The sequence below is a fragment of the Tasmannia lanceolata genome, unplaced genomic scaffold, assembly GCF_043159265.1.
Source record: "Tasmannia lanceolata isolate RefF3 unplaced genomic scaffold, GAP_Taslan_0.1 ptg000011l, whole genome shotgun sequence".
Lineage (NCBI taxonomy): Eukaryota > Viridiplantae > Streptophyta > Magnoliopsida > Canellales > Winteraceae > Tasmannia > Tasmannia lanceolata.
In genome coordinates, this window is record NW_027518688.1 from 16,831,462 (window position 1) to 16,892,521 (window position 61,060).

At 38.0% G+C, this 61,060-nt stretch overlaps 2 protein-coding genes and 2 long non-coding RNA genes across 15 annotated transcripts; all 4 read left to right on the forward strand.

Moving 5' to 3' along the window:
• Positions 1 to 8,212: 8,212 nt before the first annotated feature.
• Positions 8,213 to 10,988, forward strand: LOC143886501 (uncharacterized). 8 transcript variants are annotated; one of them, XR_013253834.1, is made up of 6 exons: positions 8,233 to 8,262; positions 8,389 to 8,429; positions 8,526 to 8,651; positions 9,405 to 10,446; positions 10,699 to 10,739; positions 10,846 to 10,988. It is a non-coding gene; the product is annotated as an uncharacterized LOC143886501 (long non-coding RNA). The 8 variants fall into 8 exon arrangements; XR_013253837.1 differs by lacking the exon at positions 8,233 to 8,262 and adding an exon at positions 8,993 to 9,199 and having other exon boundaries at positions 8,351 to 8,651; positions 9,405 to 9,488; positions 9,575 to 10,446; XR_013253838.1 differs by lacking the exon at positions 8,233 to 8,262 and adding an exon at positions 8,993 to 9,199 and having other exon boundaries at positions 8,355 to 8,651; positions 9,405 to 9,488; positions 9,915 to 10,446.
• A 12-nt stretch (positions 10,989 to 11,000) lies between these two features.
• Positions 11,001 to 12,563, forward strand: LOC143886502 (uncharacterized). The gene is made up of 2 exons (XR_013253839.1): positions 11,001 to 11,662; positions 12,347 to 12,563. It is a non-coding gene; the product is annotated as an uncharacterized LOC143886502 (long non-coding RNA).
• A 22,533-nt stretch (positions 12,564 to 35,096) lies between these two features.
• LOC143886503 (uncharacterized protein At2g39795, mitochondrial-like) lies at positions 35,097 to 50,064 on the forward strand. Of its 5 annotated transcripts, XR_013253841.1 has the most exons (6): positions 35,098 to 35,579; positions 36,236 to 36,564; positions 37,303 to 37,461; positions 39,307 to 39,400; positions 49,518 to 49,613; positions 49,709 to 50,064. XR_013253841.1 is itself a non-coding variant. In XM_077390495.1 (5 exons), exons 1-4 carry the CDS (start codon positions 35,289 to 35,291, stop codon positions 49,609 to 49,611), a joined length of 873 nt encoding a protein of 290 aa, XP_077246610.1. In that variant the 5' UTR covers positions 35,097 to 35,288; the 3' UTR covers positions 49,612 to 49,613; positions 49,709 to 50,064. The 5 variants fall into 5 exon arrangements, 2 of the variants coding, with proteins under 2 accessions (XP_077246610.1, XP_077246609.1); XM_077390495.1 differs by lacking the exon at positions 39,307 to 39,400 and having other exon boundaries at positions 35,097 to 35,579; XR_013253840.1 differs by having other exon boundaries at positions 49,518 to 50,064.
• A 2,525-nt stretch (positions 50,065 to 52,589) lies between these two features.
• LOC143886187 (beta-galactosidase 11-like) lies at positions 52,590 to 60,291 on the forward strand. Its single transcript, XM_077390139.1, has 19 exons — positions 52,590 to 53,023; positions 53,129 to 53,224; positions 53,468 to 53,580; positions 53,691 to 53,757; positions 54,038 to 54,130; positions 54,223 to 54,366; positions 54,545 to 54,639; positions 55,867 to 55,972; positions 56,082 to 56,166; positions 56,507 to 56,625; positions 56,720 to 56,887; positions 57,014 to 57,195; positions 57,536 to 57,645; positions 57,886 to 57,995; positions 58,118 to 58,225; positions 58,348 to 58,455; positions 58,939 to 59,084; positions 59,210 to 59,558; positions 59,906 to 60,291. The coding sequence occupies exons 1-19, from the start codon at positions 52,844 to 52,846 to the stop codon at positions 60,035 to 60,037; spliced, it is 2,511 nt and encodes an 836-aa protein (XP_077246254.1). The 5' UTR covers positions 52,590 to 52,843; the 3' UTR covers positions 60,038 to 60,291.
• Positions 60,292 to 61,060: the final 769 nt, after the last annotated feature.

Consider the following 61,060-nt stretch of genomic DNA (forward strand, 5'->3'; position numbering starts at 1 on the left):
GACTAAGGGTGGCCAGGTACTGTTTTAGTAATGGCATTCCTCTATTTACATTTGTAATTTTCTGTTAAAGACTTGCAATTCATACAAAGTTATCAACAGGCAACCAGAAAACTGGTAACCCATTTCTAATTAGTTGTGGATATCTTTCTTATTTTCTGTCATTTCCATCGTTGTTACAAGTATAGTTGGTAGTTTGCCATGTTGTGATTTTTATTTGTTTAGTGATTTTCACCCTTACCTTTTGACTCAGCCTTAGCTCTTTAGCTTCAAAATAAAAGAAAAATAGAGAACTAAATGAGACTGATAGCTTGTACCAGAGAAACCATGCCAACAAAGGCTTCAACTAATAGGTCCCAGTAGAAAGCACCGGATCTATCCGTGCGATCTCTACTTCTCCTTCCTAACAGTATCAAAACCATCTTTCCTCCTGAAACCAGTTCTTCAGATCTTGATCTAAGAAATAACCTAAAATCCTCCTAGAATTGCATGAAGTAGGCATCTATTACGGTACAAGGGCTAGTTTCAGACATGGTTTAAAATTTCGGTTTCGGTAACCGTTTCGGACCCCACCGAAAACCGAAATTTATGTGAAATCTGAAATTTCGGTGAAATCCGAAATTTGGTAATTTGGTTCGAAATTCCGGACCGAAATTCCGAAATTTTGTAACACTTTTTTTAATAAATAATGGCATTTAATCAAAATTTCGGACCGAAATCCGAAATTTCGTAAATGGCGAAAAATGAAATTTTGGAAAATTTCATTTTTCGGTCCCCACCGATCGAAATTTAAAACCATGGTTTCAAATATGTACATCTTCCCATATCATAACATAAAAACAAACAAAAATGTGATTTTGTAAGTTGCAACCAATATTCTCGATGCTTCACTGACTATGGATACTAATTAATACATAGGTGTCATTGGTGGTCTGTTAAGGGACCATGAAGGTAATATTATACAGTTTGGTGGGGGCATGGGGCTGTTTTGCATTCGGCGGGAATATACGGAAAAAGAGAAATATTTGATCACTAACAATTACTTGGAAATGAAGGCCATTTATTATGGCCTTGATTTTGCGTTCCGATTAGGATGTAGGGACATAATGATAGAAACAGACCTCCAGTCAGCTGTGGAGTTGATTTTGGGACATTCATTTTCCAAGATCCCCCACATTCAACAGATTATCGAAGACATAAAAGCAATCCTGAAACGATTCAAACGCCGGGGGATCAAGCACACCTCTCGTAAGGCAAACAGGTGTGCTCATATCGTTGCTGATAAAGAATACCCGGAAAAGGGGTTTGGAAAAATCCGGATTTCGGCTGATCTGGAGAGGCAATTAGGTATTGACGCTCAAAATTGATGTTATTTACCATATAGATTTGATTGGATATTTTTATGAACTTCATTTGTTTTTTAGAAATGAACCATTTAAAAAAAATAGATATGCCAACATCCTTGTCAAGTCTGGTGGGACCAGGCTTGTGGATTTGGTTCCTAACCTTAGATAGAAAGACCTCTTTGCTCACAATGTGCAGGCAAATCTGCAAGCCTGTCGTTCCTTTCCGAAAAAAAGGAAAAAGAATTAAACAGTATTTCATAGATACTTTCATGAACGTTCGTGTCTTTGAATTCATGATTATGTGGATAGAACTCATAGAAATAACAAAATAAGTGTAGAGGGTGGGTAAGGATTTAATGGGCCTACTGATTTAAGAAATTTAAGAAGGCTGCCTGTGTACAATCAAGTAGCTCTTGTTTATGTGTTCACCGGCTGAGAACAAACATTTAATAAGTTTGAATCCTTTCACTTTTAGGCCTTATTTCTTTTGGAGTTTTAGAATTGATTTGAGTCCTAAACTGATTATTGGGTTAAAATTAAATGCAATTTTCAGTCCTAAAATCAGTTTTGGACTAAAAAAATCAATTCTCAATATAGCAAACATGGTAGGTAAAGCCAAAAAAAGAAAAAAAATGAATGAGGATACCATATTCTGATAAGAGGAACATGAAACATAGCTAAGGTTGGGTAAAAGAAGTAAAATCAGAGATTTAGAAGACAACCCACCTTGAGATGGCGTTCTAGACTTCTAGGTTTGTTAAAAATTGAGTCAATAACATATCCTAAAATAGGAGTAAAATTGCAATAGGAAACGAAATCGAAATCTTGGAATATGACACGTTGTGAAAGATTATTACTTATATATAACTAGCAAGAGACCCGTGCGATGCCCGGGAGACCAGGAAAAACAGAGAAAAGAAGAATGTTTAAAAAAAGAAAAGAAATTTGGACAATTTTGTCTTGTAAATCATATGCTTTAGTTTATAATCAAATCTGAAATGTCATTCCTACTTTACGATGTTAAAGGTCAAGTTAGAGAAGAACGAAAGGAAAATGGTAAACTTAAAAAAATTCATCATTTGTAACGGTCCTTAGGCTGCAATAGCCCAAAGAGACCATTTATTTTGATTTTAAACAAAGAATATCAACAGAGAGAGAAGAACTTGCCACATGTATAGTTTAAACATGGAAGCAAAACGGGGCAAGGAATACAACCTTCACCTATGACCATGGAATGGAAATGGAGCCAGGAATTTGCTTCATAGGGGCCAGAGAATAGCTGTTAAGGAATAATTAATAATATATTAAAAAGTCGAAAAATCAAAAGATGACAATGGTCCACCAAAACACTGCATAGGGTGGGACCAACCAATTTGGTCCCACCATTTTACATGACAGGGTCACCACTTTATACTTCACGTTTTGATAGTCTTGGCCCACCAACTCCCTTTCACCCATGCATAGGAAGGAGCCCACAATTTGCACATCATATTTTGTTGTACTGAGGCCATTATTTACACCTCATGTTTTGATGAGTGATAGCAACCAGGTAATTCAGGTACCACTACCAGAACAGAGTGAGGACATGGAAGAGATGCAAGGATCACGCGATGAAACAGAGGAGGGCAACAATAGGCAAAGGCAGAGGAACAAACCACGTTGGTTCGAGGATTACATATCAGAATAGTGCCAAACAGGGAATAACACTTAGTTTTCTATTTTTCAGCTATGTTAATCTGTCTTTTAGAAGTAATAGTAAAAGAGAATATTAGTTGTTAGGATTGATTGCCACGTGAGGAATCAATAGGGAGACACAGAACCAATAAAATGATGTAAAAAGGGACCAATAGAGGAGAAGAAAAAAAAGATAGTATTCTCTCTCTTTCTGCTCTTCTTCTTCCTCTACTTCTTCTTCTTCTTTCCCTTTCTGCAACTTCTCTGAACGAATTCACTGTAATCTTCAAGAATTCGTATCATTTTGGTGCTTTCATTGAGTCATCCATCCCTTCATTGCTCCAATTTCTTTTCGGCCTACAATGGCGGACAATACCCGTGCCCAAACCAAGATTGATGAACAATTTAAACTTCATCAACAACAGCTCAACGAGTTACGCCTTCTTCAATCCCAACAGCATGAAGAGCTCGTGGCGATGATCAAGCAGCTGCAAAACCGCCCTCCATCAACCTACCTTCAACGATCCAATCCCGACGACCATTCTTCAGGTAGCTCTGAAGAGGCCCTTGTTCCTCTTCCTCCACACTTCAGCAAATTTATCAGAATGGATGTCTCAAAATTTGACGGCACAGATCCAACAGGATGGTCTTTTAAAATCGAACAATTCTTCAACTATTATAGCACTCCAGCGGACATGAGCCTCCAGATTACCTCCTTCCACTTAGAGGGACCTGCTCTCGCCTGGTATCAATGGGCGAAATCAAATAATCTTATTCATTCCTGGAAAGGCTTCCTCGAGGCGATCCACTTACGTTTCGGTCCATCCCTCTATCAAGATAACAAAGGTGCGTTATCCAAGCTCCATTAAACATCGTCAGTTGAAGACTATCAAACTCGATTTGAAGAGTTATCAAACAAGGTTAGTGGTCTTTCCGAAGCATTCCTTGTTAGTTTTTTCATTTCTGGCCTTAAACCAGATCTGGAGAGAGAATTACGTGTTTTACAACCAACTTCCCTTCTGCAAGCGTTTTCTCTAGCCAAGATTTATGAACAAAAGTATGAGGAATTATGGAAATCATTCAAGTCTGCTTGGCCAAAACCCACATATAATCCCGGCTTACTTCCAACCACATCAACCCCTCCACTTAAAGCTCTTCCTGCCCCTCCTGCAAAACAATTACCAGTTCGCACTCGGGTACTCACAAAAGAGGAAATGAAACTTAAAAGAGAAAAAGGCATTTGCTATTTTTGTGACGAAAAATACTCTCCGGGCCATGATTGCCGACGGCGATTATATCATTTAGCGTCTATAGACGATGACCCAGATGTCCCGATGGACGATTGCCCTCTTGATCCTGAACCACCACCGTCCATTGACCAATCTTCAGAACCACCAGCTGAAATAAGTTTTCATGCCATGGTTGGTCAGCAAAATCCTAGTACAATTAGGTTAACAGGGATCAGTTCCAACACCTCCATTCATGTCCTGATTGACAGTGGCTCAACTCATAATTTCGTAAAAGAAAAAGTTGTTTCATCCCTTCAGTGGCCTATTTCTCCTACCCAACCCTTTAAAGTCCTTATTGCAATGGTGACTACCTTTTGTGCAATAAGAAATGTCTCTCTGTTCCTCTAGCTCAACCCTTTTTCATTGATTTATTCGTTCTTCCAATTAAGGGTGCTGATGTTGTATTGGGGGTTCAATGGTTGGTGGAATTGGGACCCATTCTAACGGATTACAAATTATCTACAATGAAGTTCAACTGGCAAGGTAAACCTATTAAGCTAATGGGGGAAGCTGATCTGAATCCTTGTTCCTTAAAACCAGCACAATTAAAATGCCTCACCAAATCCAATTCCATTGCTACCTGTTTTCAGTTGATATGTCTTGATGCAAATTCTCCTGTTCTACCTCAAGAAGAACCTGGCCAGCTATCATTTCCGACTGGATTACCACTGGAAATCTCTGCCCTCCTGCACCAATTTAAACAGGTTTTCCTATCCCCTACTGGCCTCCCTCCCCCTCAACCAATGGATCATCAAATTCATTTAATACCGGGGTCACAACCTGTGAACGTTAGGCCATACAGATACCCTCATTTCCAGAAATCTGAAATCGAACGATTGATTAAGGAGATGTTACATGAAGGAATTATTATCCCCAGTCACAGCCCCTACTCATCCCTTGCCCTTCTTGTGAAGAAAAAAGACCAAACCTGGCGTTTCTGCGTGGATTATAGAGCTTTGAACGCCATTACGATCAAGGATCGATTTCCAATCCCCACTATAGATGAACTGATGGATGAATTACATGGGGCAGTGCTCTTCTCCAAACTGGACCTCCGTTCCGGTTATCACCAAATTAGAATGAAACCAGAGGATTGTGCCAAGACAGCATTTCGCACCCATGACGGACACTATGAATTCTTAGTCATGCCGTTTGGATTATCAAACGCACCCTCCACCTTCCAGAGCACCATGAACATGGTCTTTAAACCATTTTTACGAAGGTTTGTCATCGTTTTCTTCGATGATATTTTGGTTTATAGTCAAACTCTGCAGGATCATATTCAACATCTAACCTCTGTTTTGGAATGTTTATTATCTAATCATCTTTTTGCTAAGCTAAGCAAATGTCAATTCTGCAAATCTACAATCGATTACCTGGGCCACATTGTTTCAAACAAAGGGGTGCAACCAGATCCGGAGAAAATCAGAGCAATGCAGCAATGGCCAACACCTACGACACTGAGCCAGCTGAGAGGTTTCTTGGGTCTTACAGGGTATTACAGACGCTTTGTCCAACATTATGCCACAATTGCCTCTCCCCTTACCAACTTACTAAAAAAGGATGCATTCCTGTGGTCGAACGAGGCAGATCAATCTTTTCAACAACTCAAGAAATTGATGACTCATCCTAGGAACCTCATGCTCAGTCAGATGTTGTAGGCCCCTCACGGAGGACTCGGGGCCCCACATTAGCTGCGGATGTGTGGGCAATGCATTCAAGGGAAAAGATTATGATAAATTTCAATGCTCTTGGACAACCCATTGGAGTAAGGTTGTGAGCACATTCATGGGATTTTTGGGTTCTTTGGCAAGAAATGGTTACAAGCGTCCTATTGATGTGGATGATTGGAGGAAAATACCAAATGCAACCAAGGATGAAGCATGGGGACTTGTTCAGGTAACTTCAATTAACTTATATGATTGGCTATTGTGTATTATTCAAATTTGGACTATGTGATTGTATGACTTTTTTTGTTTACTGTAGTCGCACTACGACATGGGGGATGTTCGGAAAGCCTGGGTTCTTCAATCCCTTGGTAAAAAATGGAGGGAGTGGAAGGCCACCTTGAAGAAAGATTACTTTTATGCTGAAAAAGAAATGACGTTCGCGTTGAAAAGGAGCAGTGGCAGAATATCATACATTATTAGAACTCCGAGTCTGCAAAGGCAACCCATGTTTGGTTCTATTTTTTTAGTTTTCACTTGAACACATTGAAATAAGATGTTTATTAATTCATATTGCAGAAGCGCAGTAAAATCAACAAGGCTTGTCGCGAGAAACAAAAGAAAAACCACACTACCAGATCTAAGAGCTTCGTGAGGATTTGCGAAGAAAATATAATTTCCTGGCCTTCCAATTTTATTTGGTTTGTATATGCTGCTAGTTCCATCATATTGTATTGAATGTTGTTGTTCGCATGAGGATAGCGAGTAAATGGAGATGGGAATGAGATGACCTGGGATGAGCTATTTATACTGACACATGCACCACCGAAGAACGGACAAGATGTTAATGAGGCTACTGCATCAGTTATCGTATGCTTAACTAACTAACCATTAGGTTTCATCTATTATTAACATTTACTTCCAACTAGGCTAGCTTATTCATCGTTTTCTATTTATGTTCAGAAAAAGCTGAAAGAACACCAATCTCAAAATCAAGACAGAGTAGGAGGTAGTAGTATCAAGGATGACATCTTCTCCCAAGTCATGGGAGAATAGAGACGTGGACGCGTTCGATGTTATGGGTTGGGTCCAACCCCATCTGATTTTACGGGCCTAATTCCCACTCGTCTTCAGTCCCAAATAATACAAATAGAAATGTAGAGAGAAAACTGTGATCTTTGAAGGCAGATGGATGAGGAACAAGCTAAGATAAAGACTTTGGAACAGATGATGTCAGCTTCCATGAATAATGGACAGGTAATTGTTTAGTTACATTTAACAGAAATTAGTTATGCATGGTAATATTTTCCATATTGGTTATAGTGGTATATTAAATTACATGTTATATGTTAGGTTCTGAATGCCGCTGCCCCTTCGACACGACCTGGAACTAACTCCACTCCATGTCAAGCAGCTCCAGCCGATGAGGTATCTACATTTATTTTTTGTTTGAAAAAAACTATGTTTATTACATTTCCATTCACATGGATTATTACTTTACTAGTATATTCGATTCGATTGTGTGTACTGAATAATTTCATTTGTAGGTCATTGTTGATGTCTATTTGATGAGTGGCCTAGAACTTGATACGAAAGTGGCATGAGGAATTCTTGTGAGTGATGATCCATCTAAAATAGTAGGAGGATCACAACTGGGATGTGGATTTTCTGAAGTTTCTATCAAGGTCTCACAGATGCCCGATGAGCCTTTGTTTAGACCTTATGGACGTTTAAGAACCATTAGAGATGTCATCGGAGCAAATGTCGCTTGGATGAACTCATTCGTAAGTATACAACTCACTATTGAACCTTTTTAATACTTGAATTTTTTAATAGATATAGTTACTAATTATTTTAAAATCATCCTTTTTGCAGATACAACGTATATAGAGTGAAAGGGGGGAAATGATTGGTCTAGTAGTTGATATGATAGTTTATGAGCAAGAATTGTAATATGGACAAGTTTGTTTTACGAATGTATTGTTTCCTAATGAATTGAATGTTTTGAATGTTTTGATATTAATGAATGAAATGAGTGTCTCTCTCTCTCTCTCTTTATATATATAATGTATGGAAATATTTTCATGAATGAAAGCTATTACTGTCAATTGTGCGAGAATCGAAGACGCGATTAGAAGGTAATTTTTCTTTTCTTATATTCATTTTTTTCCTAATTATATTCCAATCCTAACCCTGTCCATTGTCTTTTGTCACATTTTTTATTTTAGATTTCATCTCTCGAAGATATCAAAGAGGATATGGTGCCTCATTGCATAGTCTCCAATGAATGTAAGAGAGACCTCAATTGCCCATATTGGAATTGTTCATTTAGAACTTTATTCCATTTATTGTTTTCAATTATAAGAATAAAATGAATTAATTGTTTGTTGTTGTTGAAATGCTTCCAATGTGGAGATTGAGTGCACTGGTATCAACCATTCTTGAATCCTTTAAAAGTTAAGTAATATCAATATTTTTGGTTTGTATGGTTTTTTACAAATTATCTTTATTAATGATTTGCTCTAATATCTACTCTTTTGGATGTTTTGCAGGTGAAGATAGTCTCCAGTTGGAATTTCTTGCACACTAGCTTTAACTTTAGAAGTTAAGGATTGCTTCAATTTATTGAAGTTAAGAATAAATTTGATTTGGGATGTTTGTATGTGTTGTACAAGAAGGTCCGTTCTTATTAAATCTCATTAAAACTAAAACATCACTACAAGAAAAAGGACATTCACCAGCGTTCACTTACTGGCGTTTTATATAAACATCCCTAATGGTGTATATACACCGATGTTCATATATTAAACGACGGTGAATGGTTACTCCCGCGCCACTAACTTCTCCCGCCCAAAAAAAAACGATGTACGTATTTACCAACGTTTGGTGAACGTCACTAAAGTAATTCTTTACCAACCTTCTACAATTAAAACGTGGCTAAATAAATGGATACTTATGTTAGGCTTTTCTTACGTTTTAGAAACGTCCCTGATTATGAGATCCACCAGCGTTATTTCAGGAATGTTGGTGAATATACACGACAAAAGGCCTTTAACACGTGCGATTTAGGTTTCAGCTCCTGACCCTCGAGCTCTCTAAAAAAAATTTCCCTTTAGAATAGAATTGAAACCCTCGCATCCAAAAAAGCCCATTGCTAGCATATTCGCAGTTCCTAAACGAAATCACTTGAAGGAACCTTAATTTCATTCGAGAAAAACCCAACAAGGTAACCTACTTCATCTCTCCATTTGATTTCCCCATCCAATCAAACAAAACCCCATTTACTCATTAGGGCTTTCTTTTTTTCTCTCTGAAACCTTCTTATCTCATTTTCAGGGCTTACAAAATTGTAATGTATGTTTATAATTTTTTCATTAGATAGTTCTTTTAGTTCACTAATAACTTTATGTATCTTTCTTGTTATATGTTAGCCAACCGTCGATCCTACATCTTCACGACAACATGCAACCTCATCTGGCAGACAGACTGAACTCCATGATCTACATGATGATATGGTATTGTAATCTCCATTTTATATTGGTTTGTGACTTAATAAACAACTACCTATTTTTAATTCTGATCATTTGGCTTGTTTTATAAGGTTGTCTTAATGAGCCTTCGACGAGAGGCAGTTGAAGTGGCTCATGGTATTCGTAAGATCATCAATCCGACACATGTAGTCGACGGCCAGCCATTAGGAGAGCATTTCACCGAGGTCCAGATCACGATTGCATTGGAGCCAAATGAGCCACTTCAACCCCCTCTTCTCAGAGAAAGCGATTTATTCGAATTTATCGGAGACTCTTTAGGTTTAGAAATCGCTTAGTTATCATATTTGGGAACTAATTGATATACGAGGGTAGATTTATTTAAGCTTCATGATAATTTTATTGACAAGTACACTGATTTTTTTTCTTTACTTTGGGTCCCTTTGTTTTCAGGTTAAACCAGCACGGAATACATGAGCCACCTTCTCTTTATGTTTTTAAGAGACTTATGTTGATGCAAATTTGATACAGACTTTTGCTATGTTTCTGGATTCTCAGGGTTATGTTGCATGAATTTATAGCCTCTTTTAGTTTTTTTAAAAAATGTATTTCACTTGCTCATCCTACTTTTCATAGACCAAATTTACTTTCTGTCGATATTTGTGTAAGCAATTTGGATACTCAAACTTGTTGTATCCTCTCACTTGGTTGTATGCTATAACTATCCATTTATTTCTCGATCTGTTGCTCAAATATCTGCATAGGGCGCGAGTTAGCCTCTTCAAAATGCTTCCAAATGATCATAAGTTAAGTATACTCATTTGAATTTTCTTTTCCCTTATCTTTTGCGTTTTGTTCATTTAACCATGTTTTTAATACATAATTGATGTCCATATTATTTTTAGATAATTTTTGTGCCAAGAGGAGAGCAAGTGAACCCAAACCAAAGCTATTGAATGGCAGTAGCAGCCGAATTTCCAAGAAGGTAAGCTTATTATAATGCTTCTACAAGTTCATGCATATTAAGTTGTATTCAAAATATTTTTTGGAATTAATTTTCCACCCTTCAAAATTTAAGTTTGCCGCCCTTCAAAATAAATTGGGAATCACTCCTTCTTCTTTTTTATTTTTTATTTCTTTGCCATGGTTCTATTTTTTTCCCTCTGTTTTAGTATGTTTGTGTTTGCAGGAACATCTGGATCTTTTTTTCTCTTTCTAAATAGCTTTATGTTTGCAGGAAGATCTTCGTTGAGGGTTTAGCCAAAGATACTTCCACTGGTTAGTCTCATCTTCTCTTTTATTTTTACCTTTTATTTCTTGAATTTCTCATTATATTTGTTATTTTATTCTTTCCTCCTTTTTCTTATTTTGATTGTTTATGAAGCAACATTTACCAAACATTTTGGCAAATACGGTCAAATTACTGATCCCGTGATAATGAAAGACCGATGTTCCTGACAACCCCGCGGTTCCGGATTCATGACTTAGACTGATCCTTTGGTGGTCGTAGACAATGCCATTCAAGACACTCAACGTATTGCACCTATCATATTAGGGGTATTTGTAATGTGATGGATTCAATGTATTCAGTGTACTGTGAGAAATGGTTGTGACTGACTACATCCTACTCAACAACACTTGGAAACCAATTATCTACTAAGGCTTCCTATGGATGGTCATGCACCATTTTCTCATCTCTCTTCAAATATCAATTGTCTTTTTTAGAGGATCGAAGCCCCCAAATTTCCTATAAGGCTTACTAATTGGCTGGAATGTCTGCTCATGTATGCTTCCATATATGGAATCCCCTTTCAAGTTTTGTGTTTTGGCTCATGTAATGTGTAAAATAGATGACATCTTTAAACCCATTATGTAATTACTTATGGAAGATGAGATGCATGTGTAAGCATATAAGCATGTGTTTTTTCTTTTTCTTTTCCATTTCTCATTGTGGGCATGATGGTCATTCCATGAATTTTTGTTGGGTTCTCTATGACAAATCAATTGGGTTCGCTAATAATGTAGTTTATTTAGGTGATGCTGCCACTGCTCCTCTCACCGATGAGATGATGTCTATTCTAAGGAGGCAGATATTCTTTCCTTCTTGTCAATTCGGAATCTAATTAATCCGCTAACCCTGTTACCCTTAGACAAGTACCTCCACCACTGCTTGGATTGTCTCTGCTTCCTCCTATCCTCAGGTCATTGATTCTAGATGTCTTGATCACAAGACTGATCACTTAGTTTTATTAAATTTGCTTAATGGACCTGGTTTCGTGCATATCATCTTTAAAAGTGGAAATGATGTGCTAGTATTCATGCTGTGCATTCTCATACCTTTAGTGTGTAATCACTCACTTTTGTTCCATGTCTTTACTATTTGTATGGATAATGGATGTCTCTCTTTTTTTGAATGATATGGAAATTGGATTTTCCAATAGTCCTTTCATTTATGTTGTAAGAATTTCCAATGATTTCTATACATGATTACTAGACACAGGACAAAATATTCACCAACCAGCACTACACAACTGTAGATCGATTTATATAACATTTCTCCTTTCACCCATATATACCTTACTGCCCATTATTTCAACAGAATAACACAAACCCAACACCCCTTGTTTCACACATCTTCCATCCTAAAACCCAGCTATCCGATACCTTGATTCACCCCACTTCAGCCACCTTCAATAACTAATTGCCTCTTAACCTCCTACCGATTTATACCCAAGCAGATGACCATCCTAACCACCTTCTCAGCCCAACAAAACCCATCCCCATTGATATGTTTCTTATAAGAAACAAGTATATGTTACTTGAGTCATTGCATGATATTGTAAATTGATTCTTATAGCTAACATTTTCTTCTTTTGCCCTTTCAGGACTTCCAACTTGGGGAAACCGCGTGGTGCTTGCCGGCCTCATTATCAACTTGGCGAATTCTATTTGAACCTACATGATGCAGAACCTCTACATGGGCGAAATTAATTTTTTTTGTAAACATCTAGTGACTGATACATTTACTTTGTATTTTCACCATTATATATGCTATATATTTTCACCTTTATAAAGTGACATGCAAATTCTTTGTGAGAGCTAGCAATGTGAATGAAAGTCAATGTGAATGAAAGTGTTTTTTTTTTTGTTTTAAATAACATATACACCGGCGTTCAATATAAAATGCCACTGAATATTCATTTCACCTATGTTTCTAAAATGTCGGTGAATATTTGGAGCTAGCAAATGGTACTGTACAATTACCGGCGTTCCAGAACGTCGCAAAGAAAATATAGTTTTCACCGACGTTCTTTTAAACCCCGGTGTTTGTACCATACAGCGACGCTTTTCTATAAACGTCGCTAAATATCATAGCAGTGGCGTTACAATTTTTTACTTTTTGGGACGTTTAAAAATGCCGGTGTAATGAATTTCAGCGACAGTATACTTGGAACGTTGGTATAGACATTTAGTTACGCTGAAATTAGCGACATTCGTGTCAAACTTCAGTGTTTATAAACACCGGAGTTTTGCCTTATTTACAGCGACAGTCGTGAACGCCGGTGAAAGTCAAATTTCTTGTAGCATTTTTCTTTCTTCTATTTTCTCAGATTATTATCCATAGTTTACATTGATTCTTCCCCTCTGTCTCTCTAGGCAGTTCTTCTGCAACTTGCACAGGTATGTAAAGTTGGACTTATTTTATTGACTTTTACTCTCCTTCATTTTTAAGTGTTATCTGGGCCTTTTGGTTGATGGGTATATGGAGGTCAGTTTCATGGAGTGATTTTATTTCTGTATTTTTCTCATTGAATTTGTCTTTAGTTTGGAAACTCAGTCCAGGAGATCGATCTATTATGATGAAATGTCAACATGAAATTTCTTGAGTTCATCGAAGCCATTTACTGAATTGGTCTGAGTCCTTTTGAAATACCATCATACTTGTGGAACGTTCCTGCAGAAATTAGGTTTATGTTCATGGGTGTCTTCTTATGATAGATCTGGAAAATGACTCCAAAATGGGAAGGAACCACTTGAATAAAGAAGGGATTGTGAATGTTGTCACTCTAGTGGCCAAGGCACTAGTTGTAATTGGATGATCTAGCCTGTAGAATCGTGTGGTTGGTAGGTTGAAGAGTATGGCCAGCAGCCCTTCCTAGTGCTTCTAGTAAGATTCCCACTGTGTAAACTGTAGGATTTTAAGAACCAAAGTGCTCAACACAAGAAGAGAATAAAGGAACTTTTATTGAAGGAGAAAACAATAACAGTAGAATATGGTGGAAAATATCTACTCAACTACTGTTTCGTTACTTTTCATTCCATATCAAAATAACCCAAACTAGCCTTTAAATAGGCTTACAGCATGTTCAACCATATCGTACAAAACTCACACGTTTGTAACCTTCGTACGTCTTATAAAAGTCTACCTACTAATTGACTCTTTAAACAAATATTAGATAAGAGACCTTCACTCATTCCAATACTAAGGTAAAACAAAATAGCTAAAACTCTACACACTGTGGACCCCGATCCGTGAGAGAGGCGGGGAACGGGCCCCACACTAAGTCTCAGGATCATCCACGTGAATGGAGAGCTCTACCAAGGAACTCTCGAAAGAAAATGCCTCTCACAGCATGAGTGGCGATACAAAGGTGAGATACCTCTCGATTCGGGGATTAGCCCAGATTCGAGGCGTACCTTAAACAAAGAAGAGTCGCCGTCCAAGGAAAGTGGGCCAAGGATCCCATACTATGCTCTGTTGCAACGGATAACCAGAGATATAAAATAGGGTTCGTGCCTGGTTACGAATTCGGAAGGTCTGAAGAGCACCTCATCCGCCCAAGTGCAAGCACCTGGTCTCTTATGCCATTTACTTAATAATTTTGAAGAGTTTTGGGCGAAAATCATATGAAATGGGAATGAATATCTCCGAGAAGACGTCTATCTAATCATGCATGTCTCGGAGATGAAATCAAAGGCACACAAGATAAAATAAAAGAAACATATGTCACTTAAGCATAGCTAGGTTATAAGTGACATGCCTAATGGGTGTCTAAGTTCTGATGAACAAACACATGCATGACACACCAAAAAAGTATAAGGTCTGCGCAATAAAGTAAGAAAACACTGCAAAACATAGAAAATGACTCGATACCATACAACCCTAAAACTCTAATCTATACCTAGGCCCGAGTCTTTAGATGGTCTGATGTTCATCCAAAGAAGCCTACGTATCCCCGCCTCCACGAGAATCAAGGCAACGTAGTTCTTCGCACCTATTCTAAGCTATGATGCCTAAGACATCTAGACCTCTATCCTAGACTCGATCTAAAAGACCAGACTAGTTCTTAAAGCTTCTTGTGTGATTATTTAAATTCTAATGGATTGTATATTTTAGGACACCCTATATGCCCTAACTAGATGCAGGTTAGCCCTAAGCTAATGCAGGTGGTTCCTATAATCTATGTGTAGCTAGGCTGTATATCCTAGGAAAACAGTAGGATCTATCGCATCTTAGACCTAGTCATCAATTGGCGATGTGGATCGCCAACTGACCGGACGGAGGCGTAAAACTCCTAGCTAGGAGTCACTCCTAACTCTAACACAAACAAATAAAACACACAACAAACAAACAACGAACGAGGGAGCAACTCCCGACTCAAAAACTCTCTAACTAGGACAACCTCCTAACTCTAGAGGAAGATCCTTTCAAAAAAACAATATTTTGAAAGATTTTTGTAATTTTTGAAAGATTTAAAATGCTTATTTTTAAAGGTTTGGCTGGACTCGGGATGTGGATCCCAAGCTGCACTACGTACCCTGTTGAAAGGGATCAAGCCAACGTAGTTCGGAACAGATTTCCTAACTACTCCTAATGACTCAAGATTTTTGAGATTTTTGGTTTTTTAGATGTTTTTGTTGTTTTTAAGTATTTTTGACTCAAGGGGGACAAATCCTATCATCATAAGGGGAGGACAGACTCCTGATATCCCGCAAAGGTTAGACAGCATCATATGCTTTGCGGAGGGAAATGAACAGAATAACAACTCTGCAAGGGTTGGACAGCATCCTATACCTTACAAGAGCGGATAGAAAAAACACAAGATTTGATGAGAGGTTGGATAAAATCCTAACCCCTATGATGATAGGACTGACTCCTGAAAGAAAAACAGACTCTCTAGCTAAGGACAGACTCCTAGGCTAAGGACTGACTCTGAAAATAGGATTCTTAAGAAGGAGGTGCTAATGAGACAAAGCCTGTCTCCTAAAAGAAAAAGAGATAAAGAAGGGTGCTAGTGAGACTATCAAGCTAAGATAAAACTCACAAGTAACAAGGAAAAAGAGACTTTGCGCATATTTAGCAAAGGTAAAACATCCAGCCGGGTCGGACAACTACCTAGCCCTAGGGTGCAACAAATGTGCAACCCAATACCCATAAGGGTAAGGGGTATGTTGCCAAGCCGAGTAGGATGTTCTCCCAAAACCAAATGATGCACAAAGAGGAGGTTTAGCAAGAAAATGAGACTAAGTAAGTCTCTTAGACACAGAGGTAGGATAGAGAAAAATACTAACAAGGAAAAAGAGACCTTGTGCATATTTGGCAAAGGTAAAACACCCAGCCAGGCCGGACAGCTACCTAGCCCTAGGGTGCAACAAATGTGCAACCCAATACCCATAAGGGTAAGGGGTATGATGCCAAGCCGAGTAGGATGTTCTCCCAAAACCAAATGATGCACAAAGAGGAGGATGCTAATAGAATGAGACTGGGCAAGTCTCTTAGACATATAGGTAGGATAGAGAAAAATGTTAACAAGGAAAAGAGACCTTGTGCATATTTGGTTTAGGTAAAACACTCAGCCGGGCCGGACAGCTACCTAGCCCTAGGGTGCAACAAATGTGCAACCCAATACCCATAAGGTAAGGGGTATGATGCCAAGCCGAGCAAGGTGTTCTTCCAAAAACCAAGAGACGCACAAAGATGAGGTTTAGAAAGAAAAATGAGATTGCGAGAGACTCCTAAACAAAAAGATAAGCTCCAAGAGAGGTGCTGACGAGACACGGCATGTCTCCTAAGGATGGACTCACTAACGAGACAAAGCTTGTCTCTAAAGGATACAACTTTCTCTGTCTGAGACATAGCCTGTCTCCCTGAGAGGACTTTAGAGAACTCTTTCATTGCCCTTGCAATGAATAGATTTCTAATTTCTAGGGGATACACACCATAAAGACTTGGACAAGTCTTTAAGCAAAGAAGGGAGTGCTACTTGGACTGAGCAAGTCCCCTAATGATGGGCTTGGGATAACGCCTTCATCGCCCTACAAGAAAAGGAGATTCTAGTATCTAAAGAATCTTAACAGAAATCTATAAGACTGTGTTAGTCTATCAAAAAGAGAAGAAAAGGCTATCAGATAATCGCAAATTTTATTCTAAAAATAAATCAATTGCCAAGCAAAGAAAAATATACAATCTAATAGCAATCATAAAATGATAAATAACATTAATTAGTCCAGACCAGCCGCTGGATAGCCTAATAAAGTAAAAACAATATCAAACACTTCAAAACCAACCACAAACCCCAATACGGGGACTCCAATGAAATCAGATGATGCCAAAGTAATCATCTGATATCATATACACATGATAATATTTCTAATCCCGCCTTGAGATCAGACAGTACTCATGTCGATAATATCGAACAGAGTAGTCATCTGATCTCCTTCTTCCTATTAACAATTTATTTAAATAAATAAGAATGAGTATAAGAAGCTTTGAGATAACCACACCTGAATAATCCATTTATCTTCAGAATCTAACTCAAAACTATAAGATGAAAGAGAAATATTAAATTTCCAACAGATTATAGAAACACATTAAATGATATTTACATCACCCTAAAAGATGGGCTTGAGCTAGCGCCTTCATCGCCCTTACGATGGTATATATATAAAAAAAACAAAACTTATCTTTTGACAAATTTTTATTACCAATCTTAATTATAAGACTACAGTTCAGCAAACTAATTCTAGTATACACTCACATAATAAAAGAAATTAATTCACAGTTCTAACTAATGTAATTAAATATTTACCCTCAACAATAGTGTGACCTTGAACTGTGTGGCGGCAGTGCTTAATAACTCAAAATGAAAATACCTATTATTTGTGTGTGATACTCCTAATATCAATTCATGCAGATTATTGAAAATGATCATAAAAGTTCATACTAATTTTAGTTTGGCTAATCTGGCATCATCTCCTGAAATTTTAAATTATACAATTAGGAAATAAAAATAAAAAATCTCTAACCTGTATAACACATTTGAATCATAATTAAAACAATCCAAGAATATCAATGCATGACAACATCACCAAGAATATCAAAACATCAGGAATCAACTCATTTAAATACTATAATTTGAATATTCAGAGTAAAGAAAATGCGAGTGCACAAGAGAGTATCATTTGAATTAAAAAAAAACCTATTTATTATTTCTCTCTCCTTAAAGGAAAATTAATGACACATATTGAACTATGTCCAAACAGAGACAGCAATGTAGATTAGCTTTTGTGTCAAAACTAAAAAATGACTTATGGGCTGAATTATACTACACAAGAATCATAGCCATGGCTGAACTTATGCGAGAACAAAGGGGCTAATTTATAGGCAAAATTTGCAAAACCGAGGCCAAATCATGGACAAAATTTGTATTAAAAATGGGCTGATTTATGAGCAGAACTGTGTCTATACAATAGAATGAGGGCTGAAATGAAGAATGAATAAAAGGCCTAAACATATAGGAATTTCTCACCCAGTTATCCCCTGTTCTAGACACAATACGATGGTCCAAAATCTATAAAATATAGATGAATAGAAAATAAAAAGGGGCTAATATAAGCTTTATCATGTTCAGCAGCAAAATGAAAGCTGTTATGGACTGTATCCTGCTCAGAAAACAAAATAAGGGCTGCCCTTATATGTATAAAAAAAATGTGAAGGGCTTTTAAAATCAAGAATACAAAGGCGGCCATAGTCAAAGTGAAAAAGGGGCTTGTGTTCATGTAAACATTTTATTGCCAAACCACTTATACATAAAGCACATGATTTAGAGTCATTATACATACCACCAACCTAATAATAATAAGAAAGCCTGTTGACATCAAATGAGATAAATGTTTCTAAGGAATAAAAAAAAAATTACTTTGTATTGATATATATTTCCCAACTAAATTGAGTTATATTGATTTCCTTACTGAACAAAGGTCTCCTCTTGCTCCCTTTCCTTTTTTCAATATTGACACCAAACCATGAATTTAGGCAAAACTAGACTTAAATAATACTCAACCCAACCTCCTTGTTATGTGCAAACATTAAAATATTAAGACAAAAGGGATTTGGACCCAGGGGAAAAAAGATTTTGCCCAACCAAAGGCATGATATGATAGACCCTGTAAGGTGTAACTATTTTTGAATGTAAAAAAGAACATAGTATTATGGATATATATATAAAAAAAAACAAGCTCTGATCCATAAATCCATAACCTGGACTGTAAGGTTTTAGAAGAAACAAACTAAGTAAAAATTTTATATCAAATCTCAACACCAAAGTAACCATGAATTCCAAGAAGGAAAATTCAAAATCTGCTTCTACAAGAACACTCTGTTTGCAGATTTTAAACCAGAAGTCAAACACATGATCACGATTGTAAAGGAATTCTAACTTATAAAAATCAAGTCCCTAATATTGGCCTAAACCTGGATTACCGCTCCAATTGATCATAATACAGATCATTAAATCCACGGCATTCATTTAGAGCAAAAAAAAATAATAATAATAAAATAAAATAAAACTGTAACATAATTTGCCTTCTACAAGTATATTATATGAACTCTAAGAAAATTTAATAAATCGCAATTAATTCTCAGAATATAACTTAAATTGAAAACTAAAACAAAAATTGAGATTAAATCAAGATCACAAACACCAGAGATAACAATTCCTACTAATTACACCATTCGTTTAAGCATTTCAACAGAATTAAGCTCAATTTAAAGCAAAATAACAATCACAAAATATCTAATCTCTATTATACATCAGATAAATAAATAAAATTCTTAAGGTTAAGGAGAAAACTTACCTGAAGTATTGTATGAGATGGAATCCGAGTCAATTCGATGAGAGCCTTATTTTTTATGAATCTTCTTTCCTGATCAGAATCAACTCCTGATTCTCCCAGATCACAACAATAGTCTCAGATCACCTTATGCTGAAATTCCTTGACAAAGAACTCTTGGATCTAAGGCTTTATGGCAAGGATCGAGAATTCTAAGCTCACATCTGATTTTTTTTCTTTTGCTTTTTATACAGATCTAAGGTATCTAGAATCTGAGATCCCTAAGGTAAGAAAAGATGTAGATCTGCAGTTTCCAAAAGTAGATCTAGATTTTAAAGCTCAGATCTATGACCTTAATATTCTAATCTCAGGTTTAAGGCTTTAAAGAGATATAGATCTAAGGCTTATAGGTTTAAAGCTAAGGTTTAACGGTAATGGTGATAACACGCAAAAAGGCAAGCCGGAAAATCTTGCTGATGAAGAAATGCGGCCGGAGAAGACGGAATGAAACCGGAGAAAAAGAAATTTCCGATCAAAATTAAACAAGCTAGGGTTTCGAACGATTTTGAAGGGAGAAATCAAGATCTGTTTGAAGCTTAGGCAAAGAATAAGAAGACTTAGCTGGAATTGTTGCCGAAAAATGAACAGAATCAATACAGAGATGCTCGGAGAAGATGATCGGAGAAGACAAATCGATCGGAGAAAGGATTTGGGAATTTTCTCTCGTTCTCTTTCTCTTTCTCTCTCTCTCTCTCTCTCTCTCTCTCTCTCTCTCTCTCTCTCTCTCTCTCTGTTTCAGAGATCTCTTATGTAACTGGAAAATGACCGGAAGCTTGGATCGGAGCTCGCCGGAGAAGATAACGGAAAAGGGATTAGGGTTCGGAAAATTTGGGGAAATCTTTCTCTGCGAATTTTATCTCTTCTCCTTTCTTTTTTAGCTTTGATTTTTCATTTTTATAGAAAATTTTGGGGAAATGATATTGGCAACACTAATTGATGAAACGCGCAGACTTTTGATAGGCGCGCGAAATTGCGCGTCTTTTTCGGCCTAAACTGCATTTTCCAAAATAAATTCGCCCCCACCTCGGATAAATTCGCCCCCTTTTCTGATTTACACAACGGTCTTTTCTTGGCTTGTTCGCAGGGCAAACGCACTCGGAATTCAACGAAATTTTGCAGAGAGCTAGATGGGACCTTAAGCTAGCCTAGGATGGAGTTTGGGATCCTAGCTGCTTGATTTGATGGGGTTTTGCTCAAACACAAGAGGCTAAGGGTACGGTCAAAATGGGGTGTCTACACACACCAAAGCACCGACTCAACTAACAATATTAAAAACATAAATTAGCTTGGGTTGGTCCCACAATCCACACGTGGCTTGAATTACATTTCCAACACGCCCCGTTAATTCAAACTATGTGGGGTGTTACTACTCCCATCATCTGACGAAATTTCTTGAACTTTTCTTCCGGCAAAGCTTTAGTGAAAATATCCGCCACTGATCTTCCATGTTGCAATGCTTCAAATCAACTTCTCATTTGGCTGTGACTTCTCGAATGAAATGGTGATGAATCTCAATTTGCTTCGTCCTCCCTTGATGAGCTGGATTTTTTGTTAAGGAAATTGTGGATTTGTTGTCGCAAAACATCCACGTAGGTCCGCCTTGTTCCTCCTTCAAATCACGCAAAATTCTTCTTAGCGAAATTGCTTGACAAGCTGTAGTTATAGCAGCGATATACTCGGCTTTCGTGCTTGAGAGAGCCGCAGTAAGTTAGCTATGCTTAGGTGACACTTCTTTCACTTATTTTGTATGTGCTTATTATTTTTATCCCCGAGTCATGCATGCTTAGGTAGACATTTTCTCGGGGATATTTATTCCCATTTCACATGATTTTTGCCCAAAACTCTTCAAAGTTAATAAATAAATGGCATAAGAGACCAAGTACTTGCACTTGGGCGGATTGAGATGCTCTTCGGACCTTCTTCATCGGTAATCAGGCACGGACCCATATATATTTCTCGTTATCCATTACACAGAGGATTTATTTTTTATGGGTTCCAGGGCTGACTTCCCTGGATGGCGACTCTGAGTTATTTTAGGTACGTCTTGGTTTCGAGCCCTAACTCCGGATCAAGAGGTATCTCATTTATATCGCCACTAGTGCTATGCTATGAGGGTGGCACCTATTTCGAGAGTTCCTTGGTAGAGCTCTCCTACACGTGGATGATCCAGAGGCCGACGGGGGCTATGTCTCCCGCCTCGCTCTCGGATCGGGGTCCACAATATAAGCTTCAGCCCAATAATCATTAGGCAACCCTTTGTCTTTTAGCATGCTCCTTGCCGCCTCAACAAAGGTTCTAATTTTTTGCTCTGCGACTCCATTCTGTTGTAGGGTGTAGCTCGCTGTCAACTGTCTTTTGATTCCACTTTCTTTGCAGAAATCATAAAATTCTTTGGAAATAAATTCACCACCACGGTCAGTACGAAGAGTAATAATAGAATGCCACTTTGGTTTTCGATAAGTGCCTTGAACTGTTTGAAGATAAAGAAAGCCTCATCTTTTTGTTTCAGAAAATATACCCACCCATGTCATCCTTTAGTAATCATCAACAAATAGAATGAAATATTTATTCCCACTCAAAGATAAAGTTTGCATAGGGCCACAAATATCGGCATGTATAAGCATCGAAGGCTTATATGCCCTCCAAGACTTACCTCTTGGAAATTGCTCATGGTGGTATTTTCCCAAAAAGCAAGCTTCACACATTTTTCTATCATATTTTAAAGAAGGAAAACCAACAGTCATATTCAACTTTTGCAATAAAGACAATCCACCAAAATTCAAATGTAAATATCTTCTATGCCATAACATAGAGTCATCATTAGATGCAGTATTAACATTGAATACTAGTTTTGAAAACACTAGTGGAAACATCTTGTTTTTTGTTATCTTAATAGACAAAACTAGTTTCATACTATTCTTATCATAAAGTTGACATTCTCCTTAATCAAAGATAGCACAGTACCCCTTTTTTATCAATTGACCCAAACTTAGCAAGCTTTGAGCCAACCCAGGAACATACATAACATCTTGAATTTGTTTCTTACCAACCATAGTAGAAACTACGATGGGACCAATTCCATGGACACTAACATGATTGTTATCACCCATCCTTACTCGTGGTTTGACAATTTCATCTATTTCGAGAAAGTAATCCTTGTTCCTGGTCATGTGGTTACTACAACCACTATCTACATACCATATTTCATCATTCAATTCAACATTGGAAGTTAGACGTGACAAAAATATGTTATCTTCTTTTTTAACTTTTTCATCACTTTTCTCTTCATGATAGTTTACTTGTTCCCTAGACTTTTGATGATAATTTTTTTCAATATGACCATACTTTTTGCAATAAAAACATTGTGGTAAATTTCTATTTTGATTTCCACTATCCTTATACCAACAATCCTTATCAGCATGGTTTGATCTTTTGCAAATTGAACAAAATAAAGAAGTAGATTCATGATTACCTCCACTTAGATTTCTTTGATAACCACTGAATTGGCCTCTACCTCTTCATCTGCCGCAGAATCCACCACGTCCACGGCCTCTTCCTCCTCGAAAATCTTTATTTGAATCATCAAATCTTTTCTTCGAATCCACTTTTGATTAAAACGCTTGTTCTAGTGGATTTTCTGCAGTCCTATTCAATCTCTGTTCATGTGCTTGCAAATAACCCATTAATTCATTCATAGAATATGTAGATAAATCTTTAGACTCTTCTATGGCAGCAACTACGTGATCAAATTTAGGAGGAAGACTCCTTAAAACTTTTTCAACAATTTTTTGATCATCTAATTTTTCTCCACAAGTTCTTATTTGTTTTACAATAGAACTAACTCTAGAGAAAAACACTTGAATTGATTCAGATTTTTTCATATTCAAATTCTCCAAATCACGACGAAGGGTTTGTAACTTAACAGACTTTACCTTTGTAGTACCTTGGTATTATTCTTTAAGCAAATCCCATGCTTCTTTCGATGTAGTTGCAGCCATGATCCTTGAAAATATTGGTTCATCCATAGCTTGTTGGATGAGGAAAAGAGCCCTGGCATCTTTCTTTTTACTCTCCTTCAATTCGTTCTTTTGTGCCGTAGACAATCATCTCACTTCTGCAAATTTTCATAACCACTCCTCACCAATTCCCATAATTCATAAGACATAAATAACATCATCATCTTAATAAACCAAAATTGAAAATTTTCACCTATAGATAAAGGAACACTTTGCTGAAAATTTGAAGAATTGGTGTTACCTGCCGTGTTGCGAACTTTTCGAACCCTTGCCTGTGTATTCTTGAATTCGCCCTGGCTTTTCTGCTCTCTACTCGATTGGGAGATCCCAAGACCTTCTGCTCTGATACCACTTTGTAGGATTTTAAGAACCAAAATACTCAATACAAGAAGAGAATAAAGGAACTTTTATTGAAGGAGAAAACAATAATAGTAGAATATGGTGGAAATATTTACTCAACTACTATTTCATTACTTTTCATTCCGTATCAAAATAACCCAAACTAGCCATTAAATAGGCTTACATCACTTTCAACCATATGGCACAAGAAATACAAGTGTGACAACCCAAGAGGGGGGTGAATTGGTTCATTAAAATTTTTAGGCTTAATTAGTTAGATTATTAAAGTTAATTTACTAATTAAGCATATATGGTCTAACCCTTGTTCAAATTATCAAGATATTAAAAGCTAGGGTTTAGATGTTACTTTAAGCCTATATGCTCTAACCTTTGTTTAATAAACCATCAATGCAAATAAAGAGAAGAGATTACCAAGCACCACAATGTGCAAATGAGAAGAAGAAGCAATCCACAAGGCACAAGATTTATAGTAGTTCGGTCTATCACAAGACCTACTCTACTCTTCCAAGTTTACCTTCTTGGATCTACACTAAAAACAACGAGATTCTTCAAAGGGCGAATCTCCAAGCCATACACAAACTTCTCCAACTTCAAAGGGGACACACCCTTTCTGCACGAAGCATTTTCGAGGGATCACACCCTCTTACAACGATCCACCTTTGTTACCGAGCCGAATCGGAGACCCTCAAGTACAAAGGAAGAAATAAAAGATAAGAACTTTCAATGCTTCTTGATAGGCGGATTACAAACTTTGTATAGCTCACAATCTCTCCAAGAAATAGATACAAATGTAAAGCCTATGGAGATCCTCTTGATAGAATGTAAACATCCAAGTTCAAAGAGGTTTAACCTTTCAAACAAAAGTTTAGGTTCAAGAAGATAGGATTTGATCTTGTAAAAGGTTATTTAGAAAGGTTTTGATGGTGTATATATAGCCCTCAAGGAAATATGACCATTTGGAGGTAAAATTGTAAAATACAGGGTTGAAAAAGTCATCCTTGCAAGCCCCTACGGCTCTTTTTCCAGGCTGCGGCGATCGACCGAAGTACAGCGGTCGCCCGCCCTTATCGAGCTCTCTATTTGAATTTCAAATTTCATACCGGTGCAGTCGACCACCCTATGGCGGTCATCCGGCGAAGGCAATCTGTTTTGAATAAATTTTGGCTCAAAAACACTATCGCAGTCGACCGGCCCCATGGCGGTCGTCCGCCAAGACCAACCGGGAATGGTTCTGTTTTGACAGAAACATTTTCGCGGTTGCCCGGTTTGGCCCGGTCGACCGGCCCGATAAATTTTGAGATGCCTTGGAATTCCAGGTGACATCCGCGGTCGCCCGGCATAGCCCGGTCGACCAGCCTTGAGTAAAATTCTATTTTTAACTTTAAAATTCAGGGACTTTAGGCTTTGGTCTTTGGGCTTAAGTCCTAGGTTTTCAAACACATTTTTGGGTGTGTATGGTTTTCAAATATGTAAATTGTTAAATATGAAAACCATTTGAAAACCTTTTGAAAGTGCATTTACACATAAAATCAAGAGGACTCGAAATACATCCTAAAGTGAATACCATTGAGTCTTCTTGGAATGTCTTTGCTTCTTTGCACTTCTTTGGACTTCTTCGGCTTGAGTGAACATTTTAAACTTTGTCTTGGCTCTTGTGACTTCCTTCAATCTTCAAAGCATGTTGTGAGGTGCATATGGTGTCACCATGGCATGTTCAACTTCAAGCTCATTCTTGACACTTGCTAGGAACTTGTGGAATCTTCATCTTCAAGCTTCTTGACTTGAACTCTTCAAATGAGGATGTCTTCACTGTAGGTGCCAGCTCTTGGTTCCTTTGCTTCTTGATCCACAAGCTATGTGTTGAGAAGAGTTGTGTAATGGCGATTATGACATGAAATTCTTGTATACAACACATCTCAAGGCAACACATTAGTCCATAAATGCTAATCAATTTGGTTTGCTAGCATCAAAACAAGAGGGTAAGGTGAATGATTATCCCATGGGAACTCTTGGGCTTATCTTCTCCCCCTTTTTTATGATGGCAAATAAATTGATTAGGGAGGTGGAAGATATCAAAATAATAAGACATTTAGTATGAATATGATATAAACAATGGAGTATTGCTCTCCCTCACTATATGCACAAGTATAATAAATGAATGTAAAGCATATGGTGCATATACAATTGGACTACCTAATCAATTCCCAAAATTCTCCCCCTTTTGGCAACAGCAAAAAGGTAGAGATTATGCAAGTGAAAGTGTAAGTGGGGTGTCAAGATGAATAATAGCTTGTCTAAGCTATGTGCCTTATATATGATATGACAATTAAGCTTTTAGAATGCTTATCAAAGAGAAAGAAAAAGGAGATACATGATGAGCCTCCCCCCCCCCCCCCCGCTTTTTAATTTTGATCTATAGATTTGCAAGTGTAAGCATAAGTATGGGGGTAATAAACCATGTGAGCAAATCACAATGATCTAAATAAGCATAAAGATATAACTATTTGACTCTCCCCCTATGAATTTGTTATTGACCCTAGGTGAAACCTATGTATTAGGGCATGACAAGGTGATATGATGAAAATGGTGAATGAATTGAACTCTTAGGCTACATTCATATAAGGTTTCTCTCGACGAAATGCAGACAAGTCTCTCCCTGAAAATGAATATGCTCAGATCTATAAAATATTCATTTTCAGGGAGAGACTTGTCTGCATTTCGTCTAACTATGGTAGATTCAGGCGCATAAACCCATTCGTTTTAATGAAATCACCTTTATCCTTTTAGTACTTGCTCCATTCACAGGATAATTACAATTTGAATGTGAGTGAATGATTACTAGACAGAACATAATGATAAAGCATAGAGCACAGTCTAATAAACACATGGATATAGGAACATGACAAACAATAGAAGCATACATCCATGGCAAAAAGAAAGATCATGTATATAGAATGGAAGAGACAAACCCTCTTCACATTCTGCCAAACAATCACCAGAGACACAAAGATGGGTGTGAGAGATATGTACTCATCACCTTTACATCAACTGAACTATGTGAGCTCTGAATCATGAACAACCTAAAGATAAAGCCCCTTACTGGGCAACCAACCATAATATCCACAAGCCTTATAGGGCAACATCCACAACAGTCATAAGCCCATACTAGGCATGTACATCGAGACACAAAGCCCACATCGGGCATGAACAACATCCATGAAGAAAAGAAAATATACACATAGTCCAAAAGCCCATACTGGGCAAGAGAAAGCTAAACAAAAACTTGATAATCAGCAGCAAAATGTGATCGACTGTGTCTGCTGCAAAGAAGGTGCTAGCCATCGATCAGTCTTGAGGTGGAGGTTGATGCTCATCACAAGGTGGAGTCCTTGAGGTGTAGTATCTGGTGACCTGACTCCTCTGATAAGCTTGCATCATCTCCCTATGCTGCCTCGTTAGAAGCTCCACCATGGCCAAGTGATCAGAGGCTCTCTGGCTCTCTACAGTCATAAAGGCAGTAGAGAGGGTGCCAAACCCGATCGTGAGAGTGTCCACTCCAGTCCTCAAAGATGCAATGTCTCTAGAAAGATCCGCATATGAGTCAGTAGCGGGAGTTTGTCTCTGCCGCTCTTGAGCCCGATTCTGCTCCTGCATCTGAGCCACTTATTCAGCTTCAGCTACAGCCTCATCAACCTCATCTGGTGTAACCCCACTAGGACCTTCTTCACCAGGTATAGGGATTTCCATAAGAGTAATGGTGGTGTGGTTGAGCACGGGATCAGGATTCTTGTAAGGCTCATTAGATAGATCAATTTTCCTATGCCTCAGGAGCCTAGTAATCAGCATCCCATATGGTAACCCTCCTTGTCCTCTCTTAACAGCCTCATCCATATATCCAAAAATGATGAACCCCAAATTTAAGGGTATCTTTTCCATAATGCAGTGGATTATCAGGGCTTCAAAGGGCTTGACTACATCAAAGTTTCCGGCTCTAAGGGTGATATTGTAGGCAACTATTTTGTGAATTAATCTAGCTTTGTGGTTCATCGAGCTAGCAGTGATATTGAGTTTATCTTCAGGAGGGGGTACGGTGCCTAGTGTCTTGTATACATCCGTCATTTCGAAGTGAAGGTCAATTTCATTTTTACCCAGAAGAAAATCCTTTTTCCTTCATTTGGGACTTCGATCCATCGGCAAAAGTCTGCTAGGTTAAGCCTAAATTCTCCATGAAGGTATGTGTTCATCACAATACCCTTATTAATATCAAGGTTTGCATAGAAGTATTTAATCAACTCAGGATAAATTATGGCACCATAATCAAGGAAAAATGCCCAACCTTGAAATGGAAGAGTGAGGTGAGATCAAATTTCGCAAAGTCTTTGAAGATTACTTTTCTTCCGGAGATGATGACCCATCTTGAATATTCATTGTAGCGATTCATGGTCTTCTTATTGAAGAAGCGATCGGTGGGGAACACCTCTTCTTCCGGCTCGGTCCTAGCTCGTTTTTCCTTTTGCGCGATGGTTTTCCTTGAAGTCGACATTTTATAGACTAGGGTTTTGTGAGGAAGATGTGAAAACACAAAGAAATTTGTGGTTTTGAAGAGGGATGATGTAGAAAGGATGAAGAAGATGAAGGAAGAGAGAAATCAGTGGATTAGAGAGAGATATGATGAGAGAAATGAAAAGGAGAAAGAGATGGCGTTGAAAAACAAAAGAAATACAAAATGGAAGAGGGAGAACGAGAGAATGAGAGAGAGAAATGAAAGAAAACTCACTAGAACCCTTTAATCTTGAAGATATTCAATAAAAAATGGCTTGGGAACAAAGAGGAACAAAAAAGCCCTAGGAGAGAAGAACCGGCGGAAGTTAGAAATGACTCGCAGAAGGGGTTTTAAAACCTAGTTTCGACCGTCGCGGTCGACCGGGCAATTGCAGTCGCCCGCCGCGACCCGCCTGACCCTTTTTATTTTTCATCTCGCGACCATCCGCGGTCGTCCGCCGAGGGTCGGTCGCCCTCCGCGACTAACCTGTTTCTTTTTATTTTTGTCCAGGTTGCCTTCCGCGGTCTCCCTCCAAGGTTCGGTCGACCTCCACACCCCTGTTTTGGATTTTTCAATACATTTCAAGGGATTTTGTGGACAAATCAATTTTCTCATATTTTTCTCTCTTTTATGGGATTCTAATTGACTTGTAAGCATGATCCCTAGGCCATGTGAGGATATCTAAAACTTCATTTCTATTTTTCTATCGTTTAGGCTTAGATGGATGATTGAACAAATGTTTTCATTTGAGATTTCGTGGATGTTCTATATGATGGATTTTGCTAGATATAAAATGTGATATATATTTGATCCATGTCTAGCAAAGTTTGGCATATTGGATCTTCTAGTTGTGGATGCTATGTGCATGTGTGTGTGTGTGTGTGTGTTTTTGCACTTATATGGATTTTCCTAAGAGATTTTTAATATAGTGCAAAATATAGTCTAATGTGAATACAAAGTGATTTACTTTTAGACTATAACATGTATAATGTTATCATTAAGCACATAAGAGCATGGATACAACTTTTAATGAACAAATACAAGTATATGTATCCAAGTTCATGAATTGAAATGATATGTCTTTTAAGCACATGTGATCTAGATATAAGGAAATTCAATATTCGAAATATAGTATCTAGAGAGCAAATTTATATAATATAGCAATTGAAGCAAAACCGCATATATCAATAATTTTAAACAATAACTTGAGTGGCGAATTTTGGAACACAAATAACTTTGGTTCCAACCAAGTTTATGTGTAGGAGTGAATCTTTTCTTATCCACACAAATTTGTTTAATTTCACAAATCTAAGCTTACACCTAGATTTGTGATGTCCTAATCTACCACAATATGAACAAGAGTAAACATTGGTAGATGAGAAACAACTAGAACCACGAGAATACACATGATGACAAACATGTTTGTCTTTTTCTTCTTGTATTCTTTGGTTCTCTGTAAAGAGTTCTTCATTTACTAATTTTATCTCATTTAATTGATCTTCAAGACAATTTATCTTATGAGATGAATTAGTTTTTAATTTTTCTTCATTCTCACAAACAAGTTTATATTTTTCATTTAAATCTTTGTTTGTGATTGCAAGGCTTTCATTTTCTTTTCCAAGGATATTGCATTGTTTAATTAAGTCATCATTTTTTTTATCAAAATTTTGCTTAAATGACTTAATTTTTCATTTCTTTTCAAACTTTCATTAACTTCCGATTTCAAATTTTTAATTTGTTTTTCCAAAACAAAAATTGAATATTTGAAAGAATTTGCTTTTGCAAAAGATTTTTGTATAGTCACCTTTTGTTCAAAAATAGTACTTTTATCATTTAAAGAGAGACTATCATTTTTCTCATAAAAATTTTCATGATTAGTCCAAATATCTTTTGCATTTGTACATGATGAAATTTTCTCAAAAGTATTGGGACATAGTCCACAAAATATTATAATAATAGCTTTTGAATTTAATAAAAATAATTTTGTATCATTTTAGTGCATTTCCTTAGAAAAGAAAATCCCCTTTCAATGACATCTAAGATGTTAAAATCTATGGATTTGAGATATGCAAGCATTTTTATTTTCCAGGCTCTTAAATTCGTTCCATCAAATAATTGGGGAATTATAGCGGATTGGCCTAACTCAAAATCTATTTCGATTGTCACAGATCTTTATCTCTTGTAGATTTTGAATTTAAAAAATCTCTTTAAGAGCCTATGCTTTGATACCAAATGAAATACAAGTGTGACAACCCAAGAGGGGGGTGAATTGGTTAATTAAAATATTTAGGCTTAATTAGTTAGATTATTAAAGTTAATTTACTAATTAAGCATGTATGGTCTAACCCTTGTTCAAATTATCAAGATATTGAAAGCTAGGGTTTAGATGTTACTTTAAGCCTATATGCTCTAACCCTTGTTTAATAAACCATCAATGCAAATAAAGGGAAGAGATTACCAATCACCACAATGTGCAAATGAGAAGGATAAGAAGAAGCAATCCACAAGGCACAAGATTTATAGTGGTTCGGTCTATCACAAGACCTACTCTACTCTTCCAAGTTTACCTCCTTGGGATCTCCACTAAAAACAACGAGATTCTTCAAAGGGCGAATCTCCAAGCCATACACAAACTCCTTCAACTTCAAAGGGGACACACCCTTTCTGCACGAAGCCTTTCCGAGGGATCACACCCTCTTACAACGATTCACCTTTGTTACCGGGCCGAATCGGAGACCCTCAAGTACAAATGAAGAAATAAAAGATAAGAACTCTCAATGCCTCTTGATAGGCGGATTACAAACTTTGTATGGCTCACAATCTCTTCAAGAAATAGATACAAATGTAAAGCCTATGGAGATCCTCTTGACAGAATGTACAAATCCAAGTTCAAAGAGGTTTAACCTTTCAAATAAAAGTTTAGGTTCAAGAAGATACGATTTGATCTTGTAAAAGGTTATTTAGAAAGGTTTTGATAGTGTATATATAGCCCTCAAGAAAATATGACCGTTTGGGGGTAAAATCGTAAAATACAGGGTTGAAAAAGTCATCCTACGCAAGCCCCAACCAAGGCCGCGGCGGTTTACCGAGGCACAACGCTCGCCCGCCCTTATCGGGCTCTTTATTTGAATTTCAAATTTCATACGGGCGCGGTCACCTGCCCCTATGGCAGTCGTCCGGCGAAGGCAATCTGTTTTGAATAAATTTTGGCTCAAAAACACTATCGCGGTCGACCGGCCCCATGGCGGTTGTCCATCAAGACTAACCTAGAATGGTTCTGCTTCGACAGAACCATTTTCGCGGTCGCCCGGCTTGACCCGGTCGACCGGCCCAATAAATTTCGAGATGCCCTGGAATTTCAGGTGACATCCCGCGGTCGCTCGGCATAGCCCGGTCGACCGACCCTGAGTAAAATTCCATTTTTAACTTTAAAATCCAAGGACTTACACATAAAATCAAGAGGACTCCAAATACATCCTAAAGTGAATACCATTGAGTCTTCTTGGAATATCTTTGCTTCTTTGCACTTCCTTGGATTTCTTCGGCTTGAGTGAACATTTTGAACTTTGTCTTCGCTCTTGTGACTTCCTCCAATCTTCAAGCATGTTGTGAGGTGCATGAGGTGTCACCATAGCATGTTCAACTCCAAGCTCCTTCTTGACACTTGCTAAGAACTTGTGGAATCTTCATCTTCGAGCTTCTTGACTTGAACATCTTCAAATGAGGATGTCTTCACTGTAGGTGCCAGCTCTTGGTTCCTTTGCTTCTTGATCCACAAGCTATGTGTTGAGAAGAGTTGTGTAATGACGATTATGACATAAAATTCCTGTATACAACACAACATCTCAAGGCAACACATTAGTCCATAAATGCTAATTAATTTGGTTTGCTAGCATCAAAACAAGAAGGTAAGGTGAATGATTATCACATGGGAACCCTTGGGCTTACAGCACAAAACTCACACGTTTGTAACCTTCCTACTTCTTATAAAAGTCTACCTACAAATTGACTCTTTAAAGGATAAGAAAAAACAAATATTAGATAAGAGACCTTCACTCATTGCAATACTAAGGTAAAACAAAATAGCTAAAACTCTACACACCAAAGCACCGACTCAACTAAAAACATTAAAAACTTAAATTAGCTTGGGTTGGTCCCACAATCCGCACGTAGCTTGAATTACGTTTCCAACATAAACATATCCTTCAATGTGAGAAAGTCACTAATGGCAGAAGATGGTAACATTAGATGCCTGTATAAAAGCCTTAACCTTGGTCCAAACAACATCCATGTCTCCAACACAACTTGTATTGATTGCAATTTTCAATATTGTACCTTACTCATCATGACCCCTGCTACCCTAGAAGGGATGAGTTTATGCTATTACAACCATCAAAATTTCATTCTGGAAGGGTAGTATTTACATGGCCTCCTCTTTATCACAACTCGAAACTCCATTCGGCCCATCTCTGCACTTACACTTGCATCCAATGATAGCGCCTTCGACTCCAACCCTCCTTCCGAATTCCTCAAGCAGTTCCACAGCTCCTCCTGATTTCTTGCATCGCCCCCACCCCATGCAAACCTCAATCCTTTCTGATAATGCCACCGCTCCGCTACTCCCACCACCACCACCGCTGATACTATTACCACTACTACTAGTACTAGAGAAACGGCGAATTTCAATTGATTCTATTGTCTGTTGGGGTTTGATGGATGGTAGGCTTGGAATTGTTAATGGTAATTCAACCTCTGATGATGCTTGTGGTTGTTCTGTTGTGGGTTCTGCTATGGATTTTCTTATAAGGCTGTTTATGTCTAAAACATGAAAAAGTTTCTTTTTTAGATCCAAACCTGGACTACTTGTCCCTAGGATCTAATTTTACTTTTAAAAGAATTGAATGTCTCCAATATCACTTGATGGGTTAAGAAAGAGACTTTACAAACTCATCGACTTCCCATGTACATATAGCATGTAGAAGGTATATGAGATGTTGATTGAGCTGTGGTAAAGCATATCTGAGATGTTGATTGAGCATGTATAATCATCACTTGGATACAATACAACCACCCCCTAACTGGCTAACTTGTAGAAGAAGTACTGACATTTGCTATTTTCCCTCACTCTTTTTTACTTGGGAAAATTACATTTACACCCCATCTAGTTTCTGACACATCCACTTCTACCCCTGTAGTTTAAAACGTGACAACTACACCCGCTGTAGTTTCAATTTGTATAAGGTAGGCCCCCTCAGTTGACGATTCGTCCACAGATTGAAGGGTTAGGATGATCCGATGGAGCTAATTTTTTGGGCACACCCTGTCTATGTCAGGGCCCATCAAATGAACGCTTTGGATCATCCAAACAATGTGGGCCCATACCAGAATCCAAACACTACCAAAAACACAGTGGGCCCACATTGTTTGGATAATCCAAAGCGTTCATTTGATGGGCCATGACATAGATAGGGTGTGCTTAAAAAATCAGCTCCATCGGATGATCCTAACCCTTCAATCTGTGGATGAACCGTCAATTGAGGGGGTCTACCTTACACAAATTGAAACCACATGGGGTGTAGTTGTCACATTTTAAACTATAAGGTAGACCTGGCAAACACGACCCGTGCCCGCGGGTCGACCCAACCCACCCTTAAATTTGCGGGCACGGGTCAGGGTTTTAGTGACCCGCCAAAACCGATCCACGGGTGACGCAACCCGCCAAAACACGGGTTAGGTCGGGTCAACCCGGGGGTGCCCGCGGGTTGACCCAAATTATAATATGCTGAAAATTGAAAATAGATCTAAATTTCACTCTTCAACCTCCAGATTCCAATGTTATATATACTGAAAGTCTAAAAATAGGTTGTGCTTTGGATGATCCAAATTATGCTTTGGATGATCCAAATTCCAAACCGTGACCCCAATGTTAATAGGTTGTGCTTTGAACTGAAAGTAGGTTGTGCTTTGGACTGAAAGTTTGAAACTCTGACCCCCAATGTTATATATGCTTTGGATGATCCAAAATCCAACCGTGCATTTGATGGGCCATAATGTAGATAGGTTGTGCCTAAAAAATCATTAGCATAGGACGATTCTAACCCTCCGATCTAAAGAGGGACTCACAATATGGAAACTTCTATAGATCAAACGGTTGAGATCATCCTATGGCAATGATTTTTGGGGCACGATCTATTTACGTTGTGGCCCATCAAATGGACGGTTTGGATCATCCTATGGTGTAGGTTGTACCGTCCATCTTGAAAATTAGGGGGTGAATTTATCGCCGGCCACAAAAAAGACTTTTTTGGAAAATAATTGCCGGTCGACCCGACCCACCCGCACTGGGTATGGGAAATGCGGGTCATTTTGAACCGCAACCCGCGTGACCCGCACCCGCATGACCCGCGGGTCGACCTGAGCCGACCCACCCGTTTGCCAGGTCTACTAGAGGGGGTGTAAATGTAATTTTCCCTTTTTACTTTGGTCTTTCTCCTTCATATTTAAAAGAACATTTCAAATACACCGTTGGATGGGTGATATATCCCTTCCTTACAAACGTCATGGGTTCTCACGGCTACCCATCATATAAAATCTGTATCTTTGGAGAAAACTTGCTGTAACAGTAAATTCCTTTTCAGCTCTGCAACTTACCCATCCGATGCCTTAAAACCCTACCTACTGCCTCCCTAAATCTTTAAAATCCCATCGATTCAGTGTTAGAAAATAGAGAGAAAAATGCTAGGTGCCATCTCCTCCGTCTTTCACACCCCTAGCCTCTCTTCGTTCGCATCATCCAGAAAACCCCATTATCGTTCCTTAATCGCTTTTTCTTCTATTGGAACAAAAATCTCCCAAACCCCATTAGAACCCTCTTCACTATTCCCCTTCAACGACTACTTATCCTATTTTAATTTGTCCAAAACCAAAAGCCGCCTCGATCATCTTATTGACGAGAAACGCCTTAAAACCCTACCTAAGCCGTGTCTGCTTCTTGAGGAAATCCTTCGGAAATATGATATTGGTTGGGTAAGTCAAAAGAAAAAACCCATAATTTTCTCTCTCAGATTTTTTTTTCGCAGATTTTTTTTTCTTGGAAATCTTTCGTTACTTTAGAGGGAAATAATCTGATTATGGTTAATATCAAGGGATACCATCCCAAATTGAAGATTCCTCTAAGTTTTTGTTAAAAAAAGTAAGAAATTTTAGACTTTTACAGAGAAATTTTGGATTGCAGGAAAAGCGTTTCTCGAGAAATACATTTTCATTTCCACAATTTAAAGGGAAATAATCTTATTTAGAGGGATAACATTCTAAATTGAAGGCCTCTGTGAGTCAAACAATAGAAAAGCAGCAAATTTTTAGAAAGTTTTTCATTTCCGGAGTGTTGAAGAGTATGTAAGGGTAGTTCAGGTATTACTTGTAGGAGTGTGGGTATTATAGTCTTTGTACTCATGTTGCCAAATGGCCTAATATAGGTACATCATTTACATGAGGAGCTCTCGAGTGGAGACTTTCATCTTCTCCATTCATCTTCTTCTACCTTAATCTCATTTCTAACACAGAGAATTCCTTCGATCCAAACATGGCCTCAGAGAGGTAACGGAGATTTAACTCGCCTACAAAACCAAGTAATTTGTCAAAATTGGAGCTTCTCTCATTATTTCTTCTATTTTTCTGTGTAGGATGAAGTTTTCGAGAGAGAGACTATCCAACCTAATGCTTTCCCGTTCAAGTTCATCGATGAATTCGGGAAACAATCAATCACCTTGGAGCGAGATTTCAAAGGGGAGAGTATCCAAGTTGACGTTCAGCCGCTTTTTCTTCCTAAGAAAGAAGAAGTGGAAAAGGAGAGTTGGAGTCAGCTGAATATTTATCTGGTGGTAAAAGTCAGTGCATCACAGGGGAGTTCTTTGGAATTCTATTGCATTGCCTCTTCTACTCATATCGCCGTGGATAAAATAGAAGTAAATCTCTCTGACGTTGCACTCATTCTTGTAGGCCCCAAATTTGTGTAAGTTCTTCTTCTTCTTCTTCTTCTTCTTTTTAATTTCAATTGTTTGGTTCCTGTGACTTGTATACAAAACAAATGGGCAGCTGGAATATCATTTTACGGAAGAATGTTGGGAATCAATCAACTAAGAAAGGGAGATTTAGGATATCAAAATAGGTTTTTCAGGTTTTAAGATATCAATGTCACGAAAAAATGATGGTTGACTGTCTAGCAAACAATAAAAAAAGTGTTTTGGGCCCTGCATGGATAGCAAGAAAAACATTTCTGATGGGAACTTATTTTTTGCATAATTTTTTTTATTTCCACAATGTAGACAGTAATTATATGATTATGGTTAGTTTAGAGGGATGTTATCATTAATTGAAGTCCCTCTAAGTAAAAATTGAATATAGTTGATTTAAGTCAATGTTTTGTATGTAAAAAAAGCAAGAAATTTAGAAGTATTTTTTCAAAAAAGGGCTGAAATCCATGTTGGTTTTTAGGTTGGGCAGCTATAAAACCTGCAAAAGGGTTATCTGCAATCATTGAAAATGTATGGGGACATATCAATCTAAAATAAGATTGTTTTGGTTTTTTAAAATGTCTTTTTTTTGTCTAACAACAATTGGGGTTCTCTTTATCAGTATAACCTACACACAAACAATAGTCAGGATGTCTGGCTGACAGTCTTAGCTGAAGTAAAGAATTGGGCTTTTTGGGTATGGGTTGAATCTGTAACTCTATTTCTTTCTTCTGCAGGGAGTTAGATGAGCAATTTCAGAAAGATTTAAACAATTACCTGGAAGTAAGAGGTATCGATAGCTCTTTGGCGAATTTCTTGCAAGACTACATGATTTTGAAGGATGCCAAAGCGTACTTGGCATGGCTAAACGGCACCCAGGAATACCTTATCTCTCTGTAAGAAACCCAAAGCTTCTCAATTTGGGCTGAAACTTGATGGGATATATGATCACTTTGGGAGAATTTGTGATGATTTTTAATTTATTCTTAAAAATAGTTTAGGATGGTTTTCAGTTGGGTTGATAAGGAGATTTCATGTGTTTTTTTTCTTTCTATTTTCATTTTAATGATGTTGCTTCTATGAAAGGTTTATGTAAGGGCTAATATTAGTTTGTGGGTTTTGGTAAGTCATTTTGTCTCTATGTTTAGCAAGTCCTTCTGGCAAGAATGAGTTATTTTTCTGCTTTGGAAAATGGAAATTCTTTAGGCGTTGGCTTGGTCCTAGTCTCCTAGATCCCAACACAGTCCTTAGCCCACCAGTACTAGCATTTGATTGGATGGCTAGAATTGCCTGACGTTGGAAATTTTTTTGTGGCATGTCAACTCTAGTAGGGCCTAAGATATAAATTTCGTTCCGTTCTGGCCGGAATGGACCGGAATTCCGGTTCTGAGCTGGAATTATGAACGGAACGGCCATATATTCCGTTCCGGTCGGAATTTGGCCGGCCGGAATTCCGGACGAAACAAGCGGAATCTGCTATTTCATCCAGAATTCCTCAAATCCTGTTTTTTTCTTCTTCTTCCTCTTTTTGCTTCCTGGTTCTCTCTCCTTTCTTTTTCTTCTTAACATGTAATTCTTCCTCCTGCTTCTGCTTCGTGGTTCTCTCTCCTTCCTTTTTCTTCCTAATATTTACATGTAAAGTCATTTAAGTAAAATTTATTGTCCATTTAGTAAATATTTACATGTAAATAAAGGAATACCCCCCATTTGGATCTATTAAAAATAGTTTAAAGACCCAAATCTAAAAGGATAAAATGTCAACTTTCCAGTTCTAGTACGAAATTCGCAAAAATGGGCCTGGTCAAAATCCTAACTTTCAAATCATGGGGTATTTTTCTAATTTTGAAAATTCATAAAATCTATCATGTCCAAATGTTATTAAATCCCAAAAGTCCTGTAAAAAATGTCTCATAATTTGGTCTCTAGAAATTTTTGATCTTGTCAGGCACTGGTCAACACACTGGTGAACACAGGCATTTCAGCTTATAGTGATTTTCCTTTAAGTAAATGTTGGATCTTCTACATATTTTGTTCATTTAATTATTTCTTCTATTTTTGTCACAATTTCTGATTTTTTTTGGATTTTTTTTTTTCATATTTGTAACTATTAAAAAAAAAATTCCCTATTCGTAGGGAATGAAACACCGAACGAAACGGATGAAACACCGAAATGTTCTGTTCCAACAGCCAAAACGAAACAGCAAACGAAACGAAATTTATAACTTAGAGTAGGGCCCTCTTGGTTCGTGGGCCATGGTTGCTCAAGCATGCACCACATGTGCATATGGTGTAGGTACCATGTGGAGAGCATGGGTGTGGTCCATTGTACCCAAAGTACTCTTTTAGGATTTTCTTATTTCATTAGTGGTAAGTGGGCATTAGTGTCTTTTTGTAATTGCCAAGTACTCTTTTGTCCTTGTACTACATTTGCTAATAGCCTAGGGGCAGTTTAGGCAATCATGCTTTTGTAATCGACTATAAAGGCCAAATTCCCTGATTTTCCACTTTAGACTTTGACATTGTATTTTCAACATTGAAGAGAAATTGTTTTTTTTATTCTTGGAGGAAATCTCCTTTGGAGAAATTTTCATCTTGAAGATCGATCAAGAGAAAGGATATTGCAAGCTTTAGTCCAAAGCTTTTTCCCCTTAATCATCATCCATTATCCATGTGAGTTGCAAGGAGTTCTTCGAATGAATCAGATCTGAGCATCCCCTTGACAGATCCATTTACTTGTACAGGTATTAGTCTTCTGTTTGTGCAATGGTACTCTCTGGAATGTTGAATTCAAATTGTCTGCATGTTGCCGATTTTCCAAAGGAATTACCATCAAAGGTGAGTTTTTAACAGTGATAGCTTCTGCCCTCACTTGGATTTCAATTGGATGCTGGAATTTCTTCTCTGTTGAGTTACAAGCGTATTGATTAATTTGAAATTTTCAAGGCATTGTTTCAGCTAAGTACGTTTTCATTCATTAGCAGCGGAATTGTCCTTAACGATATGGTAGTGTTGTTTTTTAAAAGGAATTTGAAAACTAGAATGGAAAAGGAGGTGAAGCATGCAGTGAAAGGTCTAGCAATATCCATGCTCTGTTAATTGATAAAACTTATATAACCGTGCTTTCATTGTGGTCTGTTGGGTATAAGGATTTTCATCAATATAATTTAGGGATTTTATCCAATTCTGTGTCTCGGTTTTGTTCTATGTACATTCCTGAGTTTCAATCCCTCCTAAGTACCACCAGAATTAGTGAGGTTATTAAGATCTGGTCCGTTATGAGTTATTGAATAACATTGTTGAAAGGAAGAATTCCATTAGAGAGCGTGCTGCTCAAGAGATGAACATGTACAGATGAAATCTGACACATTCTAAAGAGATTTCCGTTATCAAGTGTGTTGCTCCATATTGTCTTTGAAACGATCTGTATCAGCTAACGCATTAACAAAGCTATTGGCTACATGACAGAAAATGTATTGTCTGATAGACATATTGGATTATTGGAAACCGATTGTTTTCCCTGTTTCCCTTGGTTACTCTTTGTAGGGTTTGTTCGAAGAATTTGGATCGCCTGAGATCGATTGTTCCACTTTTCTTGTAGGGACAAGGATGGTGCTTGGTGCTCTTGATTGTAATATCTTTCTTTTTTTATATTAATACACTAGTAGGGGTCCTGCCTAACTCCAGTTTACCTATAAAAAAAGTATTGCCTGATAGAGTGTCGTTCCACGGTTACTCATTGTCCCTATGATTGGGTTATGAAGAATACATGCATAAGCCAAAAATTGAGATTCTTTTTGTATTTTCCTTGAAGTCCAATCTAGTTTGAGGTTTTCATCGTGGAACCAAGAGCTACATTCCAACTGTAGCCACCCAAGTTTAACATTTTGAAAGTTATTTCTTGACTAGAAGATGTTTGAAAGAAGGCCTTTGAAGGAAACATGTCATCTATCAAGTCTCGTTATGTGAAATTTTAGTTGCTTATTAAAGAAATGGAAGATGTCCTTCCCTGTGGCAGAACTTTGCTGAATTCAACACTTGTGCTGTTCTTTGCTTATTTGGAATTGGATGTGTAGTGATGTTTTCAGGCTCAGCCAATATTTGTCAAAGATCCCAAGACATATTTTTATAGTGGAACCAAGAGCTATATTCCAACTGCAGCCATTGGAGTTTAACATTTCAAAAGTTATTTCTTGACCTGAAGATGTTTGAAAGAAGGCCTTTGAAGGAAACATGACATCTATCCAGTCTTGTTATGTGAAATTTTAGTTGCTTATTAAAGAAATGGAAGATGTCCTTCCCTGTGGCAGAACTGTGCTGAATTCAACACTTTTGCTGCACTCTGCCTGTTTGGAATTGGATGTGTAGTGATATTTTGAGGCTCAGCCAATATTTGTCAAAGATCCCAAGACATTTCAGAAACGTATTTGATAAAGTTGGAGGCTATTTCTTATTGCTACTTAGAATGCTAATGCATGTTGGCTTTTGTTCTTTACATTGATCTATGCATGCAATTTGTTTGGGGATGTAATACTGTAATAGTCCTTGGGCATTTTCTTTACTTAAATTGATTGGGAATTTTCCTACTCAAACTAAGGATTTCCTTCAATTTTATCTGAGCTTTGAGTTTTACTTGATTTAATGATGGGCAGTGGCTGTATCTTTCTGCTATATTGCTTGGAATTGTTCAAGTGCCAATTATGCCTCTCTTCTGAAAAGGGATTTTGGATGCTTCTGAGGCAGGAGCATCCCCTGGGAATCTCTACATCAGCTTATGATCGACTATTAGATTAGGTTTATCTTGTATTGGTAGTGGTAGCTTTATAATTTTGGCACATTTAATTGTCTTTAAAGTGTTTAGCATTAGTAGAGGCAGTTTAGGAAGTAATTTTGTATTTAGGGCCGAGATATAAAGCCGACTGTTTCTCTCTTTTACCTTAGCTTTTGATGAAGCTAACAAATTAAGGTTTGTTTTAGTGATTTGTGCAACAGAGATTTCTCTTGGTTTTTCTCTTGGGAAGAGATTTTAGGGGCTGTTCTATGCACCTCCTTCTCTCCCAAATCTCATTTTCACTTTCTTTAAAGCAATGTTGTTACTCAAGTTACTGAACTTGCATTCCCTTGCAAGTTTGTTGGAGAAAAACATCAAAGATGAGGTCGACTGCAAGTCTTGATGAGTCGTGTCGGTGCTGGAAAAGTTGATCCATTCCTTAAGTTTTCTCTTACTTCCAACTTCCAAGGGGCCGTTTGGATGCGCGGATTTTAGAATCCAGGATTTCTTCAAAATTGTAGATGAGAGACAAGAGAAGAAGCGGACAAACCGTCGTTTTCTGATTTCTCGCCCTTCTTTCCGTCAGCGAGAGAGTAGCAGATCATCCCATGTTTCTAGGTTTTAGAAATCTTAGGATGTGGGAGAGATTTCTAAAACCTGGATTTCTTACTTAAACTCCAAGAAACACTGTCAGGACAGCATGCAGCAGCTTGATCATGAACCCCTTTTTACACTGTTTTCAAACTAAAGCCTGGATTCTAAAATCTCCCCAAATGAATCCTGTCCTTGAGTTTTATCTTACTTCGGAATGTACTCACCGAAACCCCCCAGTCATGGGAGTTAATTCCTCTGAAATGTGCTAATAGAATTGACTCACAGTGTGAAGCCGATCTGTTATGAATGAGAGCCTCCCAAGGTCTGAAGCTTGGATGTCTCAGTTCTCTATTGAATCTCCTGCCTACTGATGAGGTTTGTAATTAAAATGACATCAAAAGTGGTATCCTTAAGTAGCATAACTCCTGTGACAATATTTGTGCTATTCCTCTGCTATACCGTCCAATTAGCTTTATCTTCTCTGTTGCTTTGAGGTGTTGACATTAGAAGCCTCTTTCATTGGCAAGAACCTATTAATCCTCTAAGTTCATTAGTTGCTTCCATGCAAGGTTTTGTCCCGAGAGGCTGAGACATCTGGTAGCTATGGCTTCTTATGGGTAAGGAACGTCTTGGTTCTGGAGTGGTAATTGTATCGCAAACAATCCTGAGAATTCAGCTTATGATGGTATATTGAGATTGATTCTTGCCAACTTCAGCTTATGATGTTGGTATATTGAGACTGATTCTTGCCAACTTACGTAATTGTATTAGTTTATGCACGCACGACACTTGACCAAAATCGTCAACCACCACTCCATGTATAGAAATTCCAAATGCAAGCAGGTGAAGTGTTAAAATTAAATGTCAATACCATGTGATAAAATCTGTTAGGACATTGTTCCTACACGTGCATTAGGATCCTTTCCAAAGCACAAACCAAAAGTACCATAGCCTTGAACGAACAGCCATCTTAGGGTTGCATCTTACTTTTTGTGTTCTGTTTGGAAATTATATACCTTCCAGATGTACATCTTCGCATCCAATTGCTGCACAGTTGATTATGCCTTTAAGTTGTTCGATGAAACTTTTCAGAGATATTGAGTTGTAAAAGTTAGGAATTTGAGGATTGGCTTCTTAAATTTGAATTTTTGCTGAAATTAGCCAGGAAGAGCAAAGATTGGAATTAGGATTCATTTGTACATCTTTCTACATCTCTTATAACCCTTGTTGAAGGGATTTTTGCTTTCTTTCTTTCAAGAAACAACTTGTATTGGTGAGTGAGATTGGAGTCGCAGATCCACCTCCATAGAGTCAAGTGAGGGAGACACATAGCCTTTTTCCAGATTGTAATTGGCTTAATCTCCGCTGTTAAGGGGGTTCTTAGTGAAGCCATCAGGAAGCTCTTGGTGGAGTGGAGTAGGCACTAGGTTGGGACTGAAGCACTATAAATCCGGTGCACTCATTCTTACTCTCTCTATCTTACTATGTGTTTGCGTTTGGTTTTATCTTTATTTTGTGGTTTGCACCTTGTTTTGCCATTTTGTTTTAATTCCACACTTAAAAATTGGCAAAAGGCTTTAAACCCAATTCACTGCCCTCTTGGGTTGCCATCACCCCTGGGTTTTCACTTTTCCAAAAAACCTAAAAAGAATTCCTTTCTATATTTGTTTCTGCATTCCCACCAATTATGGGAAATAAGGATCCCGGCCGATTTTACAGGAGAGCAAAAAATACATCCACGATAGAGAGTCGAGTCCTCAGTATTAGAGTGAAACAGAGAAACGGAACAGAGAAAGCTGTCCTAAAGAGGCCCTGGTTGGCCCCTCCAAATCTCTCCATTACGTCACCGCTCACCTCTGCCTCCCAATGCTCACTGGCTTCTCAGCCTTGGAAAGGAACACCGAAGGAGATGAGAGGAATGCCGCCGTCTCGAGATGCATCCTCCCTCGCGCCACGTCACGGTGTTGTTGCACGAAAGGTCTCCCTCGTTCAAAACTGAAGGTGGCACTGGAAGAGAGGCAAAGGCGGGATTCGAAAGCCGGGTTGACTGAGACCCACCAGGAGGTGCCACACTTCCCGCATCGGCCTCCAAAACTGCCAGAGGTTGCATGGTATATACTATCTGATGTAGATCGGCTTGGGCATAGGCCAAAGGGTGTCCTTGTGATGTAGATTGGGCTACTGACTTGGATCGTGGAGCAAGCTAGGATGTTGGGTACTTGGTGAGGTGTAGCATACATGTGCATGTATTGTGAGTGTACTAATGTGCAAGTGCAAGTGTAGGTGTGGTGTGTGTGTTCTTAAGTGTAGGGGTTGGAATTTTTCAATAAGTAGGGAGCTGGGGTAGAGATTCAAGAGTTTTTTGACAATTGAATTTTTTGGAGACTTGGAGTTTGTAGGGATCTTGGAGGTGTTCGAAGGGAGGCGAAGGAGGTTTCATCCGTTAGAGATTCGCACCGTCATGAATTGATTTGCATTTCCTCTTTGGATCGTCGGTTCTTCTTCTTGTCAAGTACAAGATCCGACACCTTCATGGTAAGTAAATCTTATTGAGTGCAAGATCGCTTGAAGTGTTGTAACTTTCTTTTTTCCTATCTTGTGAATTCTATCCATTTTCTCTAACATTATCCTTCGTTATTATTGTTAGATCGTATGAATTTCTATTTGAATCTTTAAATTTTGCTCGTAGATATCGTTTTTCCATTTCTAGTTTGTTGAGAAATAAAACCCTAGATCTGATTTTGGTACCAATCCCTAATTTCCTGCAAAATCAGTCCCCTTTTCCATTGTAATCTAGAACACTTGACCCAGTTCGAAGATGGTATCAGAGCTTTTGCAAAGCTTTCCAGCCTTTGTAGATCTTGGGGAGAGGAGGGGAATTTTAAACCCTGGAAGAGAGAACTCGGATCTGTAAAATTTCTATCCAAATCTGAATATCTCAGATTTATCAAAGGCAAGCTTTCTTCGCTAGAGCTTTTACTCAGTTGTTAATATGAGGTTTGCTGGAAATCTGGAGCTTGTTGCTGTAATAGAAGAATCCCTTGCAGAAAGAGATAGAAATTTTGGGGGAAATTTCTGGTTATGGCTTTTCGTGGGTTGCAAGGCTTCTCAAAATTTCACTGAATTCTGGATCGATCTGTCCTAAAGCAATGCAAGCTGCGAGAAGGAACTTCAATTTCGATAAAAATTCTATTCTCAGATTTGGTTTTCTTCTTTTTGAGGCTTGGTTTGGAACGTGTGACTTCCAGTTACCGCTTTGAATGGATAGACTGGTGACTTGTGCATGTTTGTTGAGACATTAGTAAATTCAAACATTTAGGCATCTTGAGATGATCTTAGCATTGAACTGAACACAATCCCCTTGTTAACATATTTAGATTCTTGAAGGAATATTTCTGACTTGAAATTGAGCACAGCTCCAATGCGTATATTTGTGAAAAAGTGTCAAAGTATGGTCTGCATGTAGTGAAGGTTTACTAAATAAGTGTTCTTTGTTGAATTAATTGTGTTGAATCCCACGTCAAGTACGAGTTTGTGCTTGAGCCGATTTTGCCTCTCATAGCAGTTCAAGTGCTTGCTGAAATGTGGCACTGAAGTTAAATGAAATTGTTCTGCTTAGTTCTTCTTAAAGTTCCAAGTTCTTGAACCAGTTTGTGTGAAATTCCAAATTTTGAATCATGCTCTACTGCAACTAGATCATCTTTGAAATCGGTTTCTAGTTCATGCCTGAAAGTTCAGCTGTCTTTGTGCAAAATTTACATGACAATATAGGAAATATAGCAGCTCTGTTCTTGCTATTGCCTATATTGTGGTTGAATTCAACTGAGATGATGGACTTTTCTTTTGATGGAGCTGGCTGCCAGGTTGAAGGTATGCCTTATTGCTTTGATTTCATAGTAGGAAGCATCAAACTATGGCAGGGATGTGCTTTAACGGAACTCGCCATGTGGCACGGAAGATGAGATTTCCAGATTTTCATTGTTCTTTGACACTTTTACTATTAGAAATTGAAATGTTAATGCTCGGTATGTAAAAAATTTGGATCAGACCTCATCTACATAACTAAGTGGGCTTGGGTTGGAATGAAGCCATTGAATGATGATTTTAATGCCATTGGTTTAAGTCATTTGCATGTATGCGTTCTGTTTCGGATATTGCCTAAATCTATAGTCAAAATCCATTCTTACACAGACCACAATTGGAGCATTTCCGTTTAGGTTGTTGACTGCACGATGCCGAGAACTTCTTCTATGCATGACAGGGGACTTGATTATTGAAATTTTGTATCGGCCTTCTGTTAACTGCTGCTCTTTAGTTTCTTACATGATAACGGTTGTGCATGGTTTCAATTGTTCCTGTCCATTTTATTTTAGAAGATCAGAATTATGGATAGACAGAAAGCATTTGCATTGAATGATCAGTCTCTACTTCTATCAAGAATGCTATGTGGTTAATGCGGAATGTTCTTAAGTTGAAGCCATCTTGGTTCTAATTGGATTTGGGAATTTCTGGTATGATTTGTGCCTTGGTTGAGTGGGACACTTCAGCTGTCAAACATATGGTGAGAACGAATTCCCTAAGGCATTGAAAGTTAACTGAGAGCTCAAGAGATCAGCTTCCATCTGGGGGCCTTGATTTTGGCTGATACGAAACTCATACATTGATTATGGATTCCTTCCATTTTTCACATCCATTACCTGCCCAAAGAGATTTCCCAAAGCTTCAACCGTCGATATAGCCCACACATGAAATGGGATGCCAAAGGATCTAACCCATAAGATCTCAGACCCCTGTGCGTAATCTGGGGACCAATGGGAGAGAGAGTATAAATAATCTTCCCAAGCCGCAGCCTCAGAGGTCAAGACCCTTGAGGTCATCTCCCTCGAGTAAAAAATAAAGAGGATTTCATCCTTAGAGAGTAAGCAAGGACATGGGAGGGAGGGGATATTCCAGGAACTTTTGGCCCACGACCAAAGGTTCTGAAGGGATCCAGAGAGATCCTTTCTTCTGCCCACCAAGCAGGCCTTAAGGGAGTCCATTCTCGTTTTCACCTCCTCTCTGGAAATAGAAAGAGATAATGACCCATCTTCCTCCGAAGATTGGGAGATTACTCCATAATCCGGCCGAGGGTCAATATCCGGAGATACTGACCCTTCAGCCCCTGAGATGGTTGGGGGTGGTGCAGAGCCTGGAACCTTCTCCTTTTTACCCATATGACACCAACGACACCTGGTTCGTCATTTAGAATTAACATAGCTGCAGGACGGCAGAGCCAATCGTCATACCTCCACCCTTTATCTTTTGTACTATTTCCAATCTGGACCTTATCCACTGGGCGGTAGACTACAAATGGTGATGTCTTTTTCTTCTGATGGTACCATTGACATCTACCCCTCCATTTAAAATTGTAATAAGCATAGAGAGAGCAGAACCAGTCCCCATGACGTTGATTCCCCATTCTTCCATCAATTCTCTTGATGCTTACATTAATTCAGGAATTTGTCTTATTACCTTTGGAAGTCGAAAAGGTAATATATTTGGTCAGGAATGTATTGGGCTTCATAAATGCTTTCAAATCAAGATTGGAGCCCTCATACTTCGTGTGTTTTGGGGGCGATTATTGGTTTTAGTATTTGGGTTCTAACCTTATTTGGCCGTTACCTCTTTGATAAAAGAACCTTGGAAGCAACTTGTTGCATTACTCAGACAGTAAGGAGAATGGAACATCAGAAACAATCTTCTCCCACTCTTCCTCTCCCTCGGTAGGTTTGAGTAGGAAAAGGAAGCGTCCTTCAGACCAGCTGGATTTGGAGGAGTTTCTTCTAAGGATTAGGGGCATGAACTACAACGAAGAATACGCATCAAAGTCCTCTCCAACTCGTAGGGAGAAAATCGGTGAATTCATTAAAAGAGAATGGAGTCATGGACTCTATTTAAAATAGAAGCCAATAGGAGAAGGGAAGTCTTCTTTAGCTTAACTGGGACTTATAACGTGAAGGAATCCCATAAGCCTATGCACAAACACCCTTTTTCCGTCAAGTTCACGATGGACGAAAAAAGAGAAAGGAGGCGGGACTGGGGAGCGAAGAAAGAGGCAGGGATTCAGAAGTTGGAAGAAAAGATTTTAAGAGGAGAGGCTTCAGAGAGTAGGACTTTAAATGATGCAGACCAAGTGTCGGAAGATGAATCTTTCCTCGATGAAATCAAATCTCTTCTTGTGGAGTTGGAGAAATGTTCAAGCTAAGGAAGTCATTTTGATGTTTTCTTTGGGCCATTGCTCGGATAGAAGGATAAGGAGCTTTTTTGGGCGCTTTTGTTTCTGGTTTTACGAACATTTGATATTTTGTTAATATTGGTGCTAACAAGAGTAATGGGATTTGGTTTGTAAAAAGGACTGATACAGGGTGATGCTTTGGGGCCCCAAAGTTATGACCGCCAATGGCATGGTGAAGGAAAAAGTAAATGCTACGGTAGTTGAATTTGTTTTGATAGGTTTTACCTTCGTCTGGTTCTAGGTATGCCCGATCCAGTCTTATTGATATTTTGTAATGCAGGACGGGACCCCTAGTCCCTAATGCTTTTCTAATATCAATGAAATATGTCATCTTTCAAAAAAAAAAAAAAAAGCCCCGTATTTGGATCATGCCCTTATGGTCGCCCCCTCCTGAGGGTTGTTTCAAACTAAACTTTGGTGAGAATTCTATCAGAAATCCTGGGTGGTCTAGAATTGGGGGTGTCATCCGGAATGACGCTGGTCTTATCCTCATGTCATATTCCGGATCGGTGGGGGTATGTGACGCTAATGAAGCGGAATCGAAGGCACTCCTTTATGGGTTGAATTGGTATGAGCACAACAATCTGGGTCCTCTTATTATCGAGGGTGATTCAGCAAATACCATTGCTTGGGCATCCGGTCGCTGCAATGGCCCATGGAGGTTGCACCAAACTATTGATGTCATTCGGGACTTGGTTCGTATTATGCATCCTCAGATTACACATAGAAGGAGATCGGCGAACGTCACGGTGGATCAGTTGGCAAAGGAAGGGGTTGACATCCCAAAATACGGGTTTCTGTTTAGAATGGGGGGAGCGGATCTATGTAATTTGCATTAGTGTCGATTTCTGGTTTTTTCCAGACTTGATTGTACTCTTATGGGGGACCACTCATCGCCCTCGTTTGTTTCCTTCTTTTTTTTTGGAATAAAGTTTCTGTTATCTTAAAAAAAAAAGACAAGCCGGGTTTGCGCAATTAATAAAACATGGTAGCACCAACATCAGAAGCCTGCATAAATTCTTATGACCATGTATTTATGTATAAGTATGAATTTTATTAAAATTCACTAAAATATGTTGCTGAATTTGTATTCAGCACTCAATACCCTTTGTAGATTCCAACGCTTGTAACCATAACCAAGCAATATAGCAATAAGAGTGGATTATTCCTGAGTGGTTATAGATGACCTATTGACGATTCGTAACTCTTGAAATATGCTATTGAAGTGCAAATGCTTGAATCCTTATTTATGCTTTTGAATATTCATAATAATCGCATAGAATTTTATAGATTTTCTTGTCATTACATGCTTCCAGCAATACATGGTGCACCTTCTTTCTCATGGAGAACTCGACGGCAGTGGCCTTGAGCAAAATCAAAAAACTATCAAGTTATGGAAGTACATCATAGAGGTAATATTTATATAAGCAATGCTGATGAGGGAAAAAGTGTATTTCTTTTTGCCAGGGATGATCCATTTTCCTGATATGCTTCCTATATTTTTCAGTCCCAATTGTTTGAAGAATGCTTGGCTAAGAAGATATTAAATTCAAAGAAAAGATTACAGTCCATGGATGGTCTAATGTGTGGATGGTGAATGTTTCTTATTTTTTTTGGTGGTATCTTTGTTTATCAAGAAAAAGAGTGGTGGAGGCAAAAGGACTTTCGACAATTAGTCTCCCCATGAAAAGGGAGCAGATTATCCATACTCAGCTGAACTCTTCAACGATTTCACAAATCAAACATGATATTCTGATCTTCAGAATTGCTGCATCTCATAAGAGTTGGTATAGTACAACAGAATTCCTCAAAACTGCCCAGAAGGCCCAAGTCTTTAATATAATTTGTTTTGTTCTTGCTGGTTATCTGAGGCTACTCCTTCAGGTCGCCAGGTGAAGTAGCTTATTCATTTCTTTTTACACATGAGAAAAATAAACCTAAAGCATCAGTTTTTTCCCAGCTGACCACTCATTTAGCTTGGTGATATCTAAAAGGCGGGAAATCGCCGATTCAAGGCTCCTGGTTGTCAACCCAGATGGATAAAGGAGGGAAATTTGAGGGATTTTCCTGTGCTACATTAGAACCCTCACTCTCAGCCCTCAGCGCGTCCCCATTGTAATTAACCATTTTTTTTTATAGTAGAAAACTTTATTAAAAACAAGAAGACGGCCAAGACGGTCAATACAAAGGAACAAAGAGAAGGAAAATACAAAGGAAACACACCACCAGGAGGAAGGAAATCAAACAATTCTATACCCTCCTTAGAAACCTCATCCCTAGCTAGTCTATTGGCCACCCCATTGTCAGATCTCTTGACATGATGGAATGAAATGGAAGAGTCTCCCACCCAATCTTGAATCTAACCAAGGAATGGTGCAAATCTCCATGAAAAGGCATGGGAGCCCCTAAGCCATCGAATGACATTTACTAAGTCTCTTTTCATGATCACTTTGTCCATTTACGGTAATGAACCAATTGTGAGTCTGAAACTGATTATCGGACTCAAATTTACGTTTAATTTAGGCCCGGTTAGTCAAGATCATTAGAGCCGATTGCGAGTCCAAAACCATTATTGACTCACATCCTGCTGTCATAATCTTAAACGAAACGGGCCTTAGAGTCCAATAATCAGTTTTGGATACAATCGGTTCTCAAAATTCAATATGGATTCAAATTTATGTTTAATTTAGAGTCTAATAATCAGTTTTGGACTCACAATCTGTTCTCAAAATCCAAAACAAACATGGCATTGGTTTTAACTATCCAATTCCAAATGTTCAAATGTTAGAAATCCTCTCATTCTTACAAGTTATGTGGGATGAGTCACCGACGATAGAAGGTCTCTCAGGAAAAACATTTCTTGTGGAAAAAAAATTATTAGGATTTATTATGTTAACATGAATTAGAGGGAAATATTATTGTCATGGCTGATTTAAGGAGAGATCATAATAAATTGAAGGTCCCTCTAAATAAAACTTGAAATACTGTGCTTCAAAGTAATTTGTTTATGTGTAACCAACAATGAAAAGGCAGGAAATTCTGGACAAACAGGGCTATGTTCTCTCTTAAGATTATGCAATTAGAATTTTAATAGTTACCCCATCTGTTAAAACTTAGGCCATGTTTGGCAAATCTGACTTTGTTTTCAAGGAATATTAACGAGCGTGGTTGAAGGAGAGCCTTGAGAGGGCACGAGTGACTGGAGTGGAGGGTGAGGAAAGGCTAAAAATTGGGTAAAAAAAATAAAGGGAAATGATATTGGCACAACCATGTTTTGATCAGTGCACTAACTTATCATGTCCTTATATTATTTAAAGAGCTGTCAAAGGTTATTGCAGTTCCCAAAAAGATGAAAGACAAGCTGAGTTTGTGCAATTATTAAAACATGGTAGAGCCAATATCACTAACCTACAAATCATATTTTGAGTTGAGTTTTTTTTTTCCCCCTTGTTTTCAGCCTCTCCTGCCCTCCATCACCATTGAGTACCCTACTAAACTAACTTTCATGAAAAACCAATTCATGATTGCCAAACATGGCCTAAATTTCAACCCCCTGTAGGATAATTCGCACCCTTCAAACGAGGGTATGTGACAGAATTTAATGATTTTAAACTTTTAAAGGGGTGAGAATTATTGTACAGGGGGTGCGATTTTGCCATTGACCACCCTGTTCGTTTTGAGATTGTGGCAATCGATTGAGACCCCCCAATCCGTTGTCATAATCCCAAACAAACCATTTTCTCGTGATGAGAATAAGGCGCTGCACTCCCATATTTTGATAATAGCACTCCTCTCCTCTACAAACACTTCTCTCATTGAATGTTTACGGATTGGGGTGGAATTGTCATAAAAGCGTCCATGTGGGGTACAACGTAAATAGGATGATCCTAGCCCTCGGAGATATTATGGAAACCTCATACTATATCGGAGGGCTAGGATCATCCTATTGAAATGATTTTCTGGGCACAGCCTATTTACGTTATGTCCCTTCACATGCACGGTTTGGCATCTTATAGTGGGTCCGTACAGTACTTTTTGAAAAATAATGGGCTATAAAAACTCTATAAACTGAAGAAGCACCAGTGCACCATTATCAAATACGGCGAGGGTCCAGCCCCAAAAATATCCAGGCAAGAACTACACATTTGCCTCACTAATTCGATCTTTCTTGTCATTTCTCTCCAACTGTTACTAAGAATCCTCGTCAAAAGGATTACTGGGTCAGTAACAGAAATCAGGCAAACTCCTAGTTCAAACTAGCCAAGTCATGGCATTCCAAAAATAGGTAGAGAGAGAGAGAGAAAGAGAAAAGGAAGGGAAAAATGAGAAAACAACACCCCAACTCCCTCTACCTAAGTAACCCCCCTTGTTTAAAATCCCAAGCTTACTTTTCTTCAAGACCCACAAAAGTAGCAGACCGATCTTTTCTCCTTTCTCCTTCTCTCCGTCACATCTTTCCCTCTAAATTTGGCGCAATTAATTCCTCATGACACAATACATGTCCCTCTTATGGAAACAACAACAATAGCAATGACTTTCCTAAGAGAAAATGCTCCATTAGAGAAGCAGAAAGGAAAATAAGAACAAATTAAGACTACCCATTTCAAGATTTTTGCTAATTCGCGCAGGAAAAGAGAATTCAATGGGGAGTGCAATTCTTCTCAAACTAGCTTATTTGTTCCTTCTTTATGTGACTACTTGGGCTCATGGAGTTGACAATATGAGTTCAAATGTCACTTACGATCACCGATCATTGCTCATTGGTGGAAAGCGGCATCTTCTATTCTCGGGTTCGATCCATTACCCGCGAAGCCCTGTAGAGGTATTCGAATAGTTAGTTAATTTAGTTAGTTAGTCCTTTTCTTCTTGTGCAATGTAATTAAGAACAACCATGATTGCTGATGATTTGAGATTGTTTTTGAGTCAGATGTGGCCTGACATCATTAAGAAAGCCAAGAAGGGAGGACTCAATGTGATCCAGACATATGTCTTTTGGAATATTCATGAGCCTGTTGAAGGCCAGGTATGGGAAAACATGTATAAAAGCAGTTTCTCTATTATTTCTTTTAGTTCTATTAGTGAAAAAGAAAATTGTGGTACTTACATAGTGAAGATTTTCAATGAAATGCGTTGGATAGGATGGAACAGATGTTTCTAGCGTTTTAATGTTTATAACGACTTAAAGTAAATTATCATTCAAAAAATGACTTAAAGTAAATTTGTATCAGGAATAATGTATGGGTTATCTGAATTGTTTGGATTGCAGTACAATTTCGAGGGAAGGAATGATCTGGTGAAATTCGTAAAATTAATTCATGAGCAAGGTATGTTTGTGACCCTCAGGCTTGGGCCCTTCATCGAGGCGGAATGGAATTTCGGGTATGTCTTCATCTTTATTATAACACTTGGTTAATTAGCAAATTTTTCTTGGGAAAATTGACTCAATTTAGAAGGCTCGTTGTTTTTTATTGTTTTTGGATGCATATCAGAGGATTCCCATACTGGCTAAGAGAAGTCAAAAACATTACTTTCCGTACCGATAATGTACCCTTCAAGGTGATCATCTGCCCTCCTACAAACTAAAGATCATTTTACAAACAACAAAGTTTTTCAACATGGTTCTATTTCTTTATCCAATGAAAGATATATTGTTATGTTTATGTATTGAATTGTATCCCATGTCGCAAGTTTGACTCAAGAATCCTAAAAAGATAAACAATACATAAACAAACAATATAAACAATACATACAGTGGTATGCTTTATGGTTCTAAAGATGCACACAAGCTTAGACACACCAAAAACTTCTTACCTTTGTGAATCTTTTTGGTCTTCAGTACTATATGAAGAAGTACGCAAAGATGATTGTGGATATGATGAAGAAAGAAAAATTATTTGCTTCTCAGGGAGGTCCTATCATTCTATCACAGGTTTGTCCTCATGAAACTTCAATACTCGAGAGAAAAAATTTTCTGGGTCTTGTGGAATCTCATTAATCTTAATTTTATTTTTGCTTGTGCAGATTGAAAATGAGTATAACAACATCCAGCTTGCATTTGAAGAGGCAGGACGTTCGTATGTTCAATGGGCAGGAAAAATGGCTGTGGGGTTAAATACAGGAGTACCATGGGTCATGTGCAAGCAAAAGGATGCTCCTGATCCAGTGGTCAGTATATTCTCCTTTTCTATCCTCTAGTATGCTATAATCTTGAGTATTAATTTTAGCTTTTCTTTAAAGAAATACCTACTGATATGTTGATTTATATCTGATGGTCATTAACTCTTAGTTCCGAAATTCTTTCTTTTTTGGTGATTCGAGTGAGTGATAAGAACTTTGTGTGCAGATCAACTCATGCAATGGCAGGAACTGTGGAGACACTTTCACAGGCCCAAATAGACCCAACAAGCCGTTCCTGTGGACTGAAAACTGGACTGCTCAGTAAGTATAATGCTTAGTAACGAACCCCACATAGTGTTTTAATGAATTTTATTATGCTACTTAATATTAAAGACTGAAATAAAAAGAAGAATTCTAATCACAGTATTCATTACAGTATATCAGGCCACAGGCAGTTCTCCTCTAAGATGCCGATGGTTATAGAAAAACTTTTTTATTACTTTCGTTAGTAGGAATTTGTCCATTGAATAGACAACTAAATTTCAGTTTAGATCCTAAAGTTTTGGAACTGATATACTTTTGGAGCTATAATTTGTTGTGAAAGAATGCAAGATTCCAAAATTATAAAACATATCCCCTCAATGTGAAAGTCTCCAAAGCATATTATCAGATTTCTTTAACTATCTAACGTTGAACAATGTCTTCTAATTATTAAACTCATTTTTCATGTACATCAGTAATTTCTTTTTGGTAATCCTAGCTGGAAGGTTCTCACAAACTATTAAACTTCTCAAACCGCAATTAGAATAAATTATGCGCTCTTATCATTATCCACTCAGAATATCCCCATGGCCTTCTAAGTTACAATAAATTTCTATGAGCTCACAAACTATTAAACTTCTCAAACCGCAATTAGAATAAATTATGCGCTCTCATCATTATCCACTCAGAATATCCCCATGGCCTTCTAAGTTACAATAAATTTCTATGAGCACAACCTGAATCATCATTCAATGTGTAATATGTGATGAGAAGTCAAATCTGCACAGAACATCAAATAAACAAAAAATTTATGAAGGAATCGGTGAAGTCTTTACATGGATTCTACCATTTTGAATCCTCAGAAATTATGCCCATAATTTGGCCACATTCTACATTCTAAGCTTACAATGGAATGCACATAATTTGACCACATTCTACATTCTAAGCTTACAATGGAAGCTGTTGGAAATTTACATTACTATGTACATTAGAATAGATAAGCCACTTTCTTGTTCATGGTTTTTTACTACCATTTAACATAGGAGCCACTACCTTCAAAACACCACTTTTAATTGATGAAGTAATTTGTCATAATTTTAATGAATTGGATTAATAGAATTTCAAAAGGAGAATGGTAATGCATTTAATGAAATGGATTAATCACATTTCAAGAAAAAATCAAGATTATTGATCAAATCACTTTTTCAAATTAGATAAGATCTTTTACAATGTGGCTTGGTTTTGGAAAGAGCAATTGTGTACAATGAATTGCTTTGATGATTGCAGGTATAGAGTATTTGGTGATCCGCCATCTCAAAGAACAGCAGAAGATCTTGCATTTGCAGTTGCTCGCTTCTTCTCTAAGAATGGAACTCTTGTGAGCTATTACATGGTATGGCTTGTGCTCAAGTTCTCAACTTATTCTACTCCAAAAATAAATTATCAAAAAAATAGTAAAATTGTTTCTCCTAACATAATGATCTTTTCTCTCCTATTCACAGTATTATGGTGGAACAAATTTTGGGAGAACAGCTTCCGCATTTGTAACAACTCGCTACTATGATGAAGCTCCACTTGATGAATACGGTTAGACAAGCGGATCCTTTATCTCTATTTTACTAAGCAACTTAAGTTTCCATAGGAATTGTTGGTAATCATAACTGATCCATGGAAATAGTTAGAAACCACCAGACCCTCCAAAAGGGACATCAAATTTGTTATTAGGTCGTAGGGATAAATTTCACCATCATTTAACTAGAAAGGTCTGAAAAAGTTTCTGGTGGGATGAGTTATCTTATCACTTTGTTTGCAATGCAAATTAAACCTTTTTACATACAGTCAACACCTTGTTCTTCTTTAACACACACAGTTATCCAATTATATTGATGTCCCCAGCTCATTGCATTTTTTTGTGGCATTTTTTCAGGTTTGGAGAGGGAACCCAAGTATGGTCACTTGAGGGACTTGCACGAGGCCTTGAAACTCTGCAAGAAGGCTCTGCTTTGGGGGAGTTACAGTGTCGAATCCTTGGGGAAGGACTTAGAGGTATTATTTTCGGGAACTTATATCTTTAAAAATGTTATAATATTTTTACTTGTATGGTTAGTAGAAGGAATATTTAATGAATTTTACGGCGCAGGCCCGTGTTTATGAGATCCCTGGAAGCAATGTGTGTGCTGCTTTCCTTGCCAACAATGCTACTAGAGCAACTGCAACTGGAACCTTCAGAGGCTTACAATATTCTCTCGCACCTCATTCCATTAGTATCCTCCCTGATTGCAAGACTGTAGTCTTCAATACTCAAAGGGTGAGTTGCCATCTCTTAGAGATCTAAATTAGCCCTTTTAGTCTAATAAATTAGCCCTCCAATTACTAGGCCAATTTTTATCAGTTCATTTGGATTTAAAGTAACGATTTCGTGAGTATGGAACAGATAAATACACAACACAATGCAAGGAACTACATGCACCGTGATGAATCGAACAGGAATATGCACTGGACGATGTTTCAAGAGAAGATTCCAAAACTCAAGCGGTCTCATATTAAAAATAGCGAGCCCTTAGAACACTTGAATGTGACTAAGGACGAATCAGATTACCTCTGGTATACCACCAGGTAAACAAATTGCATAGCCAACTATTTATTAATTGAAATTTCTTGAAATTTTAGGCGAATATCTCCCTTATTAAACTTGATTGTTTTCCCAACATAAGTATACAGATTAATAGTTCCTGTATAAAATTTAGTTACCGATGTCCTTATTGATGGTTCAATTGCAGATTTTAATTTTAATTTTTTTTTTTTGAAAGATCTGAATAAGTTTTCATGATGATTTAAAGGATAGATTGTTGAAGTATAAATGATTAAATAACACCAACTCTAATGGCTTAAGCTTTTGGAGTAATTGGTTGTTTCACATTCTCACAATGTGCATCGACAATTATCTGGATTGCAGTTTGCGTTTGCATGTTGAGGACTTACCCTTGAGGCATGACATTCATCCAGTAATCAGTATTCAATCGCTTGGCCATGCGGTGCATGCCTTTGTCAACGATATTTACGTAGGTAAATAAATTTTCTTTTGTATTTGCCTTGAGCTTGCTTGGTTAGCGGATTGTGATTGAAGTTGATATTGATTACTAAACCAACATAAATGAATGAATTCCTGAAATGACATTGTTAACATTCTGTCTGAGTGAAAACTTCAAATCTGATCTCTTTCAACATGAATACAGTTCAGTGGTGTAAGAAATTTATCACACTGACTATTTGAAGTACATGCTCATTCTGGTTACTTGCTTTTAGGATCTGATCATGGAGACAAGATGGACAAAAGTTTCCATTTGAAAAAAGCCATTACTCTGAAAGCTGGAACTAATCATATTTCCTTGCTAGCCATGACAGTCGGATTACCGGTAAGAGATATCGAACATCACACAATCGAATTTGAAAATCACTCTGAAGTCACAGTGCTTCCCTTTCATTTTTTTTCCTGCAGTTTTAAAAAGTAATGATGTGTTTCTGTTTCTGAATGAAGGATAGTGGAGTATACTTGGAGCGTAGACTTTCGGGCATTCGCCAAGTAAGAGTTCTAGGCTTGAATACCGGGACCCTGGATTTGAGTACAAATGACTGGGGCCACAAGGTTATAATCCTTGAACTTTTAATTCTGATTTACTATGTCTTCCTTGTCTCATATTTCATATTAATTGCTCTCAATTCAAAGATATCATCATCAACTAATTAAGTTTAATGTCTATTTTTCAGGTTGGTATATTTGGAGAGAGCATTCGACTCTTTACTGAAGATGGATCCCAAAAGGTTCAGTGGTCGAGCGCTAAGGGATCTGAAGGCACACCACTTACATGGTACAAGGTATATCACACAAGCAACTATTGTGATTCCTTAGGCAAAAACACAGCAAGCCATGGAGCTATACGAATTCATGAAAGGATGACTTCATATCCAAGCAACTTCCTTTCTCAGTATGAAGTCATTCATTCTCATTCTTTCAGTTTTCTACGTTATCACAGCACTTGCAAAATGGGTAATACATGCAAGTCAATTTTTTATCCGGGCAGAAAAACACTTGGAGAGATGTAATTTTTCGATATGTTCTCTCAAGCATGGTTTTAAATTTCTCCGAAATTTTCCCAAAATGAAAAAAATGTTTCCATTTTCATCTTACAATTTCAACATTTGCATATGTTTCCGCAAATTTACAAGATTTCCACTAAAACCGAAATATTTCTGTTTCCGTGCCAACCAAAACCAAAACCAAAATTGAAATTTAAAACCTTGCTCTCAAGATATTCATTACATAATCTTTGCCCCCATCAATGGGTTTTTTTTTAACAGAGATATTTCGATGCGCCTCATGGAGATGACCCTGTTGCTCTAGATTTTAGCAAAATGGGGAAAGGCCATGCCTGGGTCAATGGTGAAAGCATCGGTCGGTATTGGGTATCCTACCTCAGTCCTCTTGGAAGCCCATCTCAATCATTGTAAGCATGATCAAATTCTCATATGGAAATAATACGAACATATGTAATTTTTAGTTATATTACTTCCAAGATGACAAGGTAAGCATCATGAATAAACATCCAAAGCTTTCCGCTCCTTGTTTCAGGTATCACGTCCCCAGGGCCTTCTTGAAGCCTACCAACAACCTTCTCGTTCTCTTCGAGGAGACCGGAGGAGACCCACAGTCAGTATTAGTACTAACTGTAAATAGACAGACAATCTGTAGCTTTGTCTCTGAACTCCATCCCCCACATGTGAAGTCATGGGCAAGGGATAAAGGTGAGATCCGAGCCATCATGGAAGAAGTGAACCCGAGTGTTCAGTTGAAGTGTCCTGACAAAAACAAAGTGATGAAGAAAATTGAATTTGCAAGCTATGGTGATCCTTCCGGTGTATGTGGCAACTTCACTAGAGGAACATGTCATTCGTCTCAAAGTGAGAGCGTCGCCCAGAAGGTAATTTCCTTCCATTGTCCAACGTTGTATATTTATACATGTTGTAGTATAAATGATTAAATAACACCATCGCTAATAGCTTAAGCTTTTGGGTAGTTTCACATGGTATCAGAACAACATGTTCTGGGTTCAAAACTCACAACTCCTTGATATTAAAAGTCCACGTGTAAGGCCAACCCAAAAAAGAGGGGTCACACGTGAGGGGGGAGTGTTGAAGTATAAATGATTAATAACACCATCTCTAATAGCTTAAGCTTTTGGAGTAATTGGTAGTTTCACAATACATTGTTTCCTTCATTGGAATGTTTACATGAAAAGTGAATTGTTTCCTCGTCAATTGTGATCAGGCCTGCTTTGGAAAGAATAGTTGCAAAATACCAGTTACGCAGCAAACTTTTGGCGAGTTGGAATGCTCACAAGGGGTTGTAAAGACACTTGCAGTGCAAGCAAGATGCGGCACGAAAAAAAGATCATCATAGTAACTCGCAGAGTGGGAGATCGATAGGAAAAGTTCACATTTAGCAGTTTTTGGTGGTTGAATGGAAAACAGAACATCTTCCAAGTTCAATAATTTCAAGCTTATATAAAATTTCTTATCACGTATGGATCTCTCAAGATTCATGAATTGTTATTGAATGGGTGTATCTGTTAGGGGAGCATTTTTATATGGAATTTCAAGAACATTTTCATGTACCCTGAAATCGATTCAATGTTCAATTTTTAAGGTTTTCAATGTGGCATGCATGAGGTTTCCTTTCCCATATTTCATAATCACTTACAGTTATAGTCCTAAGTGGGGGTCTGCCTAGGTATGGGACTAAGTGGGACCCAGCCTAATATGGGACAAGTTTAAAGGGCCTAGCCTAATGTGTTCCATTAGTGCTAGGGCTTTTGGCATATTGGTTAGGTATGTAATATTTGGGATCCGAGCAGCTACCCCTTCACGTGTTTTGAGTCATGGAAGGGGCAAACTATGGAGAGGGCTACCTGGAAATGGTTACTCGGTAAAAAAGAGCCGGATAGAGAGCCGTCAAAATGAAGTTACCATAGAGTTGGCCGTTGCGGCAGGGGCGCCCTTTGGAAAGGGCTACTTAGAAAAAAGGCCAAAATAAAAGCCGCCACAGAGTGGGCCACCAAGGATAGCGGATGCGAAAGTATGGTAGAATGTTATGGTCCTAACTGGGGCCAGCCTAGGTGGGACCCATTCTGATATGGAACAGGCTTAAAGGGCCTAGCCTGCGTATGAGACTAGGTGGGACCCATTCTGATATAGGGCAGCGTTCAAGAGCCTAGCCTAAGTATGGGACTAGATGGGACCCATTCTGATATGGGACAGGTTTAAAGGGCCTAGCCTAATGCATTCCATCAGTCATGGGACTTTTGGCATATTGGTAGGTACCTAACAATTATCTTAATTTTGAATTCTTAAATGATATGGGTGGATTACATAGATTTTGAACCACATCAATTTGCTCTAGCCCTGTGGGTCGTATGTAAAACTC

Coding starts and splice junctions, on each gene's coding strand:
- LOC143886503 (XM_077390494.1), top strand. CDS start 35,289: ATGCTAGGTGCCATCTCCTCCGTCTTTCACACCCCTAGCCTCTCTTCG. Junction 35,580..36,235: donor GGAAATATGATATTGGTTGG/GTAAGTCAAAAG, acceptor TTTTCTGTGTAG/GATGAAGTTTTCGAGAGAGA. Junction 36,565..37,302: donor CTTGTAGGCCCCAAATTTGT/GTAAGTTCTTCT, acceptor TTTCTTCTGCAG/GGAGTTAGATGAGCAATTTC.
- LOC143886187 (XM_077390139.1), top strand. CDS start 52,844: ATGGGGAGTGCAATTCTTCTCAAACTAGCTTATTTGTTCCTTCTTTAT. Junction 53,225..53,467: donor ATGAGCCTGTTGAAGGCCAG/GTATGGGAAAAC, acceptor TTTGGATTGCAG/TACAATTTCGAGGGAAGGAA. Junction 58,456..58,938: donor CACCACTTACATGGTACAAG/GTATATCACACA, acceptor TTTTTTTAACAG/AGATATTTCGATGCGCCTCA.